Source organism: Stegodyphus dumicola, chromosome 1, assembly GCF_044657685.1.
Source record: "Stegodyphus dumicola isolate Sdum_Otavi_A_Nest chromosome 1, ASM4465768v1".
In the NCBI taxonomy this organism is placed as follows: domain Eukaryota; kingdom Metazoa; phylum Arthropoda; class Arachnida; order Araneae; family Eresidae; genus Stegodyphus; species Stegodyphus dumicola.
The window spans coordinates 252,466,534-252,538,622 of NC_140768.1; positions in this window are offsets into that span (position 1 = coordinate 252,466,534).

Consider the following 72,089-nt stretch of genomic DNA (forward strand, 5'->3'; position numbering starts at 1 on the left):
AACTGTCCTTTTTTTTCGCAGTGTATATATACTATGTTGCATAACTCATAAACGACCGTAAAATGTTAACATTTTGTATTTGGTTATTTTGTCTAGTTTCAACGTGACATCTGTACGTATGTATCACGCATAACACAAGAACAGTTAGTAGTAGAATGTTGAAATTTTGTTTATGGGACTAGAATATCTAGTTGTGAACCTTCCGTTTTTACTGCTTTGGGCAGTGGCAAAAGGTCATTTTCAATTGTGAGGTCGTATCTCACTGTCAAATGAAATAAGTTTAAATGAAATGCAGGGGAAATTTAACTAATTTAATAGGCCTGCAAGGAAGTCATGTGGTGTCCTCATCAGATATTTTACATTATTATCATAATACATAAAATTTTTTCTTTACACACTACGTATCTTTACACACTACGTATCTTGAAAAAGAATAATCTTTTGCGCACACACAGTGATGCATTTTTTGTTAAAAGAAAAATCGTACTATTACGATTTATAATTCGCTTTCGCTTTTAGAAGTAAAATTTTCTTTCTCTGTCTTTGATACATAAAGTAGGTTATCTTCGAACATACAAATGATGCATTAAAATATTTTGAATGGTGATGTTAAGAAGCTTTTTGAAACTCTCCAACCCGCCCAGAGTTTCATAGGAAACTCCAAATTTCTCAAAACCGCGGTAAGGAGGAAGTATGTTTTTTATTTAAATGCCAAATACGCCTGCTATTTTATGCCTAAATTTGCTTAGCGCAGGATTTCGTTAAGAAAGCCCAAATTTCTCGAAACTGCCACGAGAAAGAGATATTTTCCTGATTTTAATGCTAAAATTTGCCTGGTATTTTATATCTGGATTTATATGATTTTAATATATAGCCTTAATTTATCGGATATATTTCAAGATTCACGTATGTACACTTTTTTAGAGACATCACAAAACGTATTCTAGTCCCTATATACGGCCTTGCCGGTCAGAGACTTTGTACAGCTTAAAACTGCCCTATTAATTGTATAATTGCCACATTAATTGTATAATAAATTTGAAACAGTGTTGTTCTTTCAATGATTGTGTGTAATACGATACTTTAAAATGAAATGTATGTGCTATGATTCTGAAATGTTCCTAAATTCTTAGCTCCAATATTTCGTAACTTAAATCGTTCACATGTTCGTTTCTAAAATATAATTTTAAAACTACCTTATAAAAACAGCTAATAATTAATAAAAAAAATCATTGTATGGTAACCGTAGTAGAGAAATGCAAAATTATATACATTTCAATTATTATATTTGTTATAACATTATAATTATTATACATGTCATAATAATTATAGTAATATTAATTATATAAATATTATAGCAATTCGTAAATTTGACCAACTTAATATTTCAAACAGTTCAATTTCTTTATTGTAAAGAAAGTTTCATTTCACTTTAAACTTTCTAATTAATTTTATCAAGTTAATAAATAATTAAAGTTGGAAAAATTCTGAGTTGTTTAATTGCAAATATAACGTTATTTACAATATTTGCTAATACTGAATGAATGAGCGTGATTTCTTATTTTTAAATCTCTTAATTAGCATCTGAATTTTTTAAGCTATTTTTTACAAACTCTCCCTTTTTTCCTTACGTATGATTCGTTATTTATTTGACTTATTATAATAACAAATATTAAAATGTTCTCCTAGGCTTCATTGACAACGAAATGATTAAAAACATATTAATTGGTTTGAAGAAAGCAATAAAATGCAATTCCATAAATAAGAAAACAATAACTAGTTGCATGTTCAATAAAAATGAATTGCATGTATTTAAAATTAATCTTGAAAGAAATTAAAAAAAGTAGACATAAATTTTGTTTTTCGAATGCAAAGAAATTACATTCCCTTCCAACTTATCAAATAAATTATAAACGACGAACACGAAGTTACAGCTTGCTACAGCTGTTGGGCTTTTAAGAGCAATAAACACGAAAAGAATCAGCTGTGCTCGTGCTGAATGTTGAACCAGTGGATCATCTAGTAACCAGCTAAGATGCAAGGCCGTGCCAGTGCAGTCGCACCGAGCGGCAGAATTTTTAGAATTGTAATAAGATTTAATTTGGTTTATGTGATTATGGCAAAGCCTCGAGGTCTATCTGTCCAAAGGGATGGATGCCTTCGTGGAGGACTTTCTATGGGAAACTGGCTCGTATTCACGTTCCCCATGGGGAAAACTACCAAAATGCCTATGCAGCCAACCTGTTCGTGCGATTCGAACTCGGACTGAAATACCAGTGTTCAGTGGTTTTACCGCTCGGCGGCTGGTAAGTAGAATTTACGAAGGGAACGAGTAGTTGAATTTAAGAACCTGCACCGGGTAGCAAGCTAACTACTTATACCATGAGATCACGCAGACAGTAGACGATCAATCCTTAGAAATTCTTTACATATATTTCACATTTCCGACTGACATCTACAAAAAAAATAAAATAAAATAAATTAAATGCCTTCTCTATATACATACTTGTTCACACGTGTAGTCACCTAAACGTTACAATATTCCACTGGCATAGAAATAGGATTAAAAACAGGAAGGTTACAAGACTAACAATAAGAATAGAAGAATTAAGGAAAGAAAGAGTATCTTATATCATACGCAGCTATCATCGCTTGCGTACTCGGTAGTTTAGTACTTGAACTAACTGCAAGTCTACTTGAACAAATTAACTTTGCTTAACCCCTTGGGTACATTTGACGTCTGAGACACGTCATTTACTTTTTATCCCCTAGGAGCGGATGACGTGTCTAAGACGTCAAACCAAATATTAAACTGTTGGGTACATTTGAGGTCTGAGAGACGTCATTCACTTGTTTTCACTAGGAGCGGATGATTCACACACTTAGCCCGAAACATTCAAATGCTGATTTGATAAACACAGGCAAAAGGAGGGAAAATGAAATATTATAAAACCGGCATCTGTGCTTGAGTATAATAAAGGTATGGGAGCCGTTGATAAACAAGATCAATTGCTTCTCAGTTATGAGAAAATTTGTAAAGGGTTATAAGAAAATGTTTTTTTATCTAATAGATATGGCCTTTTATAATGCTCATGTTTTATATTCTAAAATCAACTGCACAACCAAGGCAGGCATTACTTCCTTTCGTTTAGCTATTGCCGAAGAATTGCTGGAGCAATTGTCATTGCCAAATTATAAACGTCGTGGACGCCCGTCAAGTAGCGATACAAAACCATTTCGTTTGGCAGCGAAAAATTGGGCACATTTTCCTGAGAACATTCAGTCAACTAAGTCCAAGCAACACCCTGGAAACAGGTGCCGTGTTTGTTATAAGCATAATATTAGGAAAGAGACTACGTGGCAGTGCAAACAATGCAAAGTAGCACTGTATTTACTTACTTGCTTTGAAAAATATCGCACTCTGCATAATTATTAGTAATTGGTTTTTTGTTATACCTTGAATTTATTTCATTTAGTTTCATTTTGTTGTCATTAATTTATTTTTGTTTTGCAATTATAATTACTTGAAGATATCTTAATACTACATATGTCACCAATATTTTAGAAATAAATAAATTCTTACGTAAAATGTACTGCTTTTACATTCTACTTCAAGCAACTAAAAATTATATCCGTTCCACATGCAAAGATTTTCTCAAATAAATCCGTACCCAAGAAGTTAATTGAATGTCTGTAAGTATTCTTCTTCAGCGAGTCGCGTAGTTTAATCCTTGGGTGGAAAAAGTTTAAGAAGCTGATGTCTCGCTTTCGCAAATAGCTGTCGTATTAAAACTTTCATATTTTATCTTTTACGGAAATAAAATTAATTGATTTATCTATAGTAAAACTTTTAATTATCTCTTTTAGGGCGCGAAGAGTTTCATTTTGCATGGTATTTTACGTTTGAACCGTCAGTTTGTACAAATGATAAATGCTTGTTACCAATGAAAATGCAAACGAAGAAACACAAAACCTTAAAGGCAGTCTTCATCACTTAACACATTAATTTCTCGAGTTATTAATTTTCTGCTCTATTACACCTAAAAACGAAGTCCTCTATTTGGTTTCACTGCTGCAGCTATGAAATATGATTTTAAGAGAAAATCACCAATGCAAAATGTTAAATTAGGCAAAAAGAGAATCTTTGACTTTTCTGAATAATTTCTCTCGATTTCGAGGGAGATCAGATATATTGAGGAATAAAATTAGAAACAAAGAATTTTTTTCCATTTTCAGGCGCAAAAATGCATTTCGTACGTGGGAGGTTGACAGGTTGAAGTAATAGTAATTATTGTTTTTATTTCATCTGTCAATCATGAGTCCTACCTGAGGAACAGATGAAGTTAGGAAAGACTTTATTACAGAAAACATTTTCTTAGATTTAAACTCAACCTGAAGTAGAAATTTATGATACAAATGCCATAAAAATTCATAAGAAATGTTAAAAAAAAAGGTTTTACATTTCCCGAAATTCTGGATTCATAAAATTTTATTTAATGTATGCAAATGGTTTAAAAATCAAATGCATAGCATCAAATATAAATTATAGAAACAAAGAGCAAAACAAAGAAAAAGTTTCTAACTAATAATTTATTTTTCTTATTTTATTCTTTAGTATCTTGGAAAGATGTTATGAAACCATAACAGGAAAGACAACGTTTACTGAATTCTCATACAAAAACTTGAATTGAATTTTAAAGTCTGGAGTTCAATCAAACTTGTTCTTATAAACAATTAAATGTTCGAACCCAATACGAACCTCTTAACGCATCGTTCCATGACGGCATAAACATGAAAAAGCTATATTTGTAACATCCAAAGAAATGTCATGTGCTATCCGTTTTTTCGCTATTCATCCTTTAAACTCGCGCTCGAAGTATTTTTAAAAATTAGCTTAAGTCACGGGAAAAAATAAGTAAATCAAATAAAATTAAGTTTCTTTTCCTCGAGTTTTTCAAAAGCTAAATGCAAATACATTAAAATGTTTACAACTGCATTTCAAATATTTTCCTCATAATTAATATAAATGAAATTATTTTGAGATATTTGCAAATAATGTGATAGCTTTTATCAAAGCGCAATTTTTATTTCGAAGAATTAAACTCGATAAAGAACATTCCATACTGATGAAGAAACTAGAAGTGAGTTGAGATTGGAATGCCTGTTAATGAAGTTAAATTTATTCAGTAACTTGCTCAAAACAGAAGAGCAATTAACTATGAATGGGTAAGAAATCAAATAGGATTTATAATTTAATATTGTTATTACTCTGAATTCATATTCTAACCTGTGCATGTAAAAGTCAAACTATGCATGCATGTTTGTGAGAAAAAGGTTTCTTTAACACATTTTTATAAAATTCGGAAAGACTTTTTTCAGTATCATAGCAACAGCATTGTGAAGGCTCCTCCATTAATCGATATGTCCACCAGCATTCATTTAAGTTCTAGCAAAGCCTTAATTTCTTTTTTTTAATAAATAAAACAGAATTATTTATTTCATATTCATGAAACAAGATGACAGGAGAGTTTTTTGTTTCTTTTAATTTCTGTTATTAACTGCAATACGTTATTGAAATATCTGGAAGCCTTAAAAACATTTCAGAAGTGTCAAGAACATTCTAAATGTTTTAGAATAATGAATAAGTGTCAGGTAATATTATGTATATTTGGGACTATTGGTCTTTTCAAAGGAAGAAAAAATAAAAATCAGCTATATTCTCTCCGTGGTTCGAGTCCCAGGGTTTTCGATTGCTAAGACTGACACTCTACCAATTACAAGGAAGATAAAATATCTATCAGGTTATAATTGTGTTATGAAAACAAAATATTACTGAAGCGACTACATTGATTGGAAAGGTGAAAAAATAACCTTGTTCATAATGTTTGCCATCCAATTTTAAACAAACTTCACTTGCATTACGGATGTTTTTCGCCATGGCAATAATTAACAAACTTGTTTGACTTCTGAATTAGTAATTAACAAAGCGCTCAATGAAAACCCATAAAGCGGGTAAGTAAGAATCTGCATTCATTTTCTAGGGGTAGTTTATACATATGCTTCTCCGGAGAGTGTTTTGTAGAATATTTGCTCACATTTGCTTCGGGTAAAAAAAATGAAAAATATTACATCTAAATAATCTTTAAGACAAATTCATTCATTCACTTCTTCAAATTTCATTATTATAAATTTTCAGGTGCGTAAATTTAATTATTGTAAATATTCAGCTCACTTTTGTTTTTAAGATTGCTGTCACGCTTTCTATTCCGATCCGCCCCTGCAAAATTAGAACTCAAGCAGTACCAGGCATACAATAGCTATTTTCAGTTTCTTAAATATACAGTACAACTCTACACTTTTCTTTCTAAAGTCCATTATCTCTGGAACCACGGCAACATCGATTAGACACAGCTTGAAGAATATAAAAATGAAACTTCGTTTGGATTTTTGTTACTTAGCATGGAAATATCCTTGAAGAATCACCTCGAAACTTTATGCCTAAAGTTGTGGTATGCACTAAAAAGGAAAAGCAATACAGTTCCTAAAGTTTGTAGGAAAATCTAAACCAGGAATACTACTAGAAACATTTTTGCTTTTTAAATATAACAGCATTATAAACCGTTTCCTATTTACAGTTTGAATTTAGAATTTATATTGAGGTTCACGATTTAGCATAAGGTGAAATTCAGTCATGCACTTTTCTCTTATAGACGTAAACAGAAAACATTCAGAGGTTAAGTTATCAGGTTCAATGTTCCGTCTTACCTTCTTCGGGAACATGCAAGGACCTGACTCGGAACAGAGAGCTTACTAAAGCTATGTTCAAAACTGTGGGAAGTAGACAGGATACACAAGAAGGGTATACAAAACCCTTTATTTTTCTCTATTTACAATAACTTCCGTACTTCGGAATACACAGATCCACTACTTGTGGTCTAAACGTAAAAATATAAAGATAAAACTAAACTCTAATTTAACTTTAAAATAATAAGCGTGGAAGATTGGCCTTATATTAACAGGAAGCCGTATGTAGTACAGAGAACTGTGAACACTACAATACGTTTAAAAATTATCAAGAGGATTAAAACCTCTGGCCTGGAAGGCAACCAGCAACTGAGTAAAACTTCTAAGGTAAGCGGCCTGCTTCGACTAACTGCTTCCTCTCTCTCGCTTGGCAAAAAGCCACAACTTAAGTACTTGGCGTTCGCCAGACAAACTTTGCATAAATACGTTAACGCTTATAATTCTGGCCGGAAGTAGAAAATAAGAAGTGATAGTAAAGATTTAAAATAAAATAAACGTTAGTAAAACTTAAGATCCTTACAAAGTTATCAATGAATCAAAAATTAGGAAAAATATCTAAGGATATTATGGTTTTATCTGCAGCTATTAAAATTGTGAGATTGTACTGATGACGCGTTGAGCACTCTATAAGCTTTCATAGGATTATAATTCATTTTTTCGGCTCTTAATATCTAACATGAGAAAAGTTTTGTAACAGTGATAAAATCCAGATTCACAAGATTTTATTTTATTCTGCAATTACGCTTCTGAATCTTTACTTACCTTTTGTTTTTAAGTGAACTCATCTGGAAATCAAAAGAAGTTTAATAATTAAGCTTTTAATTGGTTGAATTCAATTACTTTCATTTTTAATGGATAATTCTGCTCCAGTAAATGATATTTCTGTTGACAGGGTTAGAAGATTTATTGCTAAATTGTCATTTATGGAATGCAATTTTTATTCATAAATTTAATTTTTTTTATGTCTTTTAAGTTAAATTTTTATTAGTTACAGAAATTGAACTAATTTTAAATTTTTGTGTTTCATTAGTAAGGAAATGTGATTTTTAAGCAATCGGCAAAAGTTATTTTAAGTATCAAAAACTTAAGAAAGCCTTGAGTATGCTTTTTTTTTTAATCTTAATGCTTTCAGAGAAGTACTTTATCTTAAATTCAGTAGTGCTTCAAGTAATAGCTTTTTAGAAATAGTGGGGAAGATGAAATAGCAATCATTTTGAAAATAGCGGAATTTTGCTGTTTTTATTAACTTTTTATACTTTTTCTTTAAGTATTCGTCAGTTTTTTTACAATTTTTTCAAATTAATTATTTTTTCATAAAAAGCTCAAAAACACAATGTTTCCTAAAAATTGCAATATTTGATAATTTTTGTCAATTTTACTTTTTGTTTTTTGTAAAAAAACGCTGAATATTTTTATAACTTTAATTTTGGTATTCAAAAAATTGAACCTTAAAGTTAAAACTTTTTGTAAAGTTCTGCCATAATGCAGTTTGATAGAAATATTTTAATCAAGTCGTCTCTTGCATCATCGCCACACACCTTTTTAAATTCTTCAGCCACGAATTTGAACCATTCTAAAACTTGTGTGCGATAAGAGAAGCTTTCAGTGATGTGGCTGTTTTTAGTAGATTTTTTGATGTCCTCATCCTTTATAGTGGAGGAGGAGAGATACTGCATCAAATCATATTGACGTAGTCTGCTGTTTGGATGTTGAGTTTTGGCATGGTGGAATTTCGAACAGTATTTTTCTTGGAAAGTTTCAACAATCGGCGTAGCTCTAATTCTCTGATGTGTCTTCTTTAATCTACAATCAGTATCACTGCAGGAATCACTGCAGGAATAAAATTTTAGGAATGAGCTAAGAAAGCATTCCACTTAATTATCGATCTGTTGACTTGCAGTAGATTTTGAGTTAGCTACTGTGATGTTCTTCTGAAGTTGTCAAAAACCAGTGTTGTATGGATTTTGAGTTTTACTAACGTTTATTTTATTTTGAAACTTTACTGTCCTCTCTTAGTTTCTACTTCCGGCCAGAATAAACTCGGTTAATTTTAATTGTGCAAAGAGCTTGCAAACTGTTAACTGTTTAAGTTATGGCGTCTAGCCAAGAAAGAGTTATAGAGAGAAACTTCTCGCTACCTTACCTCACGCGCGCTTTTCAGTCAGTTACTGTCCGCTTTAAGGCCAGAATTTAGTCTTCGTGATACTGAAGACGTATTGTAGTTTTCCCGCATTCTGCGTACTACATACGTAAAGATTAAAATCCAATCTTCGAGTTACTATTCCTTGTAAAGTATTTTAGTTTAGCTCTTATTTAATTTAATTAGTTTTAATTCTTATTTTAACGTTTCAGACAATAAGTAATGATCTTTGTATCTCGAAGCACGGGAACGTCTCTAAACTGTGTGAAGAATAAAGACTAATTAAACCCTTCTCATTTATGTCGTATCTTCTACATTTGCAGGAACACAGTTTTAAGTAAACTCCCTGTTCTTACTCAGGACTCCAGTATGTTTGCTAAGGCAATAAGAAGAAACAGTAGTCCTGATAGTATGACCATCTGTGAAATATTCGCTGGTTTTGATTTTGAACTCAAAGTAAAATGTATCAACTGCCTTATTTCATCAGTATGTTTTTCTAAGCTCAAGTAAAGTCTTAAACTCAATTTGCTGTCGTAAACTATCTTTAGTGTAAAAAGTGCACCAAAATCGTGAGGTACTAAATTATGAGGTAAAATTATATCTGAATTTACGGCAGAAAAAATAATAAGTTAACCGTTACTTGCTTAACACTTTTCTTTCAACTTGAGGAATGCGAATTCAACATGCTCAAAGCGATTCATTGGAAGTTTTCAAAATAAGCGAGTTTTTTTACAATCGATCCACTCAACCCAATACGAAGACTTCTGACCTAAGTTGCCATAAGATAACAAACAGAATAATGTCATCATGAGGAAAAGAAATCCACTATCTGAAGGCTTTCTGCCCTGTGGATGCACCATCCAGGTGATGAAATATGTGATTCAGTGGAAATAATATGGCCCATGGTAGGGGTCTCCCAACATGCAATTCAACCTGCTGATAACATCTTTTTTTTTTTAAACCAGTATTAGTCACAGTCCCATCGCTCCCTATCCTCAAGGGAAATCTCACGTATAAGCTAAATGAGAAATTACGGTAGTAGCTATGCTAAATCTTGTAGAGGAAGAAACGTTTCCGATATATTCTGATCTTGGTTTTAATGCCAGGAGATAATAGTTCTCTATTCCAGTTCTTTAAAAACGCTTTGGATTGTTACTTTTAAATCCCATCGTGTCATCCGTTCTTCCATCCGATTACAGGTCATGTAGATGTAGATTCATTCTGCAAACCTCAAGACATTCATTCTGCAAACCTTTTCTGTTATTACGATTTTTTAGCCTTTTAATTTTGTTTCTGTCAATGACGTAATAATTGTCTGAATTAATTATCACATTATAGTTACATAATACTTACAATATATACAATATTTACACTTACACTATGTAGTTGCATAATATTTGATATTTAATGTCTCCTAAAAGTTCTAAAAAGGTTTATAGCAAAAATTACGAAATATTGCTAGTTTTGCAAAACATTTTACTTTTTGAGCTTTTACGTAAACCATAAATAATTTTGATGCAACAAATTTTATTTTATTTTGTGTGTGTATATTCCTCATATCCCAAGCTTCACATTAGGACTTCTAGCATTTCGATAACAATGGCTTTAATAATTATAAAAAGTTGACGAAAAACATCCAAATTTCCGCTTTTTCAAAAGTTCGTATGCGATGCGCGAATGGAAGATGTAATTTCATTTGAAAAAAATATAATTTTTCCCTCTTTCTTAGCTAGGCAACAGAAAACATTTTCGGGGATGAAGACTGAAAAATAAATAAAATAATATGCTTTTTTGGCCTACCGTATATGCTAAGATAATTCCACCATAATGCTTTATTAAAAAAACAAGTTCTTTGGATTTAGTTTTTCATTTTCTAGTTGACATATAATAATGCGGCTATATAACAAAATAATATTTACTTTACTTTCAGCCACAAAGACGACAAGGTCCAAGCATGATAAAATTTTATTTATCGTTGATGGTATAAACAGAAACGTGATACGTTTACTTTTTTACTTACCAAAGCACTTTTTTCTGCTGAACGATCATAATATCAGGCTGCTCTAAATAAATCTTCTGATTGTTTAGAAGAATTTAATGTATCAAATCTTTCATAAAATATGTAGGTTTCTCTTAGTGAAATACATTGATTTAAGCTTTGGTAGACAGCCACTTCTTTTCTCTTTTAAGAATTTCGTTTTCTGCTTTAAAGCATTGATAATACTAGAAAGCAGCAAATTCAGACTCTTAACATTTTCTCTATGAGGCGTATAACTTTTAAAGTGAATTATCAGTTGTTTTCTTACCTCATTTGATCTTTGTTTATGGTGCAGGTAATGATATTACAAAGCGCAATATACTGACTATTTGAATAATGAATTTTTGTCACATAAATATGAGAGGTCTTTAAATTATTGGCATAATTTATTAAAAAAGTAAAAAATTAAACAATATTATAAATTTTTAATTCCTCTGAAAAATATTGTTCTCAGATTTTTGTAACATTTTTTGTGCATTGTTCCTTTAGCCAAATTTTTACTTTTTTGAAATTAACATTTGCATAAATTCGATTTACCTTAGTATGCAAAACATTAACACAGACTTGTTTGACGTAACTGAACATGATATTACTTGGAAAATATAAAAATTAAAATATAGATACTGCGTTTTGTACTTATAAGATGAAGAAAAATGAATTAGTGCAAAAATGAACGAGACTCAAACAGTATGGGGTCATGAAGAAAAAGGCTTTCGGAAGAGTGTTCGTTAATACAAATGATTGTCTATCAGAAACAAGAAAAAGAAATCTTTTGGAGAAGGGATGTGACTTCTCTTGACTGCATTGATTACATGGTAACTTCTCTCTGTACCCAACACTAGATATCGAGGCTGATGAGATAAACATGTCTATCCTTTAATGAGTATATGTTTCAGTTATTTAGCATTCACCGGTAGATGTTATCGTGTTTCAAAATGATTTGATAAATTTCTATAGAATTTGAAGAGAGGCAAACTGGACAATCCATTCAAGTGAAAGCCTCACTTTTAACAGCACGTTCAGAGAACATATGTAAAATGTTCTGGCATTATCATCAATCAAACTGAAGTTTGTATCAAAGGCAGCTCGTAACACTTAGGGAAAGATTACTTCTTGATAATAGTGATCCCCGTAAAAAATATACTCATCAAAAATGTGATGGATATTGCGGCTGTTCATCTTAATGTCTTCCTAAACGAGAACGCAATGATTACGATAATCATCTCTTTCCCTGAATTTGCTGGGTAAAATCGGGTTCTCATTGATAGCTGAATCAGCCTTGCCAATTAAAGATCCTAATCTGAAAAATAGATGTGACCCTGTTGATGTGTATAGTTTTTAAACGCTTTATCTAGTTTAAACGATGCTACCATAGAGTAGTCGTTAGTAAAATGCTGCATTCAACGACAGATGAATGGACCACTTTTCTGTAGACGTTTGGCTGCTGATAACCGAAATACTTAACATTATGTTGCTATATCCAGGTCTGTGTAATATTGCTGGCTGAGTAGTATCGGTCTAATTTTACTTGTAGAATTATATACTGGTTATGCTTTGACGTTTAGTTTCCTTGCAAGGATCACCGCCAACCTTTCTCACAGTTGTACCAGTGTTTTGGAATGTTCTTCAAATACATGAAAAGGCACTATGGACACACATCTTGAGCTACACTCATTATGATCTGCCTTTCCTCAAGCTAGTGAATCATTCTTCCCTCTGTGAAGTCAGATAATGGTAACTATTTTACACCAACAATTCATTCAGACTTGCAGCGAATATCGTTAAAATCTCTTTTTATATTTATCATTATGCAATTTACGCGACTTTTTTTTTCTTTTCAAAATTTTCACGCATTCTCGCATAGTTATAATTTCTTGTTTCCCCTGTTTGGATACAAATCACCTTTCTATTGGAATGAGTGCTTCTTATGCTAATCACGGCAAGCCCATTTATCCAGTTTGATGGTCGTCTTCTACAAGACTTCAGTTGTGTTCATGTTTTACACATTAGTGTACAACTTTTTAAAGAATAGGGAAAAAGTCATAATTTAAGATACAAAACTATAAAAATTCTAATTTAGCCTATGTATACCACTACTTTTATAGCAGCGTTAGAGTGGTCCCAGCACAGTTGACAGCCATTGAATTCCGATTGCGTGTAACAACTTTAAAAGTACTGATTAAGTTTCCAATCTTTACTGCCAAAATTTGCTTTTTCTATGATTCATTTAACTAAGCTAACTAACTAAAATTTTCTTAAATCTTCTTTCCTGTATACAGAAAATAATCTTTCACAGCTTTAAAATTATGAAAACATTAAGGAATAGTAATTTACAGTTACTTCAAGAATTTCATTCACTCGCAACATATAAAATTTATTCTTTAAAATTGATAACAAAATATCTTTAAAAATGAAACAAATATTATGAAAGAGAAGAAAAGTATCGTGAAGTAGATAAAAACTAACTTGATGTAAAATCGTAATACTTTGGTATTAATACCAAAAATTTCGCCTAAGAGCCTGTATGAATACAGATAAAGGTAAAATATGGCACGAACTATAGAGTTGTTCTTAATTATTCATTGAAAAGTGAAAGTTCAATGTTGGTGTATCAAAAGAAGAACTTTAATAAAGGGATTTTTTCAAACTTGCATTAATTTTTCTGGTATATAATGCTTAATATAGTATCTAAACCAATTGCGCATATTCTTATAGAATTATTAAAGGGAAAGAAGAACATAGACTTATCGTATTGTTGTGATTAATTTAATAATTAAAATGTAAAATGACATAAGAATTAATAGCTAATGCATAATATAAATTATCCATAAAGAGTTCAGTGTTAGATTGAAAACATTAAAAGAATTTACGTAACAGAAATATATAAATGAAACAAATATAAACAAAGAAATTTAACAGAGATATACAGATATGGATATGGATATGGATGTGGAGAAGTATGGTGGTCACCCATTGTTTAAACATTGGCAATGTGAGGAGATATACAGATAGTAAAAAATAAACAAAAACATTACAAACATGTCCGATGTTAGGACTGCTTAACATAATAAGAAACGCCCGTATTAAATGCAAAAGCCTAGATTGATATTCTATTTTAATTAACTGGTTTTATTTTCAAATTATAGTCAACGAATACCTATTTAAAGATTGAAGATTATACTCAAGAGGTATAATGAATTATCGCTATCGAAAATAAAGAACAACAAAAGGAACTTCCCACGAAAGTTCGCAATTTGCATCATAAAGTAGTAAATGCAGTGATGAATTAGAGGCTTAACTATCGTATTAAGAGATAGAATCAGTTTCTCGTGAAAGATATTAAGATAAAAAAGACAACAAGGATCTGTTTATTTCTTTGAAAAAAAACTTCAGACTTTCATTAACATATAAAAATAACTTTTTTCGCATGAAAATGCTTATAACAAAAAAATTTAGTAAAGTAAATTTTTCAATAATTTTATATTATTTTATAAATTTATAAGTAAAACGGTTAAGAAAAGATAATAAAAATAAACATCGAGGAAAAAATGTAAAGCTAATTTACATCCGTACGTTATTAAACCTTCCCCTGCCATTATTTATGAATACTTATTCGAGGATTTCTTTAGAAGGTTCTATTTCATGAAGAAATTGTCTAAGTAAGCTCTTTAAATTGCGAAATCATGGAGTCTGTTCAACTACGAACAATATCAAGGGAATTCCTCAACAGTTAAACTGAATCTCTTCAACAACTAATGAAAATTTCACATGTAAGCTGAGTATTTTTATCAGTTAAGTGAAAATCTAAATAACGGTAAAACACAGATAAAATTCATTTTTGAATGACGTATTCAGAGAAATTAAGCTATAGAGTAGAAATTACTTATTGACTTTGAACTTATTTTATGCAAATGGATATGAATAGCTCTGTTTCAGGCTTCTTAAATTATGTTAGACAGCTATTTTTGGAATATATATATATATATATATATATTAATATTTTTCAAAATTTCAAAATTTATAATCTTTTTAAGGACTTCGTTTCTTGTTTTTAAGTAATCAGAAGATTGCTTTAAGAACAAAGCGCACAAATTTTATTTTCAATGAGATTTAAAGCAACTTTAAATCAAACAAAATTTTTCCTTGGACAGTTTTCCTTGAAAATTCATTTGAGTTTTCATCAAATCCTTAAGAATCAGAATCCTTTTCTAGAAATATAAGGTATATGTTAATTAACCTATTTTTATGATTTGAACCTTTACTATATTTTCTTCTTTCCGTAGTTCTCAACAGAATGCAAATTAGTTAAGCCAAAGGTTTGAATGTTTTAAATCTTTGGCGTTTTCTCTTGCAGTTACGCTCTGTCGCCAAATCTGTGAACGATTATTCCTGCTTTAGTAATTTTGTTAGTAAAGGTTAAATACTCGCCATTAAATACTGAAGCCAGCTTTAGTAAATCATTTGTGTTGTCTCCGACTACGTCACTGAATTTTAAATTTTAAATACCCGCAGATGGCGACGTTTTGTCCTGTAGCACAAGTAGTGCCTTCTGTGAAATTTAAATAGTTGATAAAAAAGTTATTTTAACCCTTTTAGGAATCTATAATCTTAATTCAGACAAGAACGATAACTCGTTTGTTGGTCTAGTAGGGTCAAAAGCAAATTGATTTAAGCTTGTACGCAAGTAAAACTAGCAACTTATATTCAGTAAACTCATCTAAAACGCTTTATTCCATTTTACCAACAGTATAATTTATACGCCAATCAAAAACGGTGGTTTCCAAAAGCTAACATTATTACGCAAAATTGCACAGTAGGACAGTTTTTCAACTTTTTGGCTCAAGTAAGTTAATGCATTTCCAAAAGTGTCTCTCAAACATCACAAAACACTTCTAAAAATCTACTTCCAGGATTTCTATCAAGAAGTTAGCAGCGAATCTCACTAGCGTAATTATTTTTTCACTCGGAGCGTATTCGAGAGGTCCAGGGTTAGAGCCCTGGCGAGGGCATTGCAGAGATTTACCGACTCCTGCTTCCCAAATTAACCTAATGACAGCTACAAAAGTGGCAATCGAACTAAAAGGTGGTGGACGATAATTCGTCGCCACAAGGTTTCGGCGATTGGATGCCTTATCCTCTGTCACCCTTTAAAAGGGGAAGTATATGAGGTATTTTCTCCCTCCTTTCCATATACATTCGTAATGTAATTTGAAGCATACTCGATACGAATTCGAGAGGTCCAAAGTTCGATTTCCGGTGAGGGCCTTGCAGATTTTTCCCATCTCTTGCTTCAAAATAATCTAACGACTGTACGTACTTAAAAACCAAAAACGAAACTGCTAAGAAAAATTATCATAGGGCCTAGAAAAAAATCAAGAAGACCCCACATCCAGACGACTTATACATTACACATTTTCTTCATGGAAATTTCTCCCAGTTTCTTTCCATTTTCATAAGAAACCGCAGGTGTCTGCGTAACTCCAAATCCAGCAGAATAACAGAAGGTTATATTTTTATATACAAAAATAAATAAATAAATAAATAAATAAATAAAAAATAAAGTACGGTGGTAGTCATGTATGAGTCATTCATACAGTCATGTAGCTTCATATAGTCATGCTTGACCCCTTCCAGTACTGGACAAAGTACTTTCAAAATAATGCTGCAATAGATAATTCACAATTTTACTGATTTCTTGTTAATCTACTCCAGGCTAGATTGAGTGAAAAGCCTGCTAAAAGTATTGTTGCCTGAATCATATGGCTCAGGTTGAAAGGCTTTCGACAGAGCATGCCTGTATGATCCTAAAACTACAATAGCATCAAAGAAGACCTTCAAGTCAACCTACGTTAATTCCTGAAATCTGTAGATACTAAAGCAGAATTTCGGTTCCCAATAATGTCCAGACATCCGCCACTGCTTCTCTGGACATCCTGCCCCTAATTACTCCGTCATCTTCTCTCAAGCTATCTAAACGATAGGCTAATAAAATAATGACAGCCCGCATAATTGTCATAATACACATTAGCAAAGGTTGCGCATAAAAACGCATCTTCTGCTATAAGATTGGATCGAGCGACGTGGATTTAAGGGGAAAGAGGCATTTCTTTCAGTTCAGAAATAAGAATTATAGAAAGTGAACGCCCATGATGATAGTGTTCTAATCCCATCGAAATGAAATTTCAGAAACTGTTACTTGAAGGTATGTTTTGGAGATTGTGATAATTTCAAAACAATAGAGCTCTCACAGTTACAGCCATTGTAAAGAAAATTTCGAAATTTTCGAATGGCCGTACTCGCTCTTTTCCTGCGCTAATTCATCAAAGCATTGAAACACAATAAATTGAGTTGAAATGACAAACGTATAATGAAAATTATAGTCATTAAACATTTGCAAAGAAAAACATTGTAAAGGACAATCTGACAATTCAAGATAGGAAAGGGGGGAAAAAACTTTTATTGGAATTACAAATTTTCAGTGTGCACGACGTTGCAAATTAGAGTCATTTTCGTTAACTTTACAATTTCATAGCCACCGTGATACCCCGACCGAACTTCGATGGATAATCTAAAATCTAAGGTATAACATCAAATCCACGAGATTTGCCAGATTTGAAAGATGCCATAAAATGCGAAGTTATACGGGATTCCTTCCGCGAACTTTCCCACTGTAACCATAACCGTGAGAGCTGTATTATTATAAATCATCACAATATCGAAAGCATACCTTCAAATATGAATATCTGAAATTTCATTTCGATTGATTAAATGGGTAGGCCGCAACGAGTTCATATACCGAGGAAGTTTTTTTGTGACCAACCCTGTATTCACTAATTAAAAACATAATCACAGACGACAGTCACGATTAATGTCTTAACAGCCACATCTGAGATACCTTAGGAATAGAGCGTCTTCTCCAACATCTACATCTGATATGAACAATATATCACGCTGATGCAGGATGTTGGCGGAGTGTCATGCATTCTATCAAACCTTGGTTTGAAAAATAGTGCTAAATATAGTGCATGTAATAAGATACTTTCTAGAAACGTAAAGGTCATTCTTATTAAAATAATGCCGCGCATGTCTTCCTTCTTCCTATTAAGTTACAGTTTGGTTTAGTGTTTAGGATTTTGATTTGACAGTTTACTGGAAAAATACATTAATTACGCCGATTATGAATAAATATTTGGCCATATCATGCCACACTATTCATTCAGATATCATTAAGCATGTCTGCATTTCCTGATGGGGGCTAACTTGAGAAGGTATTTACTTTCTGATTCTATGTTTGACCTCGTAGCAGCTCCTCCTCTTGCCACACAGTGAACAGCATGACACTAAAGAGCTAAACACATTCAGGTTTGCAGACTAAACTCAGTTTTGGTAGTTGCAATAAATTACTTTGCTTCTTCCTAACCATTTCATGATTCACATTAACTCAGTTGTAGTTGTAGGATGTATTCATTGTAAGTTCTAAGTTGTGTATAGAATTCAGAAATATTTACTTCTCGAAGTCTGGTCAACCTGTTCGGGGGAGCTGATCTCAGAGGTGCAGACTGTAATGCACTTTTGATCAAACTGTAAAACTGGTAAATATAGCTGAAGGACACATTAAAATTTGTTACCTGGTGTTAGGAATGAAATATTCACCATTTAAATTTAGGTAATCTTTCACAGGTCCAGATTATCTCCATCGCATGCTTCCGCTTAGCAAATATTTGTGAAACATTTGCTCGTCATGAAAAAGTAACTCAGAGATGTAGCGAATACATGACCCCACTACCGTATCTTTCACTAACGGGCCGTAGAGAGCTGGAATGTGTAAAAGCTACGTCACCGAGTTTTTGTGCATGAATCTTTATAGCTATGATTTACGTCTTATGAATTTTTATCGAATAACCTGAGAGTTTATAATGCGCCACATATTCTTCTTAAACAAGGAGATAAGATACTAAAATTATCTAAAATAATACCAGTTAAGACAATTAATTAAAGCCACTGAAAAAATGTATCAAAATAAAATTATAAAACATTCTAAGATAACACACTAACGAAAATTGGTTAATGTTTTGATGAAAAGATGAAGAAATTTAGAATATAAATATCAGCAAAAAATAAAAAAAAATCGTAATATAAGAAGGACATTAAAATACATTGATCTTCGATAAAATCGATTCAAAGTAAAAAATAAAACCTAATTTCTTTTAAATTTTAAAATATATTAGGATTAATATCATAACTGATTAAACGGCGAAGTCTTACATTAGAACTAAGAAAATACTTTGTGCGAATTCCTTTAAAATATGTGCATTCTACTAAAATGAGGCGCACTTACCGGTACAGGTAGAAGTGAGCGAGACACCAGAATTTCTACATTGAATTGACGACTGGATATAGTTCCACCGCACTTATTGTGCATTTTCGCCCAATTCTGAGGGACAACACTCCGGGAGCTGTTCGAGGCTCTCCTATCACTAATCTCTCATATTCCTGCTGATCGAGCCTTTCTGCAAGTTTCATCCATTATGAACTGAAGTCAAAAGAACCTCTAAGGAGAGGAACCGCCTTAGAGGTTATTTGCTGAAGTGAAATGGTTATTTGCTGAAGTAGATACTGAAATAAAACAAAGTGTAGAGTCACTAATGAACGGAAGGAGAAATGAGAGCTGCTTATTGCATTTGTAATTAATCTACTTCTGTTATTTAAATTCTGTTGTTAATAGTAATAAAATATATTGTTTTGCTAAAGAAGGCATATGTTGTTACTGGAATAAATGCCTTCCGTTACTGAAGTATCTACGAAGAATTTCTCATATGTGGCCTACGGTGAAGGAGAATAAAAGTAAGCTTTACCTTTTAATATTATTGCTAATCTTCTAAAATTCAAAAGAACTTTGGACTAGCCGTGTATTTTGAGTGTCCTCTTGCGGTACAGACACTATGTGCTTAAACACGCCCATGCTTTCTTCGGGGTTCGGAGTTACTTTTTTTAGCACTCACATAAATTATTTGGTCTTAGATTGTAAACAAACAGGTAGCTTAAAAATTTTCCTTGATCAGATAAAACTGAGATACTTTAAAATTAATAACGGGAAAAGACTCGGAATGCAGTCTATGGTAAATATAAGGAAAGAACTTTTTGGTGCCATCATCATTACAAAAAGAAATATATTCCTCATTCTACTTAGCTAAAAGCTTCTAATAATAAAAGGGCTTCCAATAACTCTTTGAAATACTAATATTGATATCTACAGTAAATTTAAGGCATATTTAGCAAAGTAATCAGCTCTTTCATTTCCATAAAATCCATAATGACAACGCATATAATCAAAACTAAAATCAATTCTCTTATTTCTAAGCGAACTGACAGTTAATAGAGTTTCGATTCTGTTCAAAAGGTGAAAAGAAGAACGAGAATCAGAGCAAAGAAGCTACATTGAGGATGTTGTCTCATTATCCTTGACCCATTTGACAGCAAGATAAATACAGAGAAGTTTTGCTTGAAAAACTGCGTAATTATTCTGAATACGGTGTTTAAAATGGCAAACTTCAGTTTGGCCTTCAAAAAGAACAAATAGGAGGCCAAAAAAAAGTTAATTTTCCTGCCATCTATAAAGAAAACCATATGAAAACATATTTCAATAATCCGTTTATAACAGCAGAAATTTAAGGGCTGTATTGTGGCTAGAAGTGTAACATCGGAAAAGGGGACATTTCCATTTATGCAGTCTTCCAAACCTCGAAAATCCTCTTTTCAATGCCTCGTAAATATTATTCTTATATTCAGTTTCGAAATCAATCCGCCGAACTCTTGCAAGAATAAAAATAGCCTCATAACTTAAAGTTCTATAACTATTAATAATATGAAGAAGAATTCAGAATATTTCTCAGATTTCTTTTTTTAAACTTTTTTGCAAGAATATGTGCCCAAGCACAAAAGTCGTACGAAACGAAAGGCACAATACACTACGCATACATCAGTTTCTTCACTCCCGTAGCTTACGTTAAAAGTATTTTTGGCAATTCGGTGAAAACCATTAATATATTTTCCCCATTTAGTAGAAAGGAATACGATAAGCTTTTTCCATGCGAATGTTTGGTCTAAGTCGACACCAAGATACTTATAACTTTCTACGATTCCAAAGTAGAATCATAGAATATCAAACGAGCAATATTTTTCCATCAAAATCATTTCTGGAAACAATCGTAGCTTTACTTTTTGAAGGATTGAAAGTGAGTTTATGAGAGACCGCCCAATTGGAGACAAAATGTAGCTTTGCTTGTGCTCTCAAAAGAATATTACTGAAAGTCTTTTAAACAACCGTCGAGAGGACTTAAAAGATAATTATTTATTATGCTCCAAAGAGTAGTTCCAGGCACAGAACCTAGAGGACAAGCTCTTTCCAGAGAATAAACTTTACTTCGGGCCAAGCTGAAGCTCAACTGTCTTCCCGTTTAAAAAGCTTTTAAGCAGGTTATAGATATTATGTGGTATACCAACATCTTTTAGAATTTTTAGGATAGATGGCGACAAAGCATTATCAAAAGCACGTTTGAAATCCAGAAAAACAAGAACTGTTTTAAACTTAACGCTTTTATTGACGTTATCCCATATAATTCGAAAGATAGTAATGAAGGTGATAAAAATAATCATTCTTATTAAAAGAGGGTTGAAAGGAATTAGTTCACTTGCTTAGAAAAATGAAACCTTAAAAGAACAAGTTCAGGGTTTCCGATACAGGCAGAAGCAGTTTTAGATGTCCTATTCAGTGCTATTACTACAGTCGACATGATTCTGTACCATCTATAGATGAAAACACGACTTAATATTTTACTTCCTGGTAAAATTAAAAACCATCCTTCATTATATATACATAAGAAAGTTTCAATAGGTATTAACAAGTTATACCTTTAGTAACTTTAGTTTCATTTTGTTGTAAGCAATACAAGCAACAGGTTCGTAGAAAGTACATGAGTATGAATACTCGTATACCTTCTACGACAGGTTTCTTTCTAAAGACTTTCAGCGACTTTCATACTCATGTTCTTTCTACGACTCTCAGCAATACAAACAACAGGTTCATGAAAGTGCATGAAAGTTTTAGCATGGTTCGTAGAAAGTACATGAATAATATTTTCGATACGCTTCTCAATCTCGATAATGCTTCGTTCTTAACAATTCTCGTTTTGATATTATTCCTGCGCCAAATCAATCAACATTTCTTTATGTTTTTTCTCCATTTTCGGCGAACATTTTAATCAAGAACATTCCTCTGATAGGAGACGACTTGTAACCATCTTGAATGGCCTGAGCTATTTTTTAATATTTTAGTGATTATAAGTAATCACATACTGCAAATCAAACTGAAGTGGGTATATTATCTCTCATATTATGTATTTTTTCTATCTTTATGTATGTTTAGTATTCCTGAGCGGAAATGTAACAGCCAATCCATGTTATAATCAACTCTATAAATTTTGTGAAGTATAACTGCTATTATCACACTGTAGTAATTTCGTACTTAAAGCTTCGCAGGGTTCAGCTTACTTCTTAGAGCAGGAGTCCTATACGAAAACTGCTATTCCCCTTGTTATCTGGGTGATTTTTAATTTTTGATTATACTTTAAACTCATCTTATACATACATACATACAGAAAAAGAACAGCTGCTTTGCTAACTTTCTTATCATTCATTATATTCATATGATTAAAACAGGCTAAAAACGTTTATTTAAAACATTCTGTTTTATTTTTACGCTAGATTATGAAGTAAAACATGGCACTAGTTCTGTTTTCATATTCATGATTTTATTGTTTATAAGTGTTTATAAAGCTAATTCTAGAATAAACTTTTTCTTTTGTTTGCGAAAAGCACCTAATTTAAATCTGGAAACAAAAGAATTGAAAAAACCCTTAAGGAAATAGAACTTTAAATATTTAAAACAATTAATGCCAACGTTACTGGTCTCGTGTGGTATTTAAACTAAATCTCTGTTTCGTATTTCTCTTTATGTCATGCTTTTGTTATTAATTTTTCTAGGAAGCGAGATTACGTACGAAGAAAATTAGTTTCGTAATATATTTTTAAATTCCAAGCTTCTAAGCTTCTCATTTCGTCATATGAGATAAGTTATTTTTTTTCGCGAGTTTGCGATGAATTTTATTTTTTGAAGGCTTATTTTCTTTTTAGAAGTAAGTAGCATTTAATTGAGAAAGACTAGACATATTTTTTTATATAACAGGTGAATAAAGGAATTTTTAGTAAACAAATTTTATGAATGCCAAAGTGCTTACGTAGAATATCGTTTCTGTAATTATTTATCCATAAATTGCTTTACGTTCTTTGTTTTCCTTATTCTTCCTTTTTGAGAGTGGCAAAATATTCGCAGGAAAAAGTTTTAACTGTCAGAAAATGGAAAATTTCTTTGTTGTTGAATTTTTCAGGTATTTCGCAATTCTTCAGTAAATATTTTTAGAGAGTTTCGTATACCTTTAATGAGAAAATGAATATTTGTTTTGAAACTAAAGTGTTTAGAATAATTTTCAGCTTCTACTGGAATGTTCACTGAAATTGAAAAAAAAAATATATATATACTATGAAAGACATATTAAAATTCTCCCTTATCGAAATGGAAAATAAAAAATAGGATATCCTGTTGTTTTTACGACACAAATTACTAAGAAGCAAAATACATTTTAATATTTTTTGAAGAAATTAGACGGCAAGAGCTAGCCCTACCATGGGCCAAACGATTAAAACTGCAGAATGCAGTAATTCGTTTTAGGTTTTAACACAAGGGGAAAAATGCATGCATGGTTGGTTTTCATAGGTTTCTATATGTGTAACGTGAACAAAAACCAGTTTCCTTTAGAAAACCTTCCCCGAAGACCAACCAACCTTTAGGCAGAAAGCCCTTCTGTGCTTTTCTATATTCCTAACAGTAAGTGATAATATCTAATAGTGCCTCCTTTCGTTCAAGATGTTATATATTCGATATTTTTTCATCAAGGAAAACAAGAAAATGAGTTTTATTCCAGAAATTTAAGAAAAAGAAAATATATGTCGGTACTTGAATAATCTAAATGTGAAAACCCAGCAGAAGTTTCTGTCAAATTTGACAGCTTTTCACACTCTAAATACAAATAATTTTCTTGAATAGTTGCAAAAATAAATGTAAATAGCGAAGATGTAAATAGCAGAGAAGCTGCAGAAAAATACAGAATTTTATGACGATGAAAAAATGCTCTAAACATGAAAACCAATATTCTGGCCGTTGTACATAGTATCTGTTCAACGAGATCTTTTTGATTGCAACTACAAGACTGATATTTTGCATTTAAGGAAAATGGAGATCGGTCATTTGTATTTTATAACCATCCACTTACAAACTTACAAGCTTTATACATAAGGAAAATGATAACATGCACTTTTTAATGAGTGAAAACTCACAAATTATTTTACATAAACTATAAAAGGCTAGCAAAAATTTAGAATTATTTTGGTATGAACATGTTGCTAATTGATACTTTCGGCTATAGCTTTTTACAAAAATTGTACTTACAAATTTTCATTTAAGTTGTTATATTTTTTTTCAGAGCCAATTTATCGTGATGCACAGTTTTGCTTCTGCGTTCACTTTACTTGCTAAATAAAATGAGGTCCTGATAAATACCTTTCAGCATACGTGTTAGTTGCATTGCTGTTGTCTTGTCCAAAGCGTCAGTGCAGAGGAGTCAAATAGGACCAAAAATATCCAGAACAGCTGCAGCACAATCAATAATTTTCGAAGAATAGAGGAGTTGGTGCGAGAGAGCTAGATCAATACTGAAGAGCTTGACCAAAATAGCAGGACCGTCGAAGAGATGGTTTGGAGAAAGTTCGATATCAAAAAAGTGAGGACAGCTTTTATAATTTCGCTGACCATCAGAGAATATCTTCATTCCTTTCAAGTTTTTTGTCCTCAGTCTGGCTATGGTAGTGGAAATGACACGGTTGCAATTTAGTGCAGGAATGGAATTCTTCTTGAATGATTGGGAGGTAAGTTTTCGGCTGGCTATTGAGTCAGCATCGGTAAGGGTTAAGCTGTTGGAAAGTTGAGAACTATTTCGGGTGTCTTTGGCGAGACCATCAGCCTGCTCGTTTCCGTAAATATCAACATGCGCTGGTATCCAATGTAGTGTACAGGTCCTTAGGGCTGCAGTAAGTTCATGAGCACGATAATGTCCTGTGTAAGTTGAGTGTTGCCCCTTAGGATGGCTTGGAGCGCAGATTTAGAATCAGAAAATAATAAAAGGCTACTGGAGTTCTGGAATGCCTTTGAGTGCTATATATCTAAAGCCTTTTTGATGGGCACCAGCTCGCAGGTATAATTTGAGGCAAGTTGATTTCTCTCCTGATTTCATTGTCGAGTTGTAGCTTGGAGGACCGTTTCAATCTACTTTTTCCTTTCCATGCCTTAAAGGTTTTGCTGGAGATATGCAGTTAGTAGCACTAAATGACGTATATTGTTACGTGCTTAAGGTTCGTAATGGACTGAATGCGCACAGAATCGATGATAGCTTGATAAAATAGATTTTTCCAAAAGAAACACTATATAGTTCTGGAACTTTCCACAGTACTCAAACAGCTCTTCGAGCATGCCAGAAGCCGAGCGGTCACTGGTAGTTCAGCGACAGTTCAAGTTCAGTTTAGTCCAATGTTCGAATCCCACGAACGGGCTGACTGCGTGAGCGTTTTCGTGGTCTTCCCCATGTGTAACGTGTATACGAGTCAGCTTCCCTTTGAAAGTCCATCACGAAGGCATGCCTCCTCTTAGGAAGATGGCCCTTGAAGCTTTGCAGTAATCACATAAACCACACAGCTTGACTCAGTGTGACAGAACACAATCAGTAGTTATCGCTTGAGACTTCTAAGAACGTTAAACACAAGACAGTATAAAAAGCCTCAAATAAGTCATTTCGCTTAGTACTCTCTCAATATCTGAATACTCTGACCTAAATTCTGAAGCTCAACTCTGAACTAACTGAGAACTGATGCTCTTTACGGTCTTAAATAGTTTTTCCCCGTCCGCCGAAATTTCCAGTATTTTCGATTTTTCGAAATTGTTGGAAGGCATATACTTATTTACCAGCAGCTGAGTTGCTGTACCGCCTGTTATACGACAGCATTTGTACTCAATTGGAGGAGCATTCTATTATCGCTAAGCCTAGCCGAGAGTCTCTATGAATATTGAAATTTAATTAAAATTTAAATAAATTTGTAACTGAATTTATAAAGTTACTTCGGAAGATAGGTATTTGTGACCTGTGGTTTAAAGAGTGTCAAGAGTTTGACTGTGCTAAATGATTTTTTTAAAGTTTGCTTTTAGATTTTTGCAGTGCATTGCAAGGTAGTCTATGAGTGTTTTAAGTTTGTTTCATAGTAGCTTACTATTTTGGAGTTGTTTAACCCATATCTGTTCATTTTCAGCTGTGTACGGCCGGAAATGTAGGTCTTTGGTGATTTCAAAACAATAACAGTTAGCTAGGTCGGATACAGTTACAGTTGTAAGGATCATAAGTTTTACTAACGTTTATTTTATTTTAAAACTGTACTATCACTTCTTATATTCTACTTCCGGCCAGAATTAAATGCTTTAACCTGTTCATGCAAATTGTCTTGCTAACGCCCAAGTATTTAAGTTGTGGTTTTTTGCCAAGAGAGAGAGAGAAGGAGTTTTAGGAACCAAGCCGCTTGCCACTGCAGTTTTACTAGTTTTCACTCGGTTGCTGGTTGCCTTTAAGGCCAGAGGTTTAATGCTCTTGATATTTGCAAACGTATTGTAGTTTCAGCAGCTTGGCGTACAACATACGTACCTTTTTTAAATAAAGGCCAGTCTTAGAGCTAGGCATTTGTATACTAATTCAAAGTTAGCTTTTAGTTAGAGTTTTAGTTAGTAGTTTTATATTCTTAGATCAGACCACAAGTGGTTGGTGTCTGTATTCCGAAGTTCGGAAGTGCCTGTAAAGTATTGAAAATAAAGGGTTTCTTATATCCTTCCTGCTTGTGTCGTCTGTTATACACAAATCTTGAACATAGCTTGGGTAAGCTCCCTGTTCTTATTCAGGGCATTCCATGTTTCCAAAGCAAATTAAGAGAAACACAAGTTCTGACACAGTTACCTAGGGATCGAATCACTTACAATTAGATATACAGGGATCAGAGCTTAGCGCTAACCATTCACCTTAGTGTTGAATGGTTTTCTGTTTTTCCAACGATTCTTGTCACGTTAGGGATCGAATCAGTTACTATTAGTTATACAGGGATCAGCCAGCTTAGCGCTAGCCATTCACCTCAGTGTTAAATAGTTTCCTGTTTTTCCGAAGATTCTTCTCGCTTTTGAGGGCTTTCATGCTACATTATACAAGAGATGCCACAATTTACATCTAATTTCACTAAAGCTATTTACATATATGCAGAATTATCAACAGTATTATTAAAAAGTGTAATGTTTCACTATTATACATACTGCTTATTAAAACGAATAGACTTAAATTAATTGATTTAAATTCAATTAAAATGTCGTATGATTGTAATAACATTTTATTTCTTTCATAAATTTAAGCAAACTCTGTTTATGCGTATTTAATATAATTTTAACATGAAACAAAAGACTGTTATTTTTAGAGCTCTTTTGTTTTCTTTTTATATTTTTCTAAAGAAAAGGCAATTATATAGTTTTTAATCTTCTTTACTTAAAGCATAATTAAATACAGCACATCAGCATGCTGGCGAATATGGTGGGATACAAATATCATGAATACATGTCTACTTTAAAATTTTTGCGTACGTTTCGTAATTTTTAAAGCATTACGGTTGAAGAAATAAAAGTAACTTAGAGGTTTACACGCTCACGAGCATGCCAGCGGCCATCAGGCATTAGAAGAAAATTAAATTACTGTGACGGACTGAAAAGGGTAAAATTGTTTAGTTCTCGATAGATGGACGCATTAGTTCTTTACTGCTATTATTAACTTCAGATTTCATTATTAATGATTTTATTTTCATTTTTTTTTTCTATTACATAAGTACAAGCGTACTTGCTTTTAATAATAATCGTAATATGAGAGCCATGGACTATAATGACACGCTGCAGTCTCTGAGTTTTGAAAGAGATTGCGTTCCTGATAATATTTATAAGATAAATCATTCGATACTGGACTTCCTGAATAAAATCGCGTAAATCCTTTAATAGCTTGTTTACTAGAGTTGTTGCAATTGCTGAACACTGGTAGCATGTTAATTAAAGCAAGTTTTACTACATTTTTAACAACTAGATTCTCCCCTTAAGAAGTTTACTAAAGTTGACTAAGTACAGGCGTGTTTTTTAAAAAAGGACAGTCTAATAAGAATAATGTTTTAACCATCAAACACGCACGTGGCATTTATTAATTCTCGTGTTGAATAATTGCCTCACACAAGCAAATTTTTAATAATTTATTAAAATTTTACCCGATGGTAAAAACATTTCTTGATAAAATATATAATTCCCTGAAACTAAACTGTAATTTAAAATATTGATCTTTATGACATAATTATGTTTATCGACGAATATCGACGCCCACATAGTGTTTCTTCTGTACAATACATAGCTATCCTTTTCAGTGTTCTTTTGTTTGTTTATAACTTATTGCATCTAACCACCTGATTTAAAACAAACTTATCGCTACTGATTGATGTAAAACCTTTTGCGCAGCTTTAATAACAACAATAATTTTTTAAAAAAAATCTGAAAGCTTTCAGATTCTATATTATCATCAAAGATCATCTTATTAACGTTTTGTGTGTTACCTTTATTTATTAAATAGCATATTCTTCGCACTTAAACCACATAAAATTTAATTCAACAGCAATATAAATAAATATTAAAAAAAGCACACCTTTAGAATTTCCGAGAGATAGTCTCGCGCACTGAAGATAAAAATGTTTTATTCCCTACACTGCTCGCCTTCAAGAAATGCAGTTTTTTAATCAAAAAAACATTAAAGTTTTATAAAATATGAAGTAGACAATAAAACAAATTTAAAATTCAGACTACCAAGTGCTCAGGGGAGGACTATGATATTCCCAAATGGAGGATTATGTTATTTCCAAGTGGAGGACTATGTTATTCGATATTTGATGACTCTAGGTACCGTTGTTTTTTCAAAATGCGAGAAACATACATACATTTATGTAGATTCCTCATTACTTAGTTTCTTTAAATATAATACATTTTAATACTGAAACTGACTGTACATACGTACACAAATGTATACTATACTATACACAGTCAAACATACATGCATGCAACACGACTGCAAATACTTCTAGAAAAGTTGCATTGAAGGTATAGTAGCAATCTACTTAGTCTTAAAAGCTTTGTATTCAGGTACCTTTTTTTAAATGGCCGGATACTTGCTTCTTAAACTTTCTTCGAGTATGGTCGAATCTGTGGATCATTTAGACATCTCTTCATCAACATCATTATTGTTAAGACACAATAACACGCCGAATCAATACTAATTCAGAAGTCAAACAACAAAAATCAGCGTTATATTTTCAAAATTTTCACAGGACTAGTTTCGATGGTTTTACCGAACCATCATCCTCAGCTGCAAAACCGCAAATGAACAAGATAGGAAATAATGATTAGATGAGATAAGAAAGTTTGGACAAGGCAACAGATGGCGCCACTTGCTTATTCTTGTCCAGGCTTTCTTATCTCATCTAATCATTATTTCCTATCTTGTACATTTGAGTTTTGCAGCTGAGGATGGTGGTTCGGTAAAACCATCGAAACTAGTCATGTGAAAATTTTGAAAATATAACGCTGATTTTTGTTGTTTAACTTCTGAATTATTATTTTTGCCATAGTGCGTCACGGTTACTGAAAGAATGATTCTTATTACACCGGTGAATAGAGAGAAAGACAACACACATACACTAGTGTGCAAAAATTAAGGACGAAGTCGAAAAATTAGCATATCAGCTGAACGAAGAGGCAGAGCGGACAGAAAGACCAATCAGGAGATTAAGTAAGGTTATGTACGGTAGCACATGCGCAGTTATGCAGGTATACGTAATGGGGGAGTGTCTGAGTAGTATAAAGCGTGTTGTCGGTGTAAGATCAGTATTTCTGATATGTAAGATCAGTATTCCTGATCTGAGTGGCCAGAAGACTGCACGGTGGTGGTCTGTTTGCACGACGCCTTGTACGGTGTGTACCTCTAACACCTGCCCATCGGAGAAGGCGTTCTCTGTGGTGTCGGGAACACCGGAATTGGAGAGACAATGAATGGGGACGAGTACTCTTTACAGATGAGAGCAGATTCAGTCTGAGTAGCGATTCTCATCGCATACTCATCTGGAGAGAGTGGGGAAGCCGCAATCATCCCTCGAACATCATTGAAAGGGACAGGTATGGAGGTGGCGGTGTTCTCGTTTGAGGAGGCATCATGCTTGGTAGTCGTACAGACCTTCACATCTTCGACGCAGGTTCAGTCAACGGGACTCGTTATTGTAACGAGATTCTTCTTCCATATGTGCGTCTTTTTAGAGGCGCTATGGGTCCGCAGTTCCTTTTCATGGACGACAATGCACCATGTCATCGCACAGTAGCTGCCGAACAGCTCTTAGAGAGGATATTGAACGTATGGATTGGCCGGCACGATCTCCGGATCTCAATCCCATCGAGCATGTATGGGAGTTTCTAGGCAGACGCTTGGCAGCTTGTACCTTACCACCAGTAACGATTCCGGAGCTTCGATTGGCGCTGCAAGGCGAATGGGCAGAAATGCCTCAACAACTCATTGACACCCTCATTCTCAGCATGGGCAGACGCTGTGAAACCTGCCTCTAGCAGTCAGGGGAAATCATATCCCCTATTAAAGACCGGATGTTTCTTGCTGGACACCCATCACAGGGATGTTTCGGCCTTCAGTCGCATTTGCGCTCCATGCTACATTTTCAATAAAGCTTCTTTTTATCCCTCTGATTTCTCTTTTAGTAAGTGTTGCTTACATTACTCATGTCCTTACGTATTGGGGATCTTACGTTATTAAATGTGTTGATTTGGAAAGCTTTTGTACAAATTTATATTGAAAAAACCGTCTCGTCCTTAATTTTTGCCCACCAGTGTATAGCTATTCGGGAATCGAACCCATATCCTAGGTTTCGGAGTAACATCAACCTCGCTAACGAACGTACAGTCTAGAACGAGATCTTCAAACGCTAATGGTGTATATTGATATTCTGAAACAAAATTTCTCAAGTAGCATTTCATTCGCGGCAACTAGATCAAAAAAATTTCGAAGTATCATCATGTTAATATAAAAATTTCACAAACTGCAAGAATTAGGCAATATATTTTTTAAAGCTTTTAGTGAAAGCAAGCACTTACAAAATAATGATACTTAATAAAATTAATTTCGCTAAGAAAGCGGCAAATTTAATTGAAATATTTTAAAACATACAAAAATATGAAGGAAATATATCACTATTATATTATGTAAGTTCAGAAAAATAGTAGTTACTTATTTTATTATTGAAAAATATGATTTTTCGATTTTTATGCAATATTCAGTAGTTTTAAGCTATTTCTATTTGGAGAATTTGTGCTTTAAATAACAGTACATCACTGTAGCAAAATACTCAATATTTGCGCTTATGTGCGGAGACCTTTATGGTTTGGTTTTAGTTGACTATCGCAAAGCACACTAGGGCTATCTGCCTAAGGGGAGGGCTGCCTTCGTGGAGGACGTTATAAGGGAAAGTAGCTCGTATACACGTTACACATGAGTAAAACCACGAAAACACTAATGCAGCCAGCCTGTTCGCCTGGAATCGAACCCAGGTCGGAATTACCAGTGTTCAGCGATATTACCGTTCTGTCTCTCGTGGGCCGACACTTTTATGAACTAAATCGTATACATATTACACACTAGGAAAACCATTAAATTAACATGAAACTAGGCTGCTTATTGGACAAGAACCGAAAATGGCTGAAGTAAAATGAAACTTTAGAAAGTGGTACTAGGTATTATGATATTATTGCGAAAATTTTCTGATTCTTTATAAGTTAAGGAAGAAACTCCTAAGTTTAAAAAGCATTTTCGGTGTTATGTCTGCGTTGTTGTACAATTAATTTTATCTACCCTACATTTCGATGCCCTTTTCTTCATTTACAACCATAAAGGTGACTTTACGAAACTTTCAGTGAACTGCAGTGTGTAAACATAAATGACAATAAATGTTTCATGTCATAACGAATTTTTAAATTTAGCTTTCTTGATAAACTTCCTTTGAAAGTCAGTTTTATCAAAATAAGCACATTCTGAAGTTAATGGCCGGAAATACCTCGCATTAAGTACTTGCAACGCATACCTGCGAAAGCTGTCTACCGCCAGATGTTAATTAATCTTCGTCAAACTGAAGAACATATGATTTCAAACACAGCACGTCAGTTTTCTCCATTTTTCAACCAATACAAGTAGAAAATTCGTGCAGTAAATTTAATTTATATTAATTTACGATGTTCTCGAGTGATATATAAAAGCGTCTTCTTAAATATAAAATTGCTAATAAGAAATGCAAAAATAAATAAATTTCATTGCAAGGTTTAATTTCTTCATAAATTTTACGATACGTGCTCTATTTTCTAAAAGTTAAAGCAGATTAATATAAATTGCATTATCTCTTTAAAACAGATACTAAATGTTAGGGAACTTTCTCATAGATAAATGACAGGCCTTAGAAAACAACTGTAGCATTACCAAATGAAAACAGACGATTTAATTCCTGCTATGTGAAGAAGTTTATCTGAAACGCGATGTAATAGATGGCCTAGTGCCTACCTCTAAAAGCTACAGAAAGTTTGCTGCGAGCTTCCATACCTTGTTCAAGGCTTGAGACTGGTAGCTCGGTCCGAGGTTCAAATCCCGCAAACGGGCTAGCTGCATGGGAGGTTTTGTGGTTTTTCCCATGTGTAACATGTATACGAGCTAGTTTCCCTTAGAACGTTCTCCATGAAGGCATCCCTTCCCTTAGGCAGATAGCCCTCAAGGCTTTGCCATAATTACACACACACACTCAAGGCTTGAGGATGTGTCGTGAGAGATGTCTCTACTATCTCATAAGATGAAATTTTATTTCTTGAGGGGTTTGGGGAGGGAAAGCAGTTTATTTCTTCTGATGATCCTGTTTATATTAGTCTACATAAGCTCTGTAGTGTTAAAATCAGAAAAGGTAATTGGATATTCGTTCCGAGGAATATTGAAGTAATTCTCGATGTTTCGAGTTATGCGTGCTTTCTGTTAATGCATATAAGGCACCAGTTCATTTTGGCATTCATGGCATTCATTTTGGCCTTTAGGCATTCATGATCTGGTGCCTAAAGGTACCACAAAAAATATTCATTTAGAATTTTAAAATATTTGTTGAGCTTAGTTCTATCAACCTTTCCACAGAATAAGAGGTTCAGGAGCGTGCAGATCTCCAATATGATATCACTCTACTCTTAAAATTAGATTTGTATTTATCTCAGCAATATCATTTTGAAACTTAGATGAGAATAAGCTTCAACATGATATAAGCTAAAAAATATTGGGATTTAAAGCCATTAATTGAGCTTAGATAATAAAGTGGGAAATATTTAACCGGGACATAAATTTGAGAATTTGTTTCAGACTTTCCAAAGGCGAAATGATTATTGAGCTGTCGTTGAGCATATGTGATATAAGTAAAGCATATATGATCTAATAAAAATATTGAAACATTGTTAAATATCCAAGAAAGATTCATGTAACCAAAATACCCAAAATTGTTTGTTTTCTAGGTTTTTATTATCTAGATGTGGCTATAATGAGATGATTTATAAAATACCCAGAAATTCTGTTAGGAACAATAACGCAAGAATTGAAAACTTTTACCAATCCAGTCTTCTAAGAAATGCTTGAAAGCATTTTAAATTTACAGTAAGGCAAATTTAAAACTGTACAAGCAATGTAACTGGTCAGCTAAATCACTAAACATGGATAATAATTTTTTCAAACTTTTACATAAATTTTGAAATACTCTTAATATTATAAGTTGAAGAAAACATAAATAATAATAATAAAAAAGTTAATGAACGCATTAAAAAGACGACGTATAAAATATTCAAATATTTGTTTCAGGAAAATTAAGAAATTGCAAAAATCTAATGTAATTTTGGCAATTAAAGACGTAGCATCAGATATTTATTGAAGTAAAAAATCTGATGTGTACAACACATGAAATCCTTCTACGAAATATTAAATTATATGCGTTTTTCCTGTATTTCATTTAAACGTATTTCCTAGAATTTCATTAGAGATATATTTCTTATTCAATTAATTCAGGCAAAAATACATGAAAACTCAAAATATTTTCATTAAAAATTTAAAGATATAGAAAAACATAAAACACAAAATAAAGTTAAAATATGTCCTATGAAAATTTTGAAATATAACGCTCATTTTTGTTGTCTGACTCGGCCAGCAGACAAAAAGGCAGAATTTTTGGTGCACAAAACTAAAAGTTTTCTTTTGGTCCCACTCGGCCAAAAAGACACTGAAAAGGTGCAGAAATGCTTAATTCACTATTCTGCTAAGTTTCAAATGTGACCAAATATGGCTGCTCTGGTAAAAAGAAAATTAGGCTTAAACAACTTTTAAATTGTTGACAATTCTACATCTATTGCATGCAGATTAGCTAAAGGCATAGAAACCCTAACCGTAAGATAAGAACAATATAATTCAATATTTTTAAAGCAAAAATGTACAATTTACCACCATAAAAGAATAAAAAATAACTGAGCTCACGGAGTCGAGTAACAGAGTGGTTATATATATACTTTTAGTGCAGCCCGTTGCAACCAAAATGCGAGGTGCGTAACTACATGTTATAAAAGTCTTATATACAAAATTTCAACGTCCTGAAGCTACTCATTTTTGAGTTATACGAGATACATACGTATGTACATACAGACGCCAAGAAAATATCTTTTTCTGATTCCATTTTAAATCAGTTTGATAATTAGTTTTGGGAAAAAGTTCCTTTATTCTGTCCTTACGTACATATGTCAAGCAAAATCATCATTAAGTTGCATTCGATAAAGGTTAAAATGTGCCTTTCGTTGAAATATGGTACCTGGAAGTTTTCGTGACCACAATACTTCCTTTATTTCGTACAAGGAATTGAAAAAAATAATTTCTCTAATACGAAGTAACGGAAGTATTGTAATCACGAAAAATTCCAGGTACCATATTTCAACAAAAATATCTATTTTGACCGCTATCAAATAGAATTCAATGATGTTTTTGCGTTACATCTATACGTATGGGCAGAATAAAAGACTTTTTTTGCAAAAATATATATATATATGTAAGATAAAATTATATGAATCAGAATAACTAAAAACATTAATTCTTCCTCTTTATTCTAAAATCGTAATAACTTCTCTGCATTGCGTCATTTCTAGATCACTCTATGGCCCGCGCAACTCTGATGACGTAATAATTAAGAACTGAAACTGACCTTGTAAACCAAAACTTTTCTCTTCACGTACTTCCATCTTTCATAACTACGCACTTCAGCTTTTGCTCGCTACTGTGCTAAGATGTCGCTGGCTTGCTTTCTATCCCAACAATATCAAAAATGTAAATCTTCTGTGGAAGGCACGACTAGAGTGCTAAGTGTTTGTGGCCACAAATATCAATTGGAAATAAAAATGGAATTAAAACTGCTTCGACTGCCAAGTTCTTTAAATATTACCAAGTTAGCATTACTAGCATAGTACGCAATCAAAATCTTCTTCAATATGGGTCTAATCACGCATCTACAGTGTTCCGTCGTTTCCTGTGCTTTTAATATGGCAATTAAGCCGGTAAGGATAGTTTCCTGCAGCCTGAAACCTCAATAAAAAATTTAATTCAGCTCTTCAAATCATCGTTTTGTGATAAATCCAAGATAATGTGAAAGAAGTGAATCATCAAATTAGTTTTTTCAGTGTTTAAAAATAACAGATCATTCTTCTGCTGTAGTGTTTTGCAAGTGCTTTAAAAGAATAATCACGCCTAGTGTTTACAGATTGAAAGTAAACTCTCGATAAATTGAGAAGTTCGAATGCCTAGTGAAAAGGAAATCATCAGTGAATTAACGTTTAGGAATCAGCATTACAGCGGGTTCAAGGTCGATCTGAGTTAGTGTTTGCGACAGAAAATTATTTGCACTTCTGCTTTTTCAACAGCTCAAAAATTATTACATTCGTGTGAACTTAGCTCAGGAACTAAATTATTTAATGTGCTGCGAATTCTATAGTTTTCATTTCAACATTGGTTAAAATTTCTGCAATTTGTTTTGAGAAAATCTGAAATTCTTGTTCATTAATTTTTCTAATTTTTCATAATTATGTGTGAGCAAATTAAGTAACGAATTTTAAGCTATTTAAATTATTCATAGGGAAGGATATTAAGATAAGTTTTTATGTTTTTGAAGTTTTGTTGAGAATTTTGAATACGAATTTTATAATTATTCTAAAAATGAAGTAGGTGTAAAAAATAAGTGAAATTATTACAGATACGTAATATGAAATTATGGTAAATGCATGTTAAAATTTGTGGGTTATTGTGTGTTAAGTATAGTATGATGAGGGTGTACTGGTTCCTTCAACAGAGGCCTGTAATTACCTCTGTACAGTTGTTCCCTTCACTCTCTTCAAGTAAGATAATGTTGGAGGCTCTCATTTTATGAATGCATGTAATTTTTTTATATTATTATTATTATATTTTTTTATTAGTGCAGTTCTCAAAGGCCAGTTACCTTAATGCAAGGAACGGAGGCCTTTTCAAGTAACTGCCTAGGCACCCTGGGCCACCAGTGCAGAGAACACACTGGTTAGCTCAAGAGGACAGCCCTATTGATGGATATGTTTGTTTAGAAGTATTGCGAGGCTTCCAGTTTGGTAAAATCAGGAATTGTAAATGAAAGATGATAACTGTGAAACCATAAATTCTGAAAATCTTAATCCTATTATTTATGATGTTAAATTATAATTTATCAGTATGGAAATAAGTATCATAAATATTTATGTGCATTACATTTAATTATAAGAAATGATTATGTAAAGGTTTTTGTGATATTCTGCGATAACAAGAACCTTCCCTGAAGAATTATGATTATGTGACTCAAACAAAAAGACTTTTGGACTGAAGTGTTGAAAAATTCAATAGGACTCTAAAAATTAAGAATTTATTAAAAAAAAATTGATATTTATAAATAATACTTTACAGGATCAAAATTTTATTATTTATTTATATATTTTTTTAATTTGCTGGTGCTTTAACTCTTTCTCTTTCAAAAGGCTTCTCTGTCGCTACACCTTTTTCTTTTTGAAGGGGGGAATATGTAAGATAAAATTATATGAATCAGAATAACTAAAAACATTAATTCTTCCTCTTTATTCTAAAATCGTAATAACTTCTCTGCATTGCGTCATTTCTAGATCACTCTATGGCCCTCGCAACTCTGATGACGTAATAATTAAGAACTGAAACTGACCTTGTAAACCAAAACTTTTCTCTTCACGTACTTCCATCTTTCATAACTACGCACTTCAGCTTTTGCCCTCTACTCTGCTAAGATGTAATTTCGCTGGCTTGCTTTCTATCTTAACAATATATAAAAATGTAAATCTTGTGTGGAAAGGCACGACTAGTGCCAAGTGATGGTGGCCACCAATACCAATTGGAAATAAAAAAGGAATTAAAACTGCCTCGACTGCCAAGTTCTTTAAATACTACGCAATCAAATTCTTCTTCAGTATGGGTCTAATCACGGATCTACACTGCTCCGTCATTTTCTTGTGCTTTTATTATGACATATATATATATATATATATTTAAATTTAATTTAAATATATATATATATATATATTTAAATTAAATTTATTTAATTAAATTCAATTTTTTCTTATGAAACAATTATATATATATATACATATATATAATAATTTATTTCCTAAACAGTATTGATTAATTGATTATATTATCTCCTAAGTTTAATTAAAGTAGAATTATTTTAAAAGTGTGCATCCATACTGGTAAAAAACTGATTTAAAATGGATTCAGAAGAGATACTTTCGTGGCGTCTGCACGTACGTGCGTATGCATGTATGTATATCGCATAACGGAACAACGAGTAGCAGTTGAAATTGTGTATATAGGACAGCTATAGGATGCACCAAGGTAACCAAAAACGTTATTACCGTTTTGAACAGTGAGAAAGAAAAAGTCATAAAACAAATAATAATCACCGCTAATCCTCAAATTAATCACTATCGGTATTCAGTGTCTTTTGCCAACAAGTGGCTAGCTATGGATACCATCGCTGTAAAACTCAGGAGTCTTGGATGAAAAGAAGTCCGTGAGGACCTTTCTCAGGTCTGGCCGGTTTTTGAAGGATTTCCGATAAAAATTGTTGTCCAGGGAATGAAAACGTTGTCTGTTGGCACAAGTTCTGGGGAATATGGATGTGTTATTGTCTCTCAGCCCAATTGCTGTATGGTGTCTCTGGCCTCCCGAGCCATATGGGGCTCGCATTGTTATGAAGGAGGAGTACACCCGTACCTCTGACCAATGAGAGCTCTTTATGCATCCAGGAGCTCATAGTGCACAACTTGGCGACTAGTCCACTAAATACAGAGCATGATCTTGCATGGGTGGAGAGAAGGTCTCGCAGAGTGAGGCACAGGGTCCCGTGGTGACAACCAATGCCTGCGGTGCCGAGTAAGCAATTACAAACAGGCAGCGACACGCTGCTGCTTGTTTGCATCGAACAGTGAGTGGGGAATCCACTTGCTCAGCTTGTATGCATTTCCTATGCGGTGCAAATGGAGTCTGATCGTTTCATCAGGTACCTGGAAGTGTGCGGCAAACTCGCATGTTTGGCTACTATAATTCTCTATGGCTGATCTCAGAGCCTCAGCGTCCAGAGCTTGTGGCCGACTGCTACGTGGTGCATCACTAAGAGACATATTCCCTGACCTGAACTCTTGGAACCACTGGCCTAGCGCTTCGATCGTTAACGGCATCATCCCCAAAAGCCTGGCAAATTCGGCGACTTGATTCTGCTGCTGACATGGCCCATTTTAAAATCATACAGCAAACAACAAACAACTCCGAACGAGCGTCTTTGATGCGCCCATTTCAATCAGTCACTGTGTGAGTTATGTTAAGTACCGATGCAAACGTGCTTTGATACTCCTGGCCAATGACCGGACTTCCATCCTAACCACTATCGCAAGGTTTGACGACTCTCTTTATGTTGGAGTTCACTCTTCCAATATCACATCAGAAACGGCAAGAAATATTTTTGATACATTGTAGTTGTGCACCTCCCTCTTTGGTGGCAATCGGCCGCAATTTTTATTCTTATGTTGGTAAATTGTGCTTTTTTGCTTTAAAAATGACTGAATTATTTTATTCTTATCCTCCGGTTAAGGTTTTCATGCCTTTAGTTAACCTGCATGCAATATTTGCAGAATTATCAACAATTTAAAAGTTGCTTAAGTGCGGCTAAGCCTAAGTGTTTTACCATAGCAGCTATATTTTTTTACATTTAAAACTTAGCAGAACAGTGGATTTGTTGCCAATCTAAAGAAACTAAGCAACTGTATCCTTTTTATTTGTCTAATTTCTTTTATAAATCGTTTTAGATATATTATAGTATTTGAATAGAACATGTGGCAACGATTGGATAATTCTTCAGATAAAATAATTTTTGCGCATTCTAAGTTATAAAAAGAACGAGATGTAACGCCGTTAAGTGAACCTAGCGCCAGATTGTCGCTATGGTAAACAAATATAGTGAATTTATTCTATTATGGTTTAGGCGCTAAGTAGATATAATTAAATTTAATAAGTTTAAATAAAATGCAGGAAAAATGCGTATAATTTAATATTTTGTGCAAGGAATTCATGGGGCCTCTATACTGAGCCAGGGCGTTATAGAGACAGGCGAGATAATACCATCTACCGCTCAATAATTGATAGTAGAAGAAAACACTGGAGAGAGAAAAAACTCTCTGGTTGTTTGACCGATGGAATTCTTTGATTATCGGTAAGGAAATTTTTATTAATTTATCTTAGAGTAATATTTATTATTCAATGTAATATTTGTCGTTTTGTGTCATCTGTGCGGATTTAGTGCCGCGAGTAAAGTTTTGTGCCAAGTAAGAAGGCATAGTAGTGGTCCAAAAATAGTGGTCCTTGCATATGTGATGAAACAAAGCATTAAGGAAAGAACAAACTTAAATCTTAGCTGTAAACAAAATTTATATGAAATGTCACTGAATAGTTTTTTAACATGCATTGTTGTGAAATGAACTGAATTGAAACTGGCTTAAAGTGGCGCTGACATTGCACATGTGACGTCACTGCTCAAAAGTCTTACGAACTATAAAATTAATGTAGCTATGGCAGCTAAAGTTTGCTGTTGTGTCCATCTGGATCAAATAGAATAAATGTTTGTTTCATTTTTTCCCCAAATGCTTTTGTCTTCATGAACTTAACAAAACATACTGCATCGAGAAGATGCGAAAACCGAAGTAATTTTTAGCATTTTGTTCTCAACCTGAGAGTTTACAAATGACAACTTTTAATGAAATCGTATATCAAATAACACTACTTTAATACTTTCAGTAGCTTAAAGCATTTTAATAGCTGATATTAGGTAATACTTTCCGAAAAGTATTTCTTCTATGGTCTATTCTATGTGTTTGTTATAACAGAAAAATATTTAGCATAGAATCTGCTATTTTAAAAATGAATTTGTGTGAAAAAAAATGCGCTGAACAGAGCTATAAAGAAAAGCTGAGAACTTATTCACGCTTAATCTTGAGATCACACTGCTCGATCGATGTATTGACTGCTACGCCATAAAAGCGCTTGAATCTATCTTATTTCTGCATATCATTCTCCAAATCTAAAGAAAAGAGATTAGAGGATTGCCATTTGAACAATCCCAGTTCGTTGACGCATTATCATCGACTACATTTTCCCCTCTTAAATGCAGAATAGGAGATTAGGAGCGAAGCATAGCATAAAAATTAGATCGTGTCCTTGCCCACATTCCATCCCCAACCTTTAAAGCTATACGATTAATACATTGGCAGTTCAAGCTCAAGGAAACATAGGAAAAGTGAGTTAATTTCTTGCGAAGTTAAAAAACAAGAGAAACATAAAACTGACTTATCAGAACTCTCTGATTTTTTCTGATACAGAGTTTATTCTCCACATGAGAAGATATTCCAGTAATTATTCGATAAAATCAGAACTGTATCTCCAAGCATGCGTATTTAGATAATCCAGAATTTTAGGCATTTTAAAAAAAGGCAACCTTGTATATAAATGTTGCTTACAAATTAAAGAAAAACTGCATAAATTGTATTAATTTCTCTTGTTATTTGAAGGATAAATCTGGGCTTCAATATTCTTTAAAGTATATTAACATTTGGTTTCATTTTGAATTTCTTGTTTGAAAAGCGTACTAGTGTTACACAATTTCTTTTCCTAATCATACTATAAAAGATTTTATTAAGATAACTCAGACTACTTTTAACGTTAGCTTCGATAAAGAAGCAATAAATCATTTCCTGACATGTTCCTGAATAGTTTATTCGGGATAAGAATGCTGATAAGAAAAGATTAGCTAAAGGCATATATTTATTCCTTGACAATTATTTTCTGAGATACAAAATAACAAAAATCGTATTTCATAAGAAAGCAGAGAATTTATGCAAGTTCTTTACATCCAAAGTATTTGCATAATTTTCACTTACGTGAAATCCAGTTCACCGTAAGTAAACTTCATTTGTTACTAAAAAGCCATGTTATAGATCGTTATTACATTAGTTTATGTTCAGTTTTAATTATACAGCTTACATATAATAGATACATCAAATGAATTGAAATATAAACCTTTTCGCGTGTTTTTCGAAGATATTTGTGATTCTCTTTGACATCCTTTCGTAACAATTCTAGTAGTCATTTTTCTAGATTTATCACAAATATTCTTCGAGAATCTCACTATCAGTCACTGCTAAGAATATTTCATTCTCCAAAAATATGAAACATCAATAGAATTCCCTTCAATTTTTCCATACAATTCAAAATTTAAACTGTACTTTAACTATGAGATTCATTCACATTTAGCAGTGACAGAATATTTGCCTAATTTCCATACAACAGGGAAAAATCAACTTCATAGCTCTGGGAAAAGGTGAAAATAATAACGCAGTTTATACAGATGGTGCAATATATTCATATCGACACAGTATTTTCAGATACATCGTACTCGGTGAAAAATGCTAATAGCAAAATACGTATGAATTAACAATCGATTAGGAAGTTGGATAAAAAATAAATATATTTTCGTGAAATAATTCGAGCAACTCCTTGATAAATATTAACAACTGCATGAAATATTTTAAAAATTCATGATAAACAAAGTACGCAGATGATGTCAGATGTATCATACTGAAATTAAGGCTAAATCAACATTGTTTTTACATACTTTATAAATGTCGAGTACGTACACTTTCACAGTATGCAATGATCTGTTCGTGCAACATGGATGTCAATATGTCACGGTCAACCAGATACACAGGAACCATCATATGATTGCAAAATATCTTGGAGATTAGTGAGAGAGAAAAAATAAATTCCTTGACAAAACCTCACAAGAAAAGGTCTCATAGATTAAAACGCACATTAACGCGTCTTTTCCTCGCCTCGTGTAGCCTATCTACCTTAGTGGCAAATTTGGATTGAAGTACTCTCGCAAGGGCTCTCATTTTGTGGCACATTTTGATTGAAATTTTCTCCTAAATAGTTTCGCTGATGATCTTTGTGGCAATGAGCTGAGCAACTCTTTTGCTGAAAAAGGTAACAGTCACTGTTTTCACTCAACTATAGCACCAAACAACTTTCCAATACGGACAAGCAAACTCTCCTGGTGATGTACACATAGATGCCAAATCAACAGCATGGAAAATACCGAGCGTTTGTGATTAAAACAGATATGCTTTTAAAATGAAAAGTAAATAAACTTCATACTTTATTTCAGTTCAGTAAGCGATTAAAATGAAAGGCAAAAAAACTTCATGAGTTACCTTTTATTTCAGTTCAGAAAAAGTTACTTTCGATTGCGTAGCTTGCTATGAATTTTTTAAATACTTCATAGATTCATCGACTTATGAATAAACTTAGATACGCACAATAGAAAAATTAATAGAAACTTACATTTAAATATATAAAAGGCCTACTCGATAAAATGAGCAAAATCTTTCAATGATAATCCATGCAATATACACGAACAGCTGGGCAGACGTTGTGGTTCTGGTTCTTATCGAAAGTAAAAGAAAGACTCTAGAAGAGTGTAGTATCTTTGTAATAGCCTTTCTTTTCCTGTAGAAGAGTTTCTGTTTCCTGCTTCTCCAAAAAACTTATATAATAAGCATATAAAGTAAGTAATTACGTATTAATTACGTATATTACATAAAGTTGTGTAAGCAGGTACCTCTTTAAAGAAATATATAAAATCAACAAACAGACAGATTAGGTTGCAATTTGCATATAAAACTTATCATAGAAGTGGATTTTATTTTAGGCAAAAAAATAAATTTCAGTTCGAATTTTAACAGATATATGATGCTGTTCGCATCACCTTACTAACATAACGAGAAACGTAAGATTATAATTTTATACATTTGCAGGCTTGTTACAGTAATATTAATGTAATAGCCCATCTTGAGTGTTTAGTGCTTTATCACCTTTCAATGGATTCAAAATTTGCTCATTTTGGGAATATTAACCGTGTAGAGCATAGATTTCTAGAGTGGTCTATATGGACCCCGAGGGATCTACTGCGACTTGCAAGGAGTCCATTTCAGCGAAATAGAATTTTGTGGGATGCATGAGGTGTAAATAGGGTTCTACAAGACTGAATTCCATTTAATCAGTTACAACTAAAATTTTGGTGTTCTGTAAATTCCCCGATGCACCTAAAACAGATTTTACGTATGCACTTACATAATACTTACTTATATAATAAGCATATAAAGTAAGTAATTACGTATTAATTACGTATATTACATAAAGTTGTGTAAGCAGGTACCTATTCGGTTTGTGGTCAAGTTACTTGTAAGAACGTGTTACTTGTTCTGGTACATGTGTAGACAAGCGCTATAGCAGCGCTTGTCCATACATGTACCAGAACCCTGAAAACCAGCGTAGACTTGCACCATTTGTGTTTGCACCGACATGTTTAATTAGCCAATTATAAATTATCCGTCAAAGCAAAACATTGTATTTGTTTTCTGAGTTTTTAGAATAGAAAAAGAGGAGAAAATATTTTCAAAAATACAAATAGCTTGTTACGTACATATAGGTTGAAGTGAATCAAAGATCATCTTTTTTCTTTGAACTTTGAGAAAAGTAGGTAAATTTATTTTTCTCTATTAAATATTATTTTTGTAGTTTCTCCGATTGCATAAAGACTTTGGCAATGTTTACAATCTCTTGTAATTTCCAAAATTTAAAGCGGAAGCGTCTAAAAATAACAGTAAAAGTCGTTCTGCAAATCGTTTATGTTTCATGGCAAATGAAACAGCCTTCTTTAAAAACCAATGCAGTATTTTGCATTAGACCTAGTTGTTGTGTAATTTGAAGAAAAAGGCTAGAGGGCGCTGTTGCTCGCTTAGTTGTAAGAGAATAAAGTTTGTTCATGTTGAAGGCGGCGGCCTAAGAATACGCTCTGTATATAGTAATTAAAATATTGTTTAAAATGTAAAAGTGTTAAAATTAGTAAACTCACTGAACCACCATCATCTGATTTGGAGATGCACATAATTATTATATGGTGCATCGGCGTAAGGAATTAAGGCTTTGTGAAGATTTTAGGTGTTCGATCCAAGTGTTTCGATTTCAATGGATATTTCATATTCAAGTGACAATGGAATTCCAAATAAAGGTAGGGAAATCTTAAATTAATTATTTAGTGATTATTTGTAGTACATTAGTAAGTATTTATTATTGCTGTCGTGGGTGTATTTAAATTAAATAAAATGGAAGAGAAGTTAGATAGATTGAAACGTAAACGTTCCACATTGAGATCGTCTGTTACTAGGTTAATTAAAGTGATTGAAGATAAATTAAAAATTGAAGGAGAGGAAAATTCGATTAAAGAATTACGAGAATTCTTTGAATTATTAACCGAAAAGAAAAATAATTTAAGAACGCTTGATGATGAAATACAAGAGTTAATTGATGTTAACTTAATTGAAGAAGATTGTAGTATAAGCGAAGAATACAATGACAAATGTATAATTGCTTGTAGTCAAATTAAGCAGTTTCTAGGTGCGGTTACCGCAGTACCGCCAGCGAGGAATCCCCAAAGTTCTGATTTAAACCAGTCTAGTGGTAATGGAATTTTGCATGTAAGTTCCAGTTCTAGTAGGAGTAGTACGCTGAAATTACCAAAATTAATGATTGATAAATTTTGGGGAGACCCCAAACAATGGAATGAATTTTGGAATAGTTTCGAAAATTTGATACATAAAAACGAAACGCTTTCAAAAATACAAAAATTTGTATACTTAAAAACATTCTTAACGGGACAAGCTTCGAATGTTGTGTCAGGCTTTGAGTTAACAGAAAATAATTATGATAGATGTGTAGCATTACTAAAGGACAGATATGGTCGAAAAGACCTGATCATTAATTCATTCATGAATAAAATTCTCAATTTAGAAGCCGTTAAAAATTCTGCTAACGTAAAGGCTTTACGTAAATTATATGACGAATTAGAAGTTTCGATTCGTAATTTGGAAACTTTAGAAGTAACTTCTGGCTCATATGGACATTTATTAATTCCAATATTATTCAAATTAATTCCGGACGATTTAGTTTTGGAATTTAATCGGCAAAGACGATCGAAAGATAAAGTTGAAGTTTCGGAATTAACACAATTTATTAAAACGGAAATAGAATGCAGGGAAGTTTCAAATCTAGTATTAAGCGGAAGGAAAAATCCTGTGCCTCCGCGAGTCGATCAATCAAAATATGAAACTAGAAAATATGTAAAAAATACACCCACGGCTGCATTTCATACTGCAGTTAACCGAAAATGCATCTTTTGTGATAATTTGCACGAGTCATTTAAATGCGAAGTGAATGTTTCTGATAAATTAAAGAAACTAAGATCCGAAAACCGCTGCTTTTCTTGTTTTAAAAAATTCCATACATCAGAAAGGTGCAGAAATAAAACTAAATGTAATAAATGTGGCGGTATGTATCACAATGAATCGAATTGTACTAATAAATCCCTTGTAAACAAAAAGTCGGAACAAGGTTATTCCAAAAATGCAACTGAATCTCTGACTTTGAATTCTGAGGAAAGAAATAAAGTTCAAAACTTAAAATTGATTGCTTCTGTTCCTCAATGTGATAATAATAATGACTGTAATGCCAGGGAAATATTATTACAAACTTGTACAGTTTATGCTTGTTCTAAGTATAAATCAAAATTAACTAGATTAATTCTTGATCAAGGCAGTCACAGATCCTTTATAACGAAAAAATTGGCCGACCATTTAAAACTTACTCCAATCCGTTATGAAAGACTTTCTGTTTATTCATTTGGTGCGACGAAGGCAATGAATCATTCCTATCCGGTCGTTGAAATCGAAATTCAGAATTGGAAACAAAATAATAAAATAAAAATTGAATGTTTGATCTCGGATGTTATTTCCTCGGCGTCCATCAGTGTGCCTAGTAAACAAATTGCAGACTTCATGGAGCATATGGGGTTGCAGATCGCCGATTGCGCAAGAAAAAATAACATAGATGTTGAGATATTAATTGGAGGGGATGAATTCTGGAATGTAGTTTATTCTGAAAGAATTAAAATATCTGAAGGGTTGTACGCAGTCAGTTCTGTGTTTGGTTGGGTTGCCGCAGGAATCGAGAAAAATAAAACAAACAAAAATTGTTCTGAAAATTTAGCGGTAATGACAAACACTGTTGTGTTGAAAGATTTAAAAGGTTTTTGGGAATTAGAACATATGGGAATTAATAATTCTGATGATTATTCCGATATTGACTGCGAAATAGCAGACCAGTTTGAAAGAAATTTGCAGTTTAAAAACGGAAGATATGAGGCAAATTTAATCTGGAAATACAGTCCAAATAATTTAGGAAATAATTTTGAGGTAGCTAAGAAACGATTCGCAAACCTTCACAATAAACTAAGTAAAACTCCGGAGATTTTTCGGGAATATAAAAATATAATTTAGAACCAGATATTAGAAGGAATTGTGGAGGAATGTCCAAATAATGATACAAATTTGGGATATTTTATGCCGCACCGAGCAGTGATACGACCTAGTGAAACTACTAAGGTAAGAATTGTGTACGATGCTAGCTCAAGGACAGAGGACACGAATTCGTTAAATGACTGCCTTGAATCGGGACCTAATCTAAATCCAAACATACTAGACATTATGTTAAATTTTCGTAAGTTTAAGATAGCGTTTTATGGAGACGTTGAAAAAGCCTTTTTGATGATAGGAATTACTGAAGGTGATAGAAAATTTCTAAAATTTCTTTGGTTTAATGAAAATAATGATTCCTTTAAGATTATGCAAATGTGTCGCGTAGATTTCGGTTTGACTATATCTCCTTTTATTTTGGCCGCCACTATAAAATATCACATTCCAAAATATAAAGATAAAATGCAGGACAGTTTCCAAATGTTAAATTCTTCTGTCTATGTTGACGACCTATATTTTGGAGCAGGAACGGTTGAAGATGCATATCGGTTATCTGTAGATGCGGTTAATATATTTAAGGATGCTGGGATGAATTTCAGAAAATTAAGAACTAATTCTAAAGCATTAAACGATTTATGGGTCTCAGATGGGATTAAGGAATCAGACAACAAATTAACTAGTGAATCGAATTTCTTAGGCATGATTTGGAATTCCATTGAAGACGATATAAAGTTAAATTTAAAAAATTTAATTGACTTTTCTACTGGAAACTATTTTGCTACAAAAAGGAAACTTTTGCAAAGCATCGCCCAAATATACGATCCATTTGGATTTATTGCACCCTTTGTTATTCGGGCAAAAATTATTATGCAAGAAATCTGGTGTTCCGGTTCTGACTGGGATGAGGTCCTTCCTGCAGAGATTAAAGACAAATTCAACATTTGGCGGGAGGAACTTAATGATTTAACTGAAATATCGATACAGAGAAATTTCTTTGATGACGATCCAATTAATATAAGCCTTCACCTATTTTCGGACGCTAGTCCTAAAGCATATGGGGCCATCGCATATTTCAGATATTGTACGAGTGATTCTAAAATTAAAACTTCCTTTATCATGTCGAAATGCAGAGTTGCACCTTTAAGAGCAATCAAGCTTCCTCGTTTAGAGTCAATTGGAGCACTCATGACTGCTCGAATGTATAAATATTTGAAAAAATTGTTTGGTGATTTAATTGAGGATGTTTATTTTTGGAGTGATTCCGAAATCGCCATTACTTGGATTAAAGGTTCGCCAAATAATTGGAAACCATTTATCGCCAATCGTGTTACAGAAATACAGAGTATATGCAACAAAAAATTGTGGAACCACTGCGAAGGAAAACAAAATCCTTCCGATTTACTAACTCGAGGAATTAGTGCTCGGTCACTAATTAAGAATGATTTGTGGTGGCATGGGCCACACTGGTTACGTTTTCCTATTGAAAACTTTCCAAAACAAAAGAAATTAAAACCAAATTCAGAATCGTTGGAGTTAAGAAAAAGTATTATTTTGACTGCACCTGTAATTAACAATGAATCCCCAATTTTGCATATAGAAAAATTCAGTTCTTTAAGAAAATTACTTCGAATTACTGCCTATGTATTTAGATTTATTGGGAGGCTTCGGAAAAGGTCTACAGAGAATGGACCTTTAAGTGCTTTTGAGATTAAAGCAGCTGAACATTATTGGGTAAAAATTACGCAACGAGAATCGTATCAAGCGGAAATAATTAAGTTATCAAATAAAAAATCATCAATTCTCGATTCTTCCATCTACTCCCTTAATCCAAGGCTTGATGAGGAGGGAATTCTTCGGTTGAAAGGTCGCATTCAATTTGCAGACTGTCACGAGAATTTAAAACATCCTATTCTATTACCCTCAAAATGCAAGTTTACCGAGTTGATCATCATGGACTCGCATGAAAGGGTATTCCATGCTGGAGTTAATTCGACACTAACTCACATCAGAGACAAATATAGGATCATTAAGGGAAGACAGCGTGTTAAGACTATCATCAGCAAATGTGTGATATGCAAACGATATAGTGCTCGCCCTGGGGTACAGGATATCGCTCCACTTCCTCCAGACAGAATCCAAGAGGCGCCTTCATTTGCTGCGACCGGGTTGGACTTCGCCGGTCCATTTTTTACGAAAGACAGGCAAGGTAAAGTTTACATGCTGTTGTTAACGTGTGCGGTCACTCGTGCCTTACATATAGAGATAGTAACTGATCTCAGCACTGAAAGTTTTTTGCTAGCTTTCCGAAGATTTTTAGCTCGCCGAGGACTGTGTACCACCGTGTACTCCGATAATGCCAAGACTTTTAAAAGAGCTGATAAAGAACTAAAACATATTTTTAAAACTTTGAGTGATTCATCTGTGAAAGAATTATTTTCTGCTAGAGGCATAAATTGGAAATTTATTATTGAGAGGGGTCCATGGTGGGGAGGGTTTTGGGAGCGTATGGTACGAACCATAAAATCCAGCTTGCGAAAAATTATTGGTCGATCATCCCTTACTGTGAAAGAGCTTGAAACAGTGCTCATTGAAATCGAGGCAATGATTAATTGTAGACCAATTACCTACGTGTTTACCGATCCCAATGAACCTTCTCCACTAACACCCTCTCATTTTCTGGTTGGTAGACGATTGCTATCTCTGCCTGCTAATAAAATAACATCAAATAATTTGACTGGGTCAAGAAATTCAATTATTAAACGATATAAATACCATCAAGATATTTTAAATCATTTTTGGAAGCGTTGGAGATCAGAGTATCTTTTTAATCTGAGATCTGCCAATATTTGTCCTCCACACTCTAACGCATCTCAGTTTAAAATCAACGATATTGTCTTGATTCATGACGACAAACATCCCAGAAATCTTTGGACAATAGGTAAAATTTTGGAATTAATGCCAGGCAGAGATGGTAAAATAAGATCTTGCATAATTAAAACACCTACTGGTACCTTAAAAAGGCCTATACAATTGTTATATAATATGGAACTTAACTAATGTTTGTATTTTGTATTTTTAGGTTTGATTCTCCTGACCTTGCTGATAGATATCATTTAATGTTTTGTAAAATTTTATGTGCTTATGTTTTATGCATGTTTGTTATATTTAACCACTTCTCCAGGATTTATTGTCGAAATATTAATTGAATATTCTAGAATATATTATTGAAAGATGAACTCTCCACCGAGTTCAAGTGGGGAGTGTTGTGTAATTTGAAGAAAAAGGCTAGAGGGCGCTGTTGCTCGCTTAGTTGTAAGAGAATAAATTTTGTTCATGTTGAAGGCGGCGGCCTAAGAATACGCTCTGTATATAGTAATTAAAATATTGTTTAAAATGTAAAAGTGTTAAAATTAGTAAACTCACTGAACCACCATCATCTGATTTGGAGATGCACAAAATTATTAGATGTGCAGGCTTGTTACAGTAATATTAATGTAATAGCCCATCTTGAGTGTTTAGTGCTTTATCATCTTTCAATGGATTCAAAATTTGCTCATTTTGGGAATATTAACCGTGTAGAGCATAGATTTCTAGAGTGGTCTATATGGACCCCGAGGGATCTACTGCGACTTGCAAGGAGTCCATTTCAGCGAAATAGAATTTTGTGGGATGCATGAGGTGTAAATAGGGTTCTACAAGACTGAATTCCATTTAATCAGTTACAACTAAAATTTTGGTGTTCTGTAAATTCCCCGATGCACCTAAAACAGATTTTACGTATGCACTTACATAATACTTACTTATATAATAAGAATATAAAGTAAGTAATTACGTATTAATTACGTATATTACATAAAGTTGTGTAAGCAGGTACCTATTCGGTTTGTGGTCAAGTTACTTGTAAGAACGTGTTACTTGTTCTGGTACATGTGTAGACAAGCGCTATAGCAGCGCTTGTCCATACATGTACCAGAACCCTGAAAACCAGCGTAGACTTGCACCATTTGTGTTTGCACCGACATGTTTAATTAGCCAATTATAAATTATCCGTCAAAGCAAAACATTGTATTTGTTTTCTGAGTTTTTAGAATAGAAAAAGAGGAGAAAATATTTTCAAAAATACAAATAGCTTGTTACGTACATATAGGTTGAAGTGAATCAAAGATCATCTTTTTTCTTTGAACTTTGAGAAAAGTAGGTAAATTTATTTTTCTCTATTAAATATTATTTTTGTAGTTTCTCCGATTGCATAAAGACTTTGGCAATGTTTACAATCTCTTGTAATTTCCAAAATTTAAAGCGGAAGCGTCTAAAAATAACAGTAAAAGTCGTTCTGCAAATCGTTTATGTTTCATGGCAAATGAAACAGCCTTCTTTAAAAACCAATGCAGTATTTTGCATTAGACCTAGTATTGTCCCGTTTCAGATTAAACAAATAGTTACTTTCCCTATGAACTGATTCACATTTTGTGATGGACTTAAGGTGAGATTTTAATTTTTTTTTCTTTTATATTTTTGTATAAGAAAAATTTTGCAGAGTAATTTTATTATGTGAATACTGCATTTTGATCAAAATAATGTCCTATAAGTTAAAAAGCATCCTGTGTATCTAACTCAAGATTAAAATAAGGTTTTACACTTGGAATCAATTTTGAATTGCTATGTCTTATCATATACTAGCGGAAGTACCCTGTGCCAGTTAAGTTAGATTAAGAATAATGCACCTAGCAACAAAGAGAACGATACCGCTATAATCCTTCTCTAATAACAATGCAAAAAATACGATTCACAGTCATATATTTTTCAGTCTGATATGATATGGAACCCACATAAAAAATGACAATAGAAAAAATAACTAATGCTCCCTTATTATATCGTATGAACCTTTTAATCATTTTCGTCTTTCTAATCAAATGGTCGTAAAAGTTCAAGTTCCATCCAATATTTCACATATATTCAATTTTTTTCGATTAAATGTGACAAAACATTGATCAGAAATCAATCACGCCAACAAACAACACACAAACAGTCATTCTTCTTTATATATACAGATTTTGTGAAACTTACACATTTTGATTAGCAAACTCTACGATTTGAAAGCGAGCAGTAGCAACACTTTTCGAAATAAAACATTTTTATCTGCAACGCGCGAGACTGTTGCCACTCGGGGAAATGAGTGCGAAATTATTGTTTTCAGAATTTTTAATTACGTAATATCTCGGCTGATTAAAGTCGTAAGAAGATGGAAAATTCGAAATGGCTTCCACGAATTTTGGGAATTGTTAATAATGTATTTAATGTTTGGCAATGCTATTTTACATTTCCTCGTAAAACTTAAAAATTTTTATTAACAAACTCTACTAAGATTTGACAGCAAGCAGTGAAAGCACTTCTCAAAACAAAGCAGACTTTTATCTCCAGCATGTGAGACTGTTGCCACTCGGAAAAATGAGGGCGAAAATTAGCGTTTTCAGAGGTTTTAATTAATATCTCTCATTTTAGATGGTTTTTTTTTTTTTTTTTTTTTTTTTTTTTTGTTGTTGTTGTTGTTGTTGTTGTTTTGTTTTGTTTTGTTTTGTTTTGGAAACAAGGGGACGTCAACCTTTCCCAGGACCCAGAAAAGAATTGTAGAATGTTTGGTTAAGATAGCTATAGTAGTGACTGAGTTAATCGCGAACAAACATACACGCAAAGACACAGACGTTCTTCTTTATATATAGAGATAAATACCTTAATTATTCTACTCAGACAATTGATACTAAATATGGCCCGATCTAAAAAGAAATGTAGGCAGTATAGCTTTGATTACTTGAAGTGCTGCTCATTTCATCATTTGTCGGGCATACACCTGCTTATGTTCCTTATATGCAACAAAGTTTGAAGTTCTATGAAACTCTATGAAACCATTCAAGCTGGAGGATCATCTGAGAGAGTACCACCCTGATAAAATGAGTAAGATTCTAAATACTTTCAAACATTGAAAGAAAAACTTGGCTGCCAAATCGACCACAGAGGACAGCATATTTGCTTCGACGTCAAAAAAGAGAGGATTATGGTTTGCAGGCGTTTCAGAATATCTCACTACATATAGCAAAATCAGGAACGGCGCATATTATCGAAGAACAGCTGATTTTTCTAATCGTTGAAAATGTTTTAAAGCTATACAAAAGCTCTATACACAAGCTGCCTATAATACACTCAAACAAATTCACTTAAGCAACAACGCAGTCCAAAGACACGTTGATGAAATCAGTTATGACAATAAAAGCTTTTTATTTAATTACCTGCAAACTACCAATTTCTTCATAAAATTGGACGAGAAAGATTTAGTTGGTAATGAAGTTCTGTTACTCTCATATGTTCGTTGGAACTGCTCTTCGCGAGTACTTTGGGAAGGGAAACTAAAGACGAGCCAATATCAATGTTTTGAGAGAATACTTCATGAAAGAAGAGATCCCTTTATTAAATATGATGTTAAGATGCAGATGGAGCACCTACTACATTTTGACGCTATATTATTTTTATAATGTGATTTAAAAACAAAATGCTATCGGGATTTTACAGTTCACTGCGTCATTCATTGAAAACATTTAGTTGCTAAAAGTCTGCGTGGCAGATTGTATCAATGTCTTCAATTCGTCTTAAACGCAGTAAAAACAGCTCAGAGTAACACGTTGGATACTGGGTTATTTGCGCAGTTGCTGAGGAAAATTATTAGCTTCATTGATTGCTGAAAGCTTCAGCGATAGTTGGAATTCATCGATAACGCCTTCATACTCTGGCTGTCAAACGCATATTCAAGTCTGAAGTACTCTGGCTGTTTGACGATTTTTGTAGACTGTTTTGGAGTTTTGGATTCTAAAGATCCCATTTTAAAATCAAATTCAATCAAATGGAAACCAGACACCGCTTTTTTAACACATTTTTTACTAAATATAATAAAGTTAATTTGAATTACAAGATGACACTCTAAATTTAGTACAATCTACTGCAGTTTTTCTTTCCGGAAAACCTAATAAAGCAAAACACTAGACGGTGAGAATTTTTCCAGTTTCCCAATTTGTCCTAGATAAACTGCCAGAATAACGTTCCGTTCTAGGTTTAACATTTAAATGCCCTTAATTAAAGATTTTGAACCAGTTTTGAGGAGATTTTGACTACAGAAATACTGCAATAGAATTTTAAATCCATGCAATGACACTGAAGAATCGAAAGTTATGTTACGGGAGATACTCACTGCAATAAGCACTAAAGAATTTCAGGTGCAGATTATCAGCAATTTTGACTTAAAAAGAGACGTATCTGTTATTTAACCTGCATCATGGACCAGCGCAAGAAAGGGTTTTATATCTTTTCCATCTTTATACTTCGTGGAAAGGGTTTTCGGCGTGGTTTCCAGTCATTTTAGAAAGAAAAAAAAGAAATAGATTTATAATTACTGGCCCAGGATATTTAGGTCGGACTAATTTGAAGTCCAATATTAAAAATCTGAAATTAAGCATCATGTTCACACCTCCCATTAAAAGAAATGAATTTTATGTGTGTGTGCTTATTTTATGTAAGAATGTTACTAGATTTGCATTTTGTGACGTTTTGATTAGTAAAGCTATATGAATAGAAACTTTACCTGCTTTTTAATAAAAATATTTTTCATTCTACTGTAAATCCTATCAAATTGAATGTCAGCTGTGAGCTCCGTGTCAGCTGACAAAAAAACTTTGAAATTGATGAATTTTTCAAAATTCAGTATTTGGTTAGCATTCCAAAACCACTCAGCCAGTGTAAAATTTCACCTGAATGCGAACCTTTGAATTTACCACGTAACATTTACATAAATTTTGCTTTCATCTGAGTGTTTTGGAACGCTATGGGTAAAACGTTATCCTCCTTTGACACTGTTTGGGAATGCTCAATAATAAATATTACACTGCCTGACACTCTGATGGTTTTGAAAGGACTCCTATCCCTCCCAGCGTTATAGACATATAGTTCCTTTCTAATTTGTTACTCACGAAAAAGTCTGTCAGCTCTTGATGGATGCGAGTTCGTTACAAGCGATTTTTTTGTGCCTCACATTTTCTCTCTCGAATTTTTTGGGAGCCTAATTGTCTGTACTGCCATTCTCCCGATCTCCTGTCGTGCTTAATTGGAAGTGAGGAAACAGCCATCACTACATAAAAATGTTACCATGCGAAACTCATACAATTCATGCTCACGGTTTAAGACAGCAAAACAGCTTAGAATTCTTGTTAATTTTAATTTTATTACTTGAGTGAAAAAATTCAATAAAACACTATGGAAACATAAAGAACTTAATTTATTCTGTTAATGATAATTAAACGACACTTCTGATGAACATAAAGAACTTAATTTATTCTGTTAATGATAATTAAATGACACTTCTGATGAAAAACAAATTAAATAAATGTCGCAAAAATGGCTAGATACGCACTATGAGTGAAGATATTAAATTCATAAATGGTACTGTAAAATCCAGCCGTGTCCGGTGGCGTAATTAATAGACTCAGATTTATCTTTTAATTTATTCACACCATCAACGTAAACTATATACACTTTGTACAAATAGAAATATATAAAATCATAAGATTGTTAATTTTATAAAATTACCACACTGAGCATACTGAGCATTCGGCCTCTCCCGCCGAAAGCCAGTCTCCAACTTACCGTTTTTCCGCCTAGAGGGCGCTACCTATTTTCAGGGTTACAGTTTCGGAGGACCAGGCACTACACCTTCCCCCGAAGATTGTGGTTGGGAAGGATGTCCAAACACATTCTGATAACAAAGCCTGGCGCTCATAATTCAACATTATAAATACTAATCAACTAAAAGAAAATATAAAATATTACAACATTTGCATAACAAAAGTGTTAACTCTTACAAGTATACATTTCAAAGAAAAACTTCTAAATGGTTAAGAATGCTACATTTAAATCATCTAATTGGTGTATGTAACTAATTTCAATAACTTTACAAATATTACTTAGTAAAGATATATCTTGCAGTAAGCTTTAAAGCAAATAAGAAAATTAACAAAAAATCTAACCACCAAAATTAAAGTCTTTATGAATTGTCCATAAATGGTTTTGGTCTATGAAAAGACATAAATAAAAAAAGGATATTCATCCTTCTAATCAGTCTGGATAAAGCATCTGCGTTACCTATTTTGACTCGTGGTAGATTCATGTCTATTTCGTATTTTTGCAAAGCAAAAGCCCAACGTTGTAATCTAGATGATTGTGGTGCACATTTTGTCAGGTAAGGTAAAGGATTATGGTTGGTGTAAAGTTCAACTTTGGATCCAAAAATCCAGGTTTCAAATTTTTTCAAACTCCACATTGCGTTCATTGAAATTTTGTGACAAACATGCTGCAACTCCTATTTGTGAGGCATCACAATGTATAATGAATGGTTGCCTCAAAACTGGTGTATATAACGATGGAGCTTTAATAAGAGCATTCTTGAGTTCCTCGAAAGCAATGTCGTGCTCTTCTATCCATGGTATTTCCTCAGGTATCTTCTTCTTTGTAAGTTCAGTAAGTGGATATACTAATTCAGAATATTTTGGAATATAGTCCCTATAATAGTTACATAGACCTAATAAACTTCTGAGTTGCTTCTTGGTCTTCGGTTTTGATAATCTGGAAATTGCTTCTATCTTCTCAGGATCGGCTTGTTGTTTTCCAGATCCGATTACATGACCCAAATATTTGATTTGCAGTTTGGCAAAATCACATTTGCTGATATTGACTGTAAAGCGAAGCTCTTCCAACTTAGTGAGTATCATATCCAAATGAACCATATGAGATTTCCAGTCCTTTGAAAATATTGCGATGTCATCAATATATGCTCTGGCAAAGTCTTTGTATTCATTAAGTGCTTTATTGATTTCCCATTGAAAGGTTGCTGCAGCGTTTTTCAGACCAAAACTCATAACTTTAAATCTGTACTGTCGTCGATGGGTTTTAAACGAAGTGTAATCACGACTTTCAGGATCCATAGGAATAGCCCAATAACCTCTTAGTAAATCCAGTGTTGATATTATATTAGCTTGTCCTATTGAATGTATAAGTTCTGTTGTGTTGCTACGACACCAATGTTCTGTTTCTATACTTTGCCGTAAAAATAATGGGCACCAATGCAGTGTTACTACCTCCTCTTAGGGAGGAAACTAATGCAGAAACAGACAGGTAAAACCGTAACTAACTAAATATCAACTGAGAAACTAAACTCTTAAGAGTTTGCTAATTACCACACTTTTAGTGATCGTATAAGTGAAATTTTAATGCATTGCGTTGTGAAAATGCATCCGGGACCGCGCCGTGAGAGGATCGAATAAACAACATGTAAAATCAATAAATATATAAGAAAAACACATAAAAGATATAAAGAAAACATAAGTAATAGGTTTCCAGATTAAATACCAGTTTATTCAAATTCATCACAATTAAAATTAAATCTTATCCTAATCAAAGAGTCAAATTTCTTATTCAGGTTACCGTTTCAATTTACTTATTTTAGACACATGTGAATTCTTCAATTTGTCATTTTCTTTTGTTACATTTAAATTCTTGATTTGCAAATCTATTACATGACTCTTTTAATTTAACGGGTACCGGTTCTGTATATTCTAAGAGGTTAAAGAAAACATATCATCTGAAATTTAACATCTGCTCTAAGGAAGATTACACAAACAAATTACACTATTACATACTAATTCATATGAGGACCTTAAAGTTTGTCTCGGTCAATTAAGAAGAGGAAAAAGGAAGCAATTCAGTTTCAGTAGATTGAATTTAAGATTCAATTTAAGGTAAAGTTCTAATTTCCAAAAGTTCTAAGGAAAATTGATAAAGCACTTATCTGTGATTTTGACGACTTGAAACGCACCCGGAAAGGTACTGGGCTGGCCTTGCATTCTGGGAGAAAATTCAAAGGATTATAATTTCACCATAATTCCTGGAAAAATTCATTCCGTAAGGGGAACACAAGCGTCTAAGGAGTCTCACGCTTTTCGGTGCCACTGGCCGCAATTCCGGATAACACCGACTCCATGATTTTTCAGCGTCACAATCCGCTCGCTCAGCATCTCCGAAAACAAGCCCTAGAAACAGCACCTGAGCAGAATATTCAAGCTCGCAGTCAGGATGTCGAGTGTAAAATCTCACGTTGGCCGGGGTGGAACTTGGCCAATAATTTTGGAAATTAATACTCGCTGGAGAGGAAAAAAACTTCAGACTCGCTCGATCATTTTTTTTTCTTTTCGACAGCAAGACGACGGCACCTGTTCATCCACAGAAACATAACAAATCCTTCAGCCTTGGAAGTCCGGCAAAAAGTGATTAAAACTCGAATTTTCTTCGTCTCCTTCACAAACGCGGGCTCCCACTATGGCTTCAATTATCGCTCCCTTAATTTGGGCAAAATTTGCGTTTCAACCCCGAATGCGGAAATAAGGGCGAATGCGCGTGCGCGCCCCTCCTTCACCTAGCCAACACTGGACCTTCCGATCGCCAAAACCTGAATGACTTACATCGAAGGTTAAGTGGCAACCTCTGACCCTTCTGTCACGTACTTCCTGTCCTAAGGTCAACTGCACAATGAAATTTCTTCTAGAACATTCTAAAGGACAACTCGCGCGAAATCATGACTTAGCAAAATTGCCTCCTTTTCCCTGCTTCTTTTCACAATGAATCAAAGCTTGGACAAAAATTGCGAATAAAAGAAAAATAAATAATATTCTTTTAAACTAAATAATATTCCCAGAAGCATCTGTTTTTCCCCAAAATTAAAGCATTAAAATAAATAATTCAGAATCAAATAAAATTAAGATTTCCTTAAATCAGAAAATCATTCACCTAGTTTCTATAACGCGATCAGACAAATTCTCTACACAACAGTTCTGAAGCATTTTGCATAGGAAAATCATCAGTAATTGTCACAGAATTCAATGCACGGTAATCAACACACAATCGAATTCCACTGTCTTTCTTGTTCACACAAACTATAGGTTATGCAATTTCTGCACTGCATTCTTCTATTAAATCACGTTCTAACAGCTCTTCAATTTGTTCATCAACTTTGGATTTTAAAGTTTCAGGAATCCGGTAGATATGTGGCTTTTTCCTTTCTTGATTGGGTTTTAATTTTATTTTGTGAAAACCCACATTTGCAATTTTCACTTTACCTGTAAATAACGATTCGTGCTTTCTTATGAGTTGCTTAATTTGCTGCTGTTGGTCACCCGTTAAATGTTCAAGTTGCAATTTTTGGAGAACAACTTCCATATCTTGAGAAGAAGCTTGCGGAGTTGGATGAATCTCTCCAAATTCTTCTTCGTTTTCGAAAATAACTCCCACAGCATTAGCGATATACTTTCTGATTTTATTCACGTGACACATGTCTTACTTTCCCATCTGAAAGTTTGACTTTATATGAAAGAGGTGGGCAGTATTTTATAATCTCCCCTGGACCAGTCCATCTTGCATAAAGTTTATTTATTAAGCAAATAAACTTTGTCTCCTACTTTGAATTCTTTAGGTATAGTTCAACGATTAAAGTAATTCGAATAAGCTGCCTGTTTCTCAAATGCTATCAATGATGCTTGATCAGCTGCTCGTTCTAAGTTTATTTTCATTTCTTGTAAATAATCAACAATGATTGCTTCATATTTAAGGGTATCGGTATTTCACCACTCCAACTAGATTTCAAAACACTCAGTGGACCACGTATCTCTCGACCATACATTAACGGAGACCATACATGAACGGAGAAACCCCTGTAGTATAATTGGGAACCTCGCGATAAGCAAAGAGCAAATATGGTAGATACTTATCCCAATTAGATGGATCCATACGGATGATGTGATGTAGAGCGTTTTTCAAAATTCGGTTGTACCTCTCGACAAGTCCATTACTAGCTGGATATCCTGGAACTGAAAATCTAAGATGACATCCAAGACGCTTCATAAATTCTTGTGTCAGTTGAGAAATAAAGTTAGTTCCTTGGTCACTTGCTATAATTTTCGGAATACCAGTTCTTGTAAATATTTCCAACAGAGCATCACAAGTAGCTTTTGCCGTTAAAGAACGTAATGGAATGGCTTCTGGCCAACGTTGATCCATTAAACATAAAACATATTTATATTTTCTAGCCGAAGGAGGATCTATAGGACTTGTACGTATCCAAATGATCAGAAGTTTGTTAATGCGTGTTCCTTGATCTATTGCACCAAGATATTTTACTGTACATTTATTTACAATTTACTTACAAGTCGTATGCCACCTGGCATGTTTACAAGCGTTATGCCTCCTGGCATGTACATGATAGACATATTCTGCCACCTGGCATGTGAATTCATACATCATACTAGTTTTCTGCCACCTGACAGATACGATGCAATTACCTCGATTAGCGGTAATACGCCAGACATTTTTGGCGTGTCCGCTTCCCTTACGTTCTGTAACGCAACTAACTCTTTCTGCGGTGTGCCCTCTGGGCACAAATCACCGCAATCACCGAGGAGGCCAAAACATCCTCCCCCCGATGAATTACATTCATCTTAATACAATCTTCAATATATGCAAACAAGTAAATGAAAAATATAGAAACTGAAAACATATAAAAACCTTCAAAAAGTATAAAATTACATGTTACACTTACCAATCTTCTAGCAAAACATCTTATATCTTACTATATTGAAACGTTAACTATGAGGGTTAAACTAGAACAAACAAATAAAATTATTAGTACAATAAGAAATGAAAATAATAATAAAACATATTCAATATGAAACAAACACTTAAGTTAATGTTCTTCAACTGGTAAAAGACACAGTTTGGTAATAGGACGTTTAATGTCCCCGTGCACAGTTTTTAGTCTAACCACTCGGACATTATTGTCTCTTCCAGGAAACACTTCTATTACTCGCCCGAGTTTCCAACGTAATGAAGGCATATTATCTTCTTTAATGAGAACCAAGTCATTTAGACGAATATTTCTGCTAGGCTGCCTCCATTTGCTACGCTGCTGTAGTTGGCACAGGTACTCTTTAGACCACCGCTTCCAAAACCCTTGGAACATCTGCTGTGTTAGTTGTCATCTTTGCAATGGAGACACTCGTACTTCGGTTAAATCTTGTTCCGGAACAGCTGTTAAAGAAGTCCCTATAATAAAGTGTCCAGGAGTCAAAGCTGTCAAATCACTGGGATCACTGGAGACCGGTATTATTGGCCTCGAATTTAAGCATGCTTCAATTTGTGCAATTAGAGTTAGAAACTCTTCATAAGTCAAAATTTGAGTTCCAACACATTTCTTTAGATGCAGCTTCATAGATCTAACAGCTGCCTCCCATATACCACCATGATGTGGAGCAGCTGGCGGGTTGAATTTCCACCTTATGTTTTCATTTGCTAGCCACCTTTGAAATTCTGAGGTTGACTGAACAGATGAAACTGCTTCCTTGAGGATTTTATTTGAACCCATAAAATTAGTTCCACAATCACTTCTTATTTCTTGAGGTTTTCCTCTTCTCGAAGCAAATCGTTTTAGAGCAGCTAGGAATGCTTCACTTGATAAGTCGCTAGCAATCTCTAAATGGATAGCCTTTGTAGCTAAACAAACGAAAATACAGATATAACATTTAATTGGTCTTATACCTCTTCCCCTTTTCATTTTCACAGAAAATGGGCCGGCATAATCAACGCCAACCTTTGAAAAGGTCCTACTTGGAATCATTCTACTTGCAGGTAGTTCTCCCATTAATTGAATAGATGTTACTGCTCGTACTCTGCAACATTTTATGCATTTCCAAATGCATTTTTAAATTTCATTCTTTGCACTTATTTTCCAGTATTTCTGTCTTATTGCGGATAACATTAAATGCAACCCTTCGTGTAAATGTTTTTCGTGATAATGCTGTATCATTAATTTTGTGAAGTGATTATTATTTGGCAATATAATGGGATGTTTACTTTCTCTGGTAATTTCTGCGTTTCTTAATCTACCTCCTACTCTTAAAATTTCGTTTTCATCTAGAAATGGATTAAGTGAAATGATTTTGCTTTTAGTTTTAATCGGTTGTTCTGCCTTTAAAGCCTTAATTTCTTCTGAAAATTCATTAAGTTGAATTGAACATTTCTTATAATAAATTCTGAAGCCTTCCGCAACTCATAGGCGATAAGCACACCAGATTGCTTTTCACGAGCGGATTTACAGTTGTTCACGAAGCGCAGAACATAAGCCATTATTCCCAGTACTTTGTTTAAATTTCCGTACAGTTCAAGATTTAGTAACGGTTCTGTAGATTCCACAAGTGTTTTCAAAGTAACACATTTTCGTTCTTCACTAACGTTTTGCAAGTCAGCTTCGGTATTCATTTCGTTTATGTGATGTCGAATATCTACTTCTGAAAGCCAGGGTGGCCCAGAAAACCAATCACTATCATTAATTTGAGCTTCAGCATCCATCCCCCTCGTACGTTTATGAGCAGGGTTTGTCTTCCCACTGCAAAAGTACCAACTTTTTAAAATTGTTTTCTCCTTGATTTCTACCACACGATTTATAACAAATTGTTTCCACTCGTTGGCAGATCCCTTGATCCAGTGAATGCAAATTTGGGAATCAGTCCAGTAAAATATATTTCCCTTATCCAACTGCGGAAATATCGATTGCAAATGCGAACCTAATCTTGCAGAAATTAATGTTCCCAAAAGTTCAAGCCTAGGGAGTGTTACCCCTTTTAATGGAGCCAAACGGGATTTAGACATTATGAAACTTGTTTTACATTTATTTTTCTTCTTAAATCTAAAATATGCTACGGCACCATAACACTTGGGACTGGCATCAGAAAATATGTGAACTTCTATAAACTTCCAACACATATCACTGAAGTACTGTCTGGGAATTTCGAAAAACTTTATTTTTTCAACTTCCTTTAACCATTCCTGAAATATGAATTCTGTATCAAGGGGAACATTTTCGTCCCATTGAATACCCTTTTCCCACATAGTTTGCATTAAGAGTTTAATTCGAACAGTAAATGGATTCATAATTCCTAAGGGATCAAAGAGCATACCACATGCTGCTAAAATGATGCGTTTAGTTACTTTGAGATTTTGTAACTTCTCAAACTGAGATACATCTATTTTCAAATTATCATTGACATTGTCCCAGATAAGACCTAAAACTTTCAACGGTACCAAAGAATCTCCAGATGTTTCACGAGAGTCAATTCCATTAAGTTTCCATAGTTCATTCAGCTCAAGTGAGTTTGAAACCCATCCACGTAGATTAATACTGGCCTCGCTAAGAATGAAAATCATGTCCTTGCTTAAATGTAAGGCCTTTGCTACATTAACTGTCCCAGAAATTAAATCATCTACGTAAAGCTCTTTTAACATACTGCATGCCTCTTCGTAGGCATCTTCATACTTTTTTAAATGCAGTCTTACTGTAGCTGTTAATAAATAAGTTGAGCACTTGACCCCGAAAGGAACTCGATCGTTTTGGAGAACTTGTAAGTTGGGATTACTGTGATCGAGATTTGACCCTTCTTCATTTATCCACAAAAACTTTAAAAAATCCCTATCTTCTTTAGCTAAGCCTACCTCTAAAAATGCACGCTGAATGTCGGCACAAAACGCAATTGAATGTACCCTGAATTTAATGATAATCTTTAGCAAATCAGGATTTAAATTAGGTCCGCTTTCTAAACAATCATTAAGTGATAAATTTCCCTTACTTTTAGAAGAAGCGTCAAAAACTATTCGAACCTTTGTAGAATCCTTCTGGTCGCGCACTAGCGCGTGATGAGGCATGTAATACCCCGTTTTCAAATTACCATTTAAATATGAATCTACCCGTTCCACTATACCATCTCTCAAGTGTTCATTAATTATCTCATTATATTTTAAATATAACTCGCTATTTTTCTGATATTTATTATTTAAAAATAGTAAACGCTGTTTCGCGATTTCACAATTGTTATTTAAACCTTCAACACCCTCTTTCCACAATAATCGAGTTTCATACCTTTTATTCTTGTAAGTTGTATTTCGTTCAAATGACTCTAAAATTTCTTTATCTGATAGAGATATTTCTTTATCCGAACTTATCCCAATTGCTTCTAATTCCCATAATTTTTTAACTCTTTCATAATCTAAGTCCTCATTTACAACGGTTATATGATTAACTCTTGCGTCCTTACAATTTGATCCTTCGTCCTTGCCTTGAATCACAAAACCGAAAGTGCTTTCTGTTGCGACTAATTTTTTACAAATCTTCACGTTTCGTTCTTCTAAAATTTCCCAAATATAATCCGAACCTATTAATACTTGAATTTCGTCACTCGTACCAGCATCTGCTAATTCTATTCCCTTCTCAAACGCCATCTTTCGTATCCACCGAGAAGGAACTTTTACTTGCCCTAGTGTTATAGAATCAATGGCTATTGCGTTAATTTTTATCTTTTTACTTGGATGGCTTACATTTTGCAATACGATTTCTACGATATCATACAAGCGCTCTTTTGCATCTTTGCATCCAAATGTGAAAATAATAAGCGCTTCTTTATTAATAATTTTCAACCCCAGTGAATCAAACACTTCTCGTAAGATGAATGATATTGTTGACCCTGCATCTAGCATACAACGTAATACCTTTTCGTTCCCCCCTTTACACCTAACTGTTGCCGAAAACGTCTGTAAAAGAACGGAAGTCGGTAGTTTAATTTTGTTATTATTTTCATTACATAAGAGCGAAAGAGAAGCTTCAGGGATTGGCGTTTGTTTTGTCTGATTGGAAGTATCCGTCTCTAAATCTTTCGATGCGGCGTCACATATTAACGAATTATGTAAACCTTGGACATTGCACAGTCTGCATGTTTCATCTTTATGAGCACAGAAACGCCTTGGATGCCCTTTCGAAAAGCAAATAAAACATAAACCTCGATACATTAATGCCTTTCGGCGAGCCTTTAAATCAAGTGCGCAATCATGATTCATATGACAAGCAGATAAACAAAATATGCAAACATTTTGATTCTCTTTCTTAGGCGGGGTAGTGAACTTTCGATTTTGATTAAAATGTGATTTTTGATCATTGATGTTTCCCTACATTCCACTTCCGTTTTCAAGAACGTTAGTAGTTCATTAACATCGAAATTTTGTTTATCACTTCTTTTCCTAGTGAATTCTAGAGTTAAATTCTCGGGTATTAACTTTAACAAAATAGGGGATAATAAATGTCCATAAGAACCACTAGTAACATTTAAAGAATTTAAATTCCCTATTTGTATTTCTATATCGTCATAAAGCTTCCTCAAAGAAGCCGTATTTCCGGAATATTTTACAGGTTCTAAACTTAACAATTTATTCATATGCGCATTAATTAGCAGGTCATCTCTGCCGAAACGGTTTTTTAGTATATCAACAGCCACCGTATAGTTTTCACTAGTAAAAGTTAATCCACTAATAGCATTTAAAGCTAAACCTCCCAAAAGCGATTTTAAATAACAAAACTTGTCAACCAAACTGAGACTTTCGTTTTGGTGAGTGGAATTACTAAACTGATTCCAGAATTCAAGCCAAGAACAAGGATCACCGTAATATTTTGTAATCGTTAATTTTGGCAATTTTAAAGTATTAACTTCACAAGTTTTCAACTTCGGAGATATAGTTTCCTCACTAGAATTTCTAGATTCAACTTTACACGCGTTTTTTCTTAATTTTTCCTGAATTTTACATTTAAGACTTATAATTCTTTCCTGATATTCCTGCGCGGAAATTACTTATGTTTCCAACTCCTGTTCCGTAATTATAAGTTTTTCAATCTCAGAATCCTATTGTTTCAACAACTGCGATTTTTCAAGTAACAGAGTAATTCTTTTAATTTCTCATCCGCGGTTTCACCCTCTTCTAACAATGCAGAATCTATTTTACTCATCAACTTGGCAACTTACGCGTCACCGTACGCAACTTCTTTGCCTTATTCATAGCATCCATTTTACCATTAGATTCTATCAACTATAATAATCACCAAGATTTTTATTCAACAATTTTATTCAAAACTGGAAAAATGCAAAAGGACCTACCTCGAATTTCTTCGCGTTAAATCCTGGCTTTTCAGTCATGAACTCACTAATTTTCATGAACTCACTACTTTTCTTCGTCCATTCTTCATCTCCACAAATCAAATCCGGTGTCACCAAAAAAAAAAAAAAAAAAAAAAAATGTACGTATCCAAATGATCAGAAGTTTGTTGATGCGTGTTCCTTGATCTATTGCACCAAGATATTTTACTGTACATTTATTTACAATTTATTTACAAGTCGTATGCCACCTGGCATGTTTACTAGCGTTATGCCTCCTGGCCATATTCTGCCACCTGGCATGTGAATTCATACATCATACTAGTTTTCTGCCACCTGACAGATACGATGCAATTACCTCGATTAGCGGTAATACGCCAGACATTTTTGGCGTGTCCGCTTCCCTTACGTTCTGTAACGCAACTAACTTTTTCTGCGGTGCGCCCTCTGGGCACAAATCACCGCAATCACCGAGGAGGCCAAAACAGGACCTATAATATCGATATTAACAACTTCGAATGGTAAATAAGGTCTTAGGACTGGGGTAATAGGAATTCTATCAGTTATGTTTTCCGTACTTCTTAACTGACATGGTTCGCAAGATAAACAATATTTGGTAATATCATTATTCATATTGGGCCAGTAGAAATTATATCTGATTCTCTCTTTTGTTTTCTTTATTCCCATGTGAGCGCCGAAAACAGATTCATGTGCTAATTTTTAAACATCTTTTCTTCGACTGTTTGGAAGAACTAACTGCTGAACCGAATCTTCCATTACTTTATCCTTATGAAAAATTATATTATCAAGTTACATAAAATTTCCTTTCCCCTGCTTTAAATTAATTCTGACTTCTTCTAAAGTCGGGCAAGACATCTGATCCTCTCGAAATTTTAATACTTCATTACGTTGATTATTTTCTAATATCTGTATTGGAGTCGTTACTGAATGCGTGCTGGCGTCTGAATTATCCCTATTTTCTATTTTAGTTTCTTCACATGGCTGAGGAATGTTTATTTCAGGCGTATTTGACTCCACGTAGTCTAAACATTTATTCGTTTCGCTTTCCAAATTCATTTCCCTCGTTAAATTTGTTTCTCCCTTCAAACCGCATCCGTCGCGCAAGAGTTCAAAGGTCTGTATGGGTAATAAACAATCTACGTTCAAGCGATCTGTTACCGCCGCCAAAATGTCTACCAGGTAGCTTAATAAATCAGAATCCTCATCTTTCAGTGACATAAATAATTTTATTAATTTCGCTTCTATTTCTTCGCCAAATGCAGATATTAACTTAATTTTTCCATTATCTTGATCGGTTGACGGTAAAATATTACTTTTTAATACCGGAATTTGTGTACCTGAATCGATAATAGCATCAATTTTTTTTATTTTCAACTAATATTTTCACATATTGCAAAGGCTGAACTTCGACTTGTTTCTTCTCGAGGTATTCTGTATTAATCTGGGCCACAACCACATCACTTTTCTGTGATTTATTATTTTCGGAAGCAGTTTTATTTTGATTTTCGCGTTTAATTTTTTTCTGACAGTCTTTAGCTATATGTTGAAAAGATCCACAAATATAACAATCCTTTTTAAATTTAGTAGTTTTGGGCAAACCATCCGGTCTTCGCATAGGAGGGGGTATATAGCGGGTACTTTTGGTTTCAATACTCGGTGTTTTCTGAGAATAACTACCGATATCATTTAAAGATTTTCTCTTACAAGCGAAGAACGTGTCACATTCCTTTCCGATTTCCGCGGGTTTTAACCAAGTATCGCCTTGTTTTACATTTATATGCATGGCTGTCTCGTGATCAAGAGTTTGCATTAATTTATCGGCTACAATTAATTCATGGATTGTATTTAAATCTTTAGCCTTCCTTAAAGTGCAATAGTATTTCCACTGTGTCATTAACCGGGCTGCAAATTGTGCATGTGTTTCCTCTGACTGACGTTTAGCCTTTCGAAACATATCCAAACATGCTTGAGCAGTTGGCTGATATTCTTTTAAGATTTTATTCTTAACTGCTTCGTAATTTTTGACATCATTTTCACTAACATAAATCAAAGCGTTTGTTGCATTTTCACCTAAAAGATTTATCAAAATTTCTGCTTTGTATTCTTCTGGTTCATTTTTAATCTTAAATGCTCTTTCTAGCGAAGAGAAATAAAGTGTCCATGATTCCGGACGAGTCTGAACGGATATCGTTAAAGTTTTTATGCTTTTAATTAAATTTTCTAACGATGTGTTATCCGAAAGATTAAAATTAGATGAAGCTCTAAGTTTTGCGATTTCAAATTCGTGTTCTTTCTCTAATTTCAACCTTTCAGCTTCCAATTCTTCAGTGGATTTCCTATCGTCAATTATGGATATTAGCACAGATTTAACGAATTCAGGATCAGTTTTGTAGTCATTACTGTTAGTAATTGCATCTTTCAGTTCTGCGAGTTTAAGACTTTCATCAGCATCCTGACCTAGTTCTTTTGCCAATAAAACTAAATCTTGTTTCTTGAGACCTTTAACCGAGAACATTTTGCGACTTTCTTATAACGTCGTAATACAGCGCTAATTAGTTCAAACTATTATAGTAACTTATAATTTACTCATTATACAGTTTACGTAACTAAAATTTAGAGTCACTTTAAAATAATAGGTAAGCATAAATCACTTACCTTTTCTCCGTTGAAGCATTAGTTTCGATTCTAATCCTGTCTTCTTGGCGTCTGTACGAACGTATGTACGTACGTACGTATCTCGCATAACTCAAAAACGAGTAGCCTCAGAACGTTGAAATTTTGTATATATGACTGCTAATACATGTAGATGTGCACCTCGTATTTTGGTTGCAATCGGCCGCACCAAACGTATATAAATATATTTATATATATATATGCACTCCGTTACCCGCGCAATGATCTCAGTTTCTTTACTCTTATATGTTTGTAAATTGTACATTTTTTGCTTTAAAAATGATTGAATTATGCTGTTCTTATCTTCCGGTTAAGGATTTTACGCCTTTAGTAAATCTGTATGCAATATTTTTAGAATTACCAACAATTTAAAAATTGTTTAAGTGCCGCTAAGCCTAATAATGTTTTTGATGGCGGCCATTGCTTGTTTACATTTGAAACAGCAGAATAGTGGATTTGTTGCCAATCTAAAAAAGCTTAGCATCGCAACAACAAAGATAACGCCTTCATTTGCTATTGCGAATTAAATCATGCTTAATCCTTTCTGGAATTTTATCGAGGAATTAAAGTGTTTAAGATTTACTTCGTAATTTTTAATACAGATACTTTAATTTTTTATGCATTTTTGCCTTGTCGCGAAGTGAGAACTGAATTAATTGAATGAGAAGTACTCAATCGTCTGTGAAAAACTAATTCTTTTTTGTTTTGTTTGCTTAATTTCTTTCATATATCGTTCTAGCTTTATTATAGTATTTGAATAGAACACGTGGCAACGATTGTACAATTCTTTAAATGATATAAATTTTATGCGTTTTTAGTTATAATATGAACGAAATATAATACTGTTAAGTGAACCTAGCGCCAGAGTATCCCTATGGTAAACAAATAGACTGAATTTTAAAGAATGCATTTATTCTATTGCGGTTTATGCGCTATCGACGAAGTAATTCAATCCAATAAGTTTAAATGAAATGCAAGAAAAAATGCGTATAATTTAATATTCCGTACAAGGAAGTCATGTGGGGTACACATCAGATTTTTTCCTTTGTTCACGAGCGAAAAAACGTCATCATTGCTACTTTCAAATAATTTTAACAAAATGCGTAAACCAGATTTTCGTTATAATCGCTTATAATAAATATGCATAATTTCAAAACGTGCCAAAATATAAATTCACGTATATATTAGGATATTTTGAATAAAAAACCCTAATTTTGTGCAGGTATTCTTAGAAATAATCTCAAAACGTTTATAGGATATAATTCAAAATGTTTCCTGACAAATGTATAAAAAATATTTTAAAATAAATTATAAAAGTGGGTGAATTTTATTTGGAATAAACCTAAATTTTGAAATATGGAAGGAAGAACCAAGTAAGTTTAATAAAAAAGAGATATTAATAAACATATATCAAATTCAATTAACACTGGGAAGCTAAAATGTTGACGGCTAATTTTTTAAAAACTCCTCGGGCGATTTTTATAAAACGTGGCAGTTCGGCATAATTTGAGTCGTAGAATCGAAATGTGGAAAAAAAATTGGCATATCATTTAAGTCGAGATAAATTGACAATCCGATTTTGTATCAAAATACCGATATTAGAACAATAATATATATATATATATATATATATATATATAAATCTAATACATACCCTAAGTCGCGCTTTCGAGACATGAAAAACGCAAGCTCAATTTCGTCATTGTCGACTATTGTTGGAATTTCCTGTAAAGGACACAAATTAGATTTACTGCTTTAAAACATTTAATCTACAGAAGACAGTTTTATTCTTTCATATTAATGTAAAGAAAGGTAAAGTTTTTTTAGTTATTTTGTACCTCAGTTTTCTTCTATAATTCCAGAATTAGAGCATTGTATTCTATTTTTAGACGTCAGCAGTGTTTGAGTTATATTACTAAGTCTCATATTTGTAATGATAAAGGATTTATTGAATCACTAGTTTAGTAGGATTTTAAAATAAATGTATTACAATTTTACAGTTAATTTTAATATTGCATTCATGAAAATATAATATAGCATTATTTAAATCTCAGAACATTATTATTTTCTCTTGGTAATTTGATACAAATCTATTTTTAAAAATCCTAATCAAGATTCTTTAATCAAGACTCGCACGTAAATGAAAAAGGCAAATTTTTCTCTGATTAATTTAATGCATATTTTTTGCTACGTAATTTTCCTGTCTTATTTTTCGAGGCTAAATATTTAATCTATTTGGATTCTTGCTTTGAACAGAGCTAATAATATATTTACAGGTGAGTAAAAGTGTTGTATACATAGTTTCCTCTTCTTTTCCTCCTATAAATGTAATCCAAAATTTCGAGATTATGATAATGTGGGCAGATTTTCTAACAAGATTGTTTATTTCTGGTCATTTTGAAGATATAAATGTATGCTATTTATTTTATGTAACTGATAATAATAAAACCGGTGTAATGGGAAATTAAATATGCATATCTTGAAAAACATTTCAATTAGGCATTTTAAAACACATATTTTATCAATGTATGAACTCGGTAATTCAATTTGCTTGTTGTTTTCAGTGATATATGTAATGCAGATAAATACAGTACATTTTGTTACCAGCCACAACACTGTGAAACCTTATAGTTGTGACCTTATAGTTACAGCTGTGAAACCTTATAGATGGCTTGTGGATTATTAAGTGTTACTGAAAGAGGATTCCGACAGTATGCGTATTTCCACACATTTAACCATTATGTTTCCGACTGCATACGCATTTCCATACATATAACCATTGAATTTCCGATCGCATGCATATTTTTTTACAGTGTTTCGTGAGTATGGGCTCGTAATAAATTGAATGCGTACAGGTCCAATGATAGGTTAATAAAAATTTATTTTCTCCACTTCAAAGTTCAAGAATTTTCCACAGAAATATTCGTAAAAGACTTCAAA